General features: G+C 40.9%; 2 protein-coding genes across 2 annotated transcripts; both read right to left on the bottom strand.

Annotated features, from left to right (window-relative positions):
* Positions 1 to 1,344: 1,344 nt before the first annotated feature.
* Positions 1,345 to 16,798, bottom strand: LOC125378194. Its single transcript, XM_048393175.1, has 5 exons — positions 16,669 to 16,798; positions 4,332 to 4,413; positions 2,497 to 2,582; positions 1,858 to 2,132; positions 1,345 to 1,774 (listed from the first exon to the last, which is right to left on the bottom strand). Exons 1-5 carry the CDS (start codon positions 16,796 to 16,798, stop codon positions 1,451 to 1,453), a joined length of 897 nt encoding a protein of 298 aa, XP_048249132.1. The 3' UTR covers positions 1,345 to 1,450.
* Positions 16,799 to 25,340: 8,542 nt separating this feature from the next.
* On the bottom strand, positions 25,341 to 33,333 carry LOC124127184 (tryptophanase-like). The gene is made up of 2 exons (XM_046490633.2): positions 33,193 to 33,333; positions 25,341 to 27,087 (listed from the first exon to the last, which is right to left on the bottom strand). The coding sequence occupies exon 2, from the start codon at positions 27,085 to 27,087 to the stop codon at positions 25,726 to 25,728; it is 1,362 nt and encodes a 453-aa protein (XP_046346589.2). The 5' UTR covers positions 33,193 to 33,333; the 3' UTR covers positions 25,341 to 25,725.
* Between the last annotated feature and the right edge of the window lie 27,615 nt (positions 33,334 to 60,948).

Raw genomic sequence — 60,948 nt, 5'->3', positions numbered from 1 at the left:
TCCCACTAGTAACTATAGACTGTAATACTACAATCAACTCTCTGTATACAGCTGTAGGTATTACCATCCCACTAGTAACTATAGACTGTAATACTACAATCAACTCTCTGTATACAGCTGTAGGTATTACCATCCCACTAGTAACTATAGACTGTAATACTACAATCAACTCTCTGTATACAGCTGTAGGTATTACCATCCCACTAGTAACTATAGACTGTAATACTACAATCAACTCTCTGTATACAGCTGTAGGTATTACCATCCCACTAGTAGCTATAGACTGTAATACTACAATCAACTCTCTGTATACAGCTGTAGGTATTACCATCCCACTAGTAGCTATAGACTGTAATACTACAATCGACTCATGTACACATCTATCATCCAAAGTAACATGCCCATCGTAGTTCCCTTTAGCTGCTTTCAATGCACTGTTCTTGACTATTTCCAAGTGCTTAAAATATAAAGGTGCAAGTTTTACACAATGGGAGCTAGCATTTAGTTGCTAGATAACAGCTGCCAAATCTCTGATTGAGAGAGTTGTGGTCCTTAGTAACTCAGAACAAATGTTTTTGATTTTTTCAATCTTCTCTTGAGTAAGATTAACGGTCATGTTAGAACTGTTAATAACAAAACCTAAGTAAGTAATAGATATGATGGTTGTAAAACAGACTTTTGTGGGTGTATGGTAAACCCCAAGTTGTCTAAAACACTGACAGTCCAGTTCACATTGTCTCTACACATATCTTCCGTTTCCCCTACAAGCAGTGAATCATCTATATATGCAGTGTTTGCGAAACCCTGTTTTCTCAAACAGGAAAAAATTAGTTTCATGATTTTTGTGAATAGTCTAGGGGCAGAGGCTAAACCATTGGGCAAACATTGAACTGATGCAGTTGGTTTTCCCATTAAAATCTTAGATATTTTCTATCTTGGGCAGATATAGACACTGAATAATAGGCATCTTTTAGGTCTACAGATGCAAAATAACAATCTTTTTGGACCAAGTATAGGGCTGATTTGAAAGTGTCCATTTTGAAGTAAGATGAGTCAACCTCATTATTCAAATGTCTGAGATTTAAAATAATTATCAACGAAGTGTCCTTTTTCACCCTGCAGAAAATATTTGAAATATATTCCCCAGGTTCATGGGCACATGTTTCAATAATACCTTTTCCCAACATTTTTCTTAACTCTGTGTCAATTTGAGTACGCTCTGCACTATCAAAAGTTATAGGCGTGGTAACACATTGTTGTATGGGTACGTTTCTGAATTCAATGCTAGCACCCTCAACACAGGACAGTGTCCAGGGGTCAGATGTTATGTTCATCCAATTCTCTAAATGCAAATTAATCTTGCCTGCAGTGAAATTGTCAGGAATGTTGTAAAGTGAACCAGTTTCATAAAGATTCCTCACCTGTTCATGGCTACCGCCATCATTGTTTTTCAGTATTTCCTGTGATGTGGTTTGGGCCCTGATGGGCGTCGCCCTAAAAAAGGCCCCTGGTTTCGGTGATTTCCTGTTCGTCCACGATCTGACACCGACTGAAAACCTTTGTTCTTCACAAAACCACCTTTTCTGAGTCGTTGAGGGTCATAAGGCCTGAACCTGTTTCCTGGGTTTCTATGTCTATATCCAGGTGTGTATGACCCCCTATGCATGGCTGACTTGCCTGGTGTGTGGAGCTTGTTGCTGAGCTCTTTGCACTCTGTTATGTCCTTGATACTTTTGGGGAGGTCATCCCCAAACAGGTAGCTGTCGTTGGGGTATCAGCCGAAAACAGACGCTTGTAAGGTCGCCGAAGATCTGGTTTAAAGTTATCTCTTCTTTTGACATTTAGATCTGTGTCTACTCCAATGAGTTTTCTCAGTGAATTGTTGGTCTTATCTATCATCTTGATTGCATTAACCTGTTGTCTGTTGGCAACAGCAGTCATCAGTTCATCTTTCATCTCAGTGATGGGAACAATAGCTTTAGTTATCATTCCTTGCGTGTGCTGCATCCGAATATCACGTGCTCTGGTCAGGGGTCCGGCCTCATTCCAAATAACTTCATTGACACGTGGTACCAAAAGGTTCCCAACATTCTTAGGTCGCTTGTACTTGTCCAACAGGGATTTTAACTTGACTATGTTAGGAGGTTAAGACAGTCCCTCATTGACAGATCTGGCCAGGTTTCCCGTGATTTCCGGACCGGCAGCGTCCTCCTCGCCAAAATACTCGACCATATCTTTCATGAGACTGTTCAAATCGGTCTCATCATCACCATTATCAACACTGGAATGCTCACTGTCTATACACTGATTTACCAAATTGTCAATCATGTCCTCATCGGATGTTTCACCTTCCTCACCATGGGCGCCTCGTCTTCCTGTGATACGGAAGCAATCGGTTCTTCTCGGCTCTTTCCGTCCTTTTCCCCCCTGCTGCTATATCAGTGAGATTCTCAACAAAATCAAATAGGCCAATAGTCTCTCTTGCCACGCTGTCACCAGCAATGCTACTTGGTCCCTTGACCCCTTCTGGCAGTGGCATTGCCATCTTGGCTGACCACAACCAGTAGCCGTATCGGTCAAAACTTCAAAAGCAGATCTAGAGTTTTTGAAGAGACCCACTAAAGAATTGTTGTTAGCAATCGGGTCCCATCTTGGATGTAGACACACTGAACGTAAAGAATCTTGATGACACGTCCTGGAACCGTAGAAGAAATTGATAAAACTTCTCTCTCCTGATTTACCTCTTGACCGATGAATTAACTCACATGAACTGATGAATCAGCGCATGCGCACATCTCACGTGATTCTGATTGTACGGAATAAAGAGGTGGAATCGGAATTTCTGTTCGGATTTGCAAAGTCAAGATTGGGCAAAGAAGTTTAATTTAAGCTTTAGGAACATCGATGATATTATATCGTTCAATAACAATCAAAAAGCCAATTCCCTTCCACTGGTTTACCCACCTGAACTAGAAATAAAGGAGACCGGTGTGACTGCTGTTTCATATCTAGATCTATGCATAAAGATTCAGAGTGACAAAACACTCTCCACAAGAATGTTTGACAAGAGGGATGACTTCAACTTTCGACTAGTCAACTTTCCATTAGTCAACTTTCCCTTCATGTTGAGCAATATTCCGGCAGCTCCAGTCTTTGGTGTTTACATTTAACAACTTTTGAGATACAATCGAGCATGCTCTTTCTACCAAGATTTCAAAGCACGTCATATGGCTCTTGCTCAGAAGTTGTTTGATCAAGGTTAAAACATTCAAGGCCTTAGTAAAGCTTTCAAAACGTTTTATGGTAGACATGCGGTAGTCATTCCCAAATTTGACGCATCAGTTAGAAAAATGATGTCCGGTGCAATTTCCCTATTTTGATTTGTACTGTATGTTCCCGTGTTTTTTCAGGTGAACAAAAACGTCAACAAAGCGGCCTGAAATGAATGATCAGCTGTTCTCACCTCCTCACTTTGAACGGATATCTAGTGGCAAACTGTACCATATAAGCAGTCGTGGTCATCCCTGATGTATCATTCAATCACGAAACATATATTTCCGGACAAGAGATAGATCATTGTTAAGGCAACAAGAGATAGGTCCTTACTGTTGCCAATTGAGGTGAAGATTTCACTGGTTAACTGTCTGTAGGTTTGATATAACATGTACCGCAAGTGTCGCGCATACCACGTGCGCCGTCAGTTTAAGGAATATTGCTGTGTGCGACGTGAAACAACAAAGTAAGAAGAAGAAATAGCGCCATTATCTTTTCCGAATAATAGCTAATAAAATAAAATCCGACATATGTTGTCAGTTTCAAGCATTCAGGTTGAACGTCTTTCCAGTGACTGAAGGGGCTAGAAAACGGTCCTCACCAAGTTTTACTCATCGAATATCTTCCGTTTAACAGGTTCCAGGATTGCAGTAAAATCAGAAGAAGTTAAATCTATCACACGCATGCCAGAGATAGATTCACGTCTTTCCATGATCCCCTTAAATATGTCCCCAACATGAAGCATGTGGCTGAGAGTGTAGACACGCCTTGTTATCTGGATCCGAAGAATGTGTTGCGGTTTCGGATTCTCTCTCTCATTGCTCCCACAGTCAATATTCGCATTGAAGGAACTTTCTGGACTTCCATTGCATGGAAGATCAACAACCTGTAAACCATTAATATCAGCATTTCCACGTGTTGTGGCGTATAAAGTGTTACTGTAAATGGTCATTCCGGGCTTCGACAGAATGGAAAATAATAGATGTTCTACAGCCCTTCCTTGGTGAGCAGGTAGCATGTATTGAAATCCCCTCAGAGATTTCACGCAATCCTCTAACTTCTTGAAGCTACGTGATGAGAAGTAGCCCTCATCTGCTTGCATCATCGCTGCCCTCTGATGTTGACTCATGGCCCCGGTACCTGAATCAGTTGCAAAATCAAAAGTCACGTGACCACCATCCAGTTTGAATGGATTCGAACCGCTATCTTCCAGTATTTGTATCCATTCTTCCCTTGTCAGGAACGTGAGGGGTTCCACCATCTTAATGCGGAATGGTTCCATGAATGACATCTGTAATTCAGAAACACATTGTTTTATCCGTACAGTGAACACCGTCATATGACGCCTTGAAAACAGATATATAACACATCATGATAAACATTTAAATGTCATGATCACGTGTGTGGGTGAATACTTTTATAACATGAAAAACGTGGAAAATGACACACAATGTGTTGGGCTCTCATTGTTTGTTTGCATTTAAGAACAGTCTTAAGTCTAAGTCTAAATAACAAGCAAAATCCTTCCCTGTATATTTACACTTCAGTAGCCTGTCCCAGTCCCTCTGTCACTTTACGTGACTGCAATAGAAGTCAGATTATCCTTACATCTGACTGCCCCGTGACTCTGTCTGTCACAATATCCCTACATCTGACTGCCCCGAGATTCTGTTAGTCACAATATCCCTACATCTGACTGCCCGACATTCTGTTTGTCACAATATCCCTACATCTGACTGCACCTGATATCAGTCTTCAATAGTTGCTTTTCAATCTAACAATGTGAATTAAGATTTTCACTGTTTACAAACCTCACCTCGTAAAACTGTTATCTAAGTGAGTGAGGTGACGTGGTGGAGGACAGGAAGTTGATTAATCCTATTTCCCTCTTGAAATGAAAGTGATAATATTGGTCACATTACAATGATAGTCACAAGGAGACAAGTACATACCTAGCCTGACATTATGTAAATTCTGTCTTGCGAAATCACGACCTTTAATTACAAATAGTGTGTCGATGACCGCCACAGAATCGTTGAGTTCAAGCTGGTACCCATGCACGCATTGATGGAAGAACTCAAAGTATCACGACCTTTAATTAAAACTATTGTGTTAATGACCGTCAAGTATGGTGTGTAAAACAACGTTTTATGTTGATACACATGCATGTACTGAAGGAAGAACGCAAGGTAAATAACTCCAGCATCAACTAGAGGGACCAGATTGTTGTGAGTGTCCCCACGTAACATTGGGTCTTAGGTGATCGTGTGGTGCCCCGTGTATAACATTGTGTCACAGATGGCTGTGAGTGTCTATGTATAACATTGTGTCACACATGGTTGTAAGTGTCCCCGTGTAACATTGTGTTACAGATGGTTGTGAGTGTCCCAGTGTAACATTGTGTCACAGATGGCTGTGAGTGTCCCCGTGTAACATTGTGTCACAGATGGTTGAAATTGTCCCCGTGTAACATTGTGTCACAGATGTTTGTAAGTGTCCCTGTGTAACATTGTCACACAGATGGTTGTGAGTGTCACCGTGTAAAATTGCATTCAGATGGCTGTGAGTGTCCCCGTGTAATATTGAATTCAGATGGCTGTGAGTGTCCCCGTGTAACATTGCATTCAGATGGCTGTGAGTGTTCCAATGTAATATTATATCACAGATGGTTGATAGCGTCCATGTATAACATTGTATCACAGATGGTTTTGAGGGTCCACGTGAAACATTGTGTCACAGATGGTCATGAGTTTTATCATGTAACATTGTGTAACAGATGGTTATGATTGTCACCGTTAAAATTGTGTAACAGATGGTTATGATTGTCACCATGTAACAATGTGTCACATATGATTGTGAGAGTTTCCGTTTTGAATTGTATTATATACAGTAATAGGTGTCCAAATGCAACATATATTACAGATATTTGTTCTCGCATAACATGTGTTCCAGTTAGTTGAGTGTGTAGCATTATGTTGAAATCACTGATTGTCAACCGGACGGCCACAGCGTTAAGGTGAGATTTCCAAAATTGAAGCGTAAAGGTTCACCCAGTAAATTCGTTCATGCAGAACACAAACTAGTTAGACACCCTCAAGTAATAGACCCACGTGTTAGACACCCACAAGTCGGACACCCATTTCTTGGACACTCATCTGTCTGACACCAATTATTAAGACACCCATCAATCAGACAACCACTAGTTAGACACCCTCTAGTCAGATACCCACTAGTTACACACCCATCAGGTAGACACATACTACTTAGAAACCAACTAGGCGACACCCACTAGATAGACAACCATAAGTCAGACAACCACTAGTTAGACACCCACTATTTAGACACTCATTCGTCAGACACCCAATAGTTAGACACCCATCAGCAAGACACCAACTGGTAAATCACCCGTCAGTCAGACTCCCACTAGTTAGACACTCATTCGTCAGACACCCACTTGTTAGACACAAATAAATCAGACACCAAGTAGTTAGACACCCATCAGTCATACACCCACTTGTTAGACACCCATCAGTGAGACACTTACTAGTTAGACACCCACCAGTTAGACACCCATCAGTCAGACACCCACTAGTTAGACACTCACAAGTCAGACACTCACTAGTTTGACACCCATAAGTCAGACAACCACTTGTTAGACACCCATCACTGAGACACTTACTAGTTAGACACCCACAAGTTAGACACCCGCCAGTCAGACACCCACTATTTAGACACCAATCAGTCTGACATCCACTAGTTAGTCAGCCATCAGTAAGACACCCACATGTTAGACACCCACTAGTTAGTGAACCAACAGTCAGACAGCCACTACTCAGACACCCAGTAGTCAGACAGCCACTTGTTAGACACCCATCAGTCAGACACCCACATGTTAGACACCCATCAGTAAGACACTTACTAGTTAGACACCCGCCAGTCAGACACCCACTAGTTAGACACCCACTACTCAGACACCCAGTAGTCAGACACCCACTAGTTAGACACTCACTAGTCAGACACCCACTACTTAGACATCCATTACTCAGGCACCCACTTCTTAGAAACCCATCAGTGAGACACCCATTACTTAGACCCCCATCAGTCAGACACCCACTAGTTAGAAACCCATCAGTCAGACATCCACTAGTTAGACACTCATCAGTCAGACACCCACTAGTCAGACAGCCACTTGTTAGACACCCATCAGTGAAACACCAACTTGCTGGACACCCATCAGTCAGACACTAAAATGATGGACACACATCAGTCAGACACGCATTAGTTAGACACCCACTCGTTAGACACCCATCAGTCTGACATCCTATAGTTAGTCAGCCATCAGTCAGACACCCACAAGTTAGTCAGCCATCAGTCAGACACACAATGATGATACACCCATCAGTCTGACATCCACTAGTTTGACACCCATCAGTCAGACAATCACTAGTTAGACGACCACTACTTGGACATCCATTACTCAGACAACCACTTCTTAGAAACCCATCAGTGAGACACTCACTAGTTAGACACCCATCAGTCAGACACCCACTAGTTAGAAACCCATCAGTCAGACATCCACTAGTTAGACATCCATCAGTCAGACACCCACTTTTCAGACACCCACTAGTCAGAATGACACCCATCAGTCAGACACTAAAATGATGGACACCCATCAGTTAGACATGCATCAGTTAGACACCCACTCGTTAGTCACCAATCAGTCTGACATCCACTAGTTATTCACCCATCAGTCAGACACCCACAAGTCAGACATCCACTACTTAGACACCAATCAGTGAGACACCCACTAGTTAGCCAACCATCAGTCAGACACCCACTACTCAGACACCCAGTAGTCAGACACACACTAATTAGTCACCCATCAGTCAGACACCTTCAAGTCAGACATCCACTACTCAGACACCCAGTAGTCAGACACCCACTAGTTAGACACTCACCAGTCAGACACCCACTAGTTTGACACCCATCAGTCAGACAATCACTAGTTAGACACCCACTACTTAGACATCCATTACTCAGGCACCCACTTCTTAGAAACCCATCAGTGAGACAATCACTACTTAAACATCCATCAGTTAGACACCCACTACTTAGGCCCCCATCAGTCAGACACCCACTAGTTAGACACCCATCAGTCAGACACCCACTAGTCAGACAGCCACTTGTTGGACACCCATCAGTGAAACACCAACTTGCTGGACACCCATCAGTCAGACACTAAAATGATGGACACACATCAGTCAGACACGCATTAGTTAGACACCCACTCGTTAGACACCCATCAGTCTGACATCCTATAGTTAGTCAGCCATCAGTCAGACACCCACAAGTTAGTCAGCCATCAGTCAGACACACAATAATGAGACACCCATCAGTCTGACATTCACTAGTTTGACACCCATCAGTCAGACAATCGCTAGTTAGACGACCACTACTTGGACATCCATTACTCAGACAACCACTTCTTAGAAACCCATCAGTGAGACATCCACTAGTTAGACACCCATCAGTCAGACACGCACAAGTCAGACATCCACTACTTAGACACCAATCAGTGAGACACCCACTAGTAAGACACCCATCAGTCAGACACTAAAATGATGGACACCCATCAGTTAGACATGCATCAGTTAGACACCCACTCGTTAGACACCCATCAGTCTGACATCCACTAGTTATTCACCCATCAGTCAGACACCCACACGTCAGACATCCACTACTTAGACACCAATCAGTGAGACACCCACTAGTTAGACAACCATCAGTCAGACACCAACTACTCAGACACCCAGTAGTCAGACACACACTAATTAGTCACCCATCAGTCAGACACCTACAAGTCAGACATCCACTACTTAGACACCAATCAGTGAGACACCCACTAGTTAGACAACCATCAGTCAGACACCCACTACTCAGACACCCAGTAGTCAGACAGCCACTTGTTAGACACCAATCAGTCAGACACACACTAGCTAGTCACCCATCAGTCAGACACACACTATTTAGAAACCCATCAGTCAGACACCCATCAGTGAGACACCCACTACTCAGACACCTATCAGTCAGACACACACTAGTTAGACACTTACTAGTCAGACAACCACTGGTTAGACACCCATTAGTGAGACACCAACTACTCAGACAACCACTAGTGAGACACCCATCAGTCAGACACCCACTGGTGAGATTCAATCAGTCAGACAACCACTAGTCAGACACCCGCTAGTCAGACAGCCACTTGTTAGTCACCCATCAGTCAGACACTAAAATGATGGACACCCATCAGTCAGACACGTATGAGTTAGACACCCACTCGTTAGACACCCATCAGTCTGACATCCACTAGGTAGTCAGCCATCTGTCAGACACCCACAAGTTAGACATCCACTAGTCAGACAACCATCAGTCAGACACACAGTCGTTAGACACCCATCAGTCTGACACCCAGTAGTCAGAAAACCACTAGTTAGACCCCCGTCAGTGAGACATCCACTACTCAGACACCAATCAGTCAGACACCAACAAGTTAGTCACCATGAGTCAGACACCGACTAGTCAGACACCAGCTAGTCAGACACACACTAAGTAGACACCCACTAAGTAGACACCAACTAGTCAGACAACAACTCATTAGACACCAATCAGTCTGACACCCACTAGTTAGAGACCCATCAGTCAAACACACACTACTGAGTCACCCATCACTCAGACACGCACTAGTCAGACACGCACTAGTTAGACACCCATCAGTTAGACACCCACTACTCAGACACCCATCAGTGAGACACCCTCAAGTTAGTTCCCATCAGTCAGACACCCACAAGTTAGTCACCATGAGTCAGACACCCACTAGTCAGACAACCACTAGTCAGACACTCACTAGTTAGACATCCACTAGTCAGAGATCCACTAGTCAGACAACCACTGGTCAGACACCCATCTGTCAGACATCCATTTATTAGACACCCACAAGTTAGACACCCACTAGTCAGGTAACCACTAGTCAGACACCCACTAGTCAGACAACTATCAGTCAGACACCCACTAGTTAGTCACCCATCAGTTAGGCAACCACTAGTAACACCTATCAGTCAGACACCCACTAGCTAGACACCCATCAGCCAGACACCCACTAGTTGAACACCCATCAGTCCGTCACCTACTAGTTAGACAGTCACTTATCAGACTGTGAGGTTGGTGCTTTAGAGGACAAGACCCACATCTGTAAGGGAACAGCTTTAGAGCACTCTACCCAGAGAGGTGAATTGCCATCACAGTCTATGTGCATTTGTCATCCAAAGTTTGTCAACACATATAATGTTTATTCACATACTTAACAACCTGTTTCTAACCATCACTTTTGATCTTCTTCAAGTCTGTCTCTGCTTGGATTATCTTCTCACAGTTTACATGTTTAATCTTATTTCAATTTTTTTATAAAAGTGTAAAAATGAAGGTTAGCGTTGTCAGTGTTGCTGGGGCAAGGACAGTATAATACATCACGTCATGAGCTGCTTCTGTCACTCAAACTCAAAATCTTAGACTCTCCGTGCTATTTAAGAAAGATCTACAAGTGAGTCCTACACACATGGGCAGAAGCCATGGACTAGCCACCATATGTCTGCCATCTCGGGAACACCTGGCGACATCACGAAGCCAGACTCCTCTTGTGATTCATGTGCAATGTATATATTTCAACTTATATATTTTGATGTTTTTTTTACAAGATTGTACCATGTTTTCTTATGTATACACAGCAATACATAAATTATATTAATCCATAAATATTTAAACCGATCCTCCTCATCGGGAATAGCCCATTATAACCCTGAGTTAACAGTCGAGTTGCCGTGCACTCAATCATCAATTTGTTTTGTAGAGCTGCAATTAATGGGAGATTACAAACATGTGGCAGCTGCAATAAAAAACAGGTTCTTTAATAAATGTCAATGTACTCACGAATGTCCAGTGTTGAGAGCTGGCTGGTAGTTGGTGCTTTCAGATAGGTATCACGTCCAGACAGGGTAAGTTGATACGATGCAAATCAGGTCGTAGAAGGCCCAGAAGCGCTCTCGTCTCGCTCTGAAATTGATACAGCCAACCTCTCCCTTACTATCAGTGTACGAGCTCAGCCTTTGTTACCGCTCATAGACAGGTTATAAATTGATTCAATGCTGAAGGTCCCCATAGTGACGTCACAACCCCTGTCACAGGAAGTAAAAAATCCTTGGCTCTACACGTACCTCATATAAACCTTGTATTACAAATCCTATATGAACATGTAATGTTTTCATATATTTCCCATTTCCACATTTGTCCATTTACCAAAATAATACCTAAATATAACCCATCCATGGATTGTAGAGGCCGTGCGAACAAGTGACACCACTGGAGATTTGTCAAGAAAGGTATGAACATATTGGAATTCTGGCGCCTCTAAAACTAATGAATTTTTAAGTGGAAAATAAAAAGAGTACATTGTACCAATAAGGCTTGTGTATGCATTAATATTTTATAGAACTTTAAACGCTTGTAGAATGTTGCATCTTGTGAATGTATGTGCATTTATGCCATCCAAAAAGTCAGAAAAAATAGAAACAAAAGAAGAAATAATGGTATTCCTCCTGAGAAAAAATGTAAGATCGTATCATAATGGTAGCCCATGTCGTCCCTGTCAGGTATGCCTACAGTTTGGACAATTTTTAAAAAGATGATCCTCATCATGAAATGAATAAACCTTATTATCTAGGTGAAAAGCATTAATATCCAGTGAATATATTTCGTAACATGGAAAACTAATAAAAGTACAAACAAGTTGTTTCAGTAGAAACCTCTGTTTAAAAACTCCAGTTGACAGAGACTGTAGAGTAAATATGTCATCTGCTAGCAAATTGTCTTTACTCTTTGTAGGTCGCACTTGAGAACGTGGTTTGGTTTTTACTGGAAAAGATATCAATTACAAAATTGAGGCTAAGCTCGCACACTATGCTCCAGACGGGACTGCTGTAACATTTAGATGAGATTGCAGTCCTCGGACCTGGTGGTCCTTCGGGATGCCATGAACTCTACCTACACTACTGCCCACAACGTAATTCACGCGAGGGTTACATATTGCACACGCGTGTGCCATGCATTGTCCCATTGTCGCATTGTCGTCTGCAAAAAGTGTCAAATTTAACCAAAGGGCAACAATGCAGGAATACGACAACGCGACATTTTGCATTTTGCCCATTTGTCGCATCGTCCCGCTTTGAATAATCTCTTATATTTTGTCAAAGCTCGACAATGCGCCGCACGCAGCAATATTACGGCTATATGACGGCGGTCTGTAAGTAATCGAATCTGGACCAGACAATCCAAAGATTGACAACATGAGCATCGATCCACGCAATTGGGATCGATGACATGCATCAACCTAGTCAGCGAGTCTGACCACCCGATCCCGTTAGTCATGGATTGCTGAAGACCTATCCTACCCCGGATCTTCACAGGTCGAAAGGGCTTTTGAAAGAGCTGGTCCAGAAAGGGCTTTATCATAAAGAGTTAATATCGTAACAATGTGTGCTTAACTTTGAAGTCCTCTGGTTTCGCCGAAGAACATTGCAACAATGTTATTTTGTCCGTATTTGCCGGCTCCCGGTCACATACGTTTCCCCACTCATACTCAGTTACGCAAAGAAAAATAGTTCTTTGAATATAAACAACATAATCTAGAAATATATCAATATAATTTCTTTTTCTGAACAAATTTACAAACAATATTTGGGATAAATCAGATCTTAAAAATAGGTTTCAGGAAGGTGAACAAAAATATAAACATATTCGATGCACCGAGGCGAGGTCAACCTTCAAGCGCGGATTTATATATGACGTCACATAAGTTGTTAAAGAGGTGCATTTCGAGTCGAACGGGAGCATGAGGATGAAATTTAAACTGCTGTTGAAAATGACGTTTATGGAGCAGTTTTTGAAAACAGTCCGACGCTTGAACCCTCTCATGGCACTAGCAAATTGGGAATATCACCAATTTATGAATGTGTTGCTTGTGTTTGGATAATCGCAAACCAGTTCTAGACTAGAGATATTTCTAGGATAAAATATGACCAACACAATTTGAAGCAGCAATAACAATTGTATTGTAGAAATTCATCATTCAGAACAGTAAAATGCGAATTTACTAATTCAACAATAAAGTCCTTTCTTGACAGGGGGTCATTCGTCCAGTATTCGATCAACAACATTGGTTACAACTTTAAGGTGACGACGGCCCAGACCGTTCAATACGGGATATGACCTCCATGCGGCGTCGAACTGAGTAGACAAGCGTCCTCACATTGACTACAGGTATCCGATTCCATTCCTCACAGAGGGCAACGATCAGGTAGGATGTTGACGTTTCCGAAGACGACACCCCAGCTGGACCCAGAGATGTTCTATGGGTGACCGATCTGGTGATCGAGCTGGCCACGGCAGGATAGTCACGTTGTTGGCGTTGAGGAAGTCTCTAGTAGTACGGGCTTTATGGGGTGTGGCGTTATCTTGTTGGAACACCGTCCGTTGTTGACGCTGGATGAAAGGAAGAACCACTGGCCGTAAGATATTGTCAATGTAGCGTTGTGCTGTCAGATTGCCTTCGATGAAGACAAGTTCCGTCTTCTCGTTCCCGCTAATGCGGCCCCAGACCATCACACTTCCGCCCTCGTAAGGTTCCACCTCCTGGACACAACAAGGAGCCAGCCGTACGTTCACCACGTCGTCGATAAACTCGCGCCCGCCCATCAGGTATGAAGAATTGGAACCTGCTCTCGTCACTAAACAGAACTCGCCGCCGTTCCCTTTTTGCCATCGCTCAGTTTGCCGGCATCCAGTCAATCTGGCACGTCGATGTTGACGGGTCAAGGTCATGCCCTTGAAAGGGCGATAAGCCCGGAGACCATTATGTCGTAGTAGTCTGGTCACTGTTTGTCTGCTGACCGGATGTCCTAAGCTGTTGGCAGCTGATGACGTCACAGTAAGAAATCTGTTCCTCAGATGAAGTACCCGTAAAAAGCGGTCATCCTGCAGGGTCGTGACTTTTGGTCTGCCATTCCGTGGTCTGTCTGCGGTTCTGCCAGTCTGTCGGAGACGTGCGACCAGTCTGGTGATGGTCATCTTGGAACAGTTCATCTTAATGGCAACCGCTCTCTGTGTCTCTGTGGCTCTCTCCCTCTGGACAGCGGTCAGTCTTGGCCTGTTCGTTGGTGTAAATCATCACCATCTATGAACAGATCCGTGCTTAATTTATACCCGGAAATTGCATGATAATTTTGGGAAAGAATGTTTTAAACAATTGCTGAAAAACACCAATATCTCCCAAAATCCGTAAAGCACGTGCAAAGAACTACAGTGAACACGAAGGCTGTATTCGTGAGATGTGTTCTTTACTGTTTTTGAACAGGTTGGCCTCTTTGTTTCAAAGTGGCAAATTAGTTATTGTTAACGTTCCTTCAGGCCCTCAGTTTATATTGCTGATAAATGCAGGTATTAAAAACAAAATAGAAAAACGAGTTCATCGTTAACACCGATCAAGAATTCGGGGAAACCCCGGAAAGTAGATCCGGCAAAAGTTCACACGATCAATTTCACAAAAAATTGTTCACATCATGTGAACTTTTTTTGTCCGTTCACAGGTGTGTGAACTCAAAATATCAGATCACGTGACTGCCCCTTCAGCCAATCAGCATGAAAGAAACAGTGTAAACTTCAAAGTATGAAATTATTCTCTGGTGTTGTCATTTTTTATTTACATGATCTATGTATGAGATATATACTCTCCAAAACAAGTAGGGGATCTGATGAGCTGCTGAACACACACACACACACACTTATACTCACAAACACACATATTGATCCTATTTAAAAGCAAGTACTAAAGCAATCCGGCACACACACACACACACACACACACACACACACACACACACACACACACACACACACACACACACACACACACACACACACACACACACACACACACACACACACACATGATTATGGTAGGATCAAACAGCAAAATGTTTGACACACCGTGCACCAATTAACACTGAAATAACAAAATAGATTTCAGTGATTTTCATATCTTATATTTTCAAAATTGCATTATGACATCTTGTTGATGACATACTTTGTTTGTGCCTGTTTCTTTTACAATTTCGTGAAAATATTTCTTACTTCTCTCAGTTATATACCTGATAAACACTTACACGTGTTGCTGTCCAAATTCACAACATTTACTGACGAAATTTCCGTTGCATGAGAAGTTTACATTTCGCGTACTGTATCGCCTTACCGCTGTTCTGAATTGTATACCTATGACATAGCCTGATCGGCGGTACTACAACTTACATATGGGTACGTATACTATGAAAATCTACTAAATCTTTAAAAGTGTATTCTTTAAATATCAAGGGCAACACTTTCAGTACCGACTGCAGAACGTCAACAAAGCGACATGGGATGGACGATCAAGCTGATCTCCACGCCTCGCTTCGAACGACAGTCTAGTGGTTAACTATACAATATAAGCAGTCGTGGTCATCCCTGAATCACTGAAGCACGGAACATGTATTTCCAGACATGACAATAGATAGATCATTGTTCAGATGAAAATATGTACTGTCCATACACCAACGTGACCGTTGACGATAGAGGTGAAAGCTAAACTGGTTAACCGTCTAAAGGTTTTATAATAACGTGCACCGCTTGTATCGCGCATACCAGTTAAGGGTTGGACTGTCCTGGTCAGCGCGCGTAGCGGGAGTTCGTAGATCGATGGTCATGATATCATTCACTGGATTGTCTGGTCAAGACTCGTTTATTTACATACCGTCATCATATAGCTGGGATAATGCTGAGTTCGGCGTTAAACAACTAAGAAGAATAGCACCACAATCTTTGTTACCAGTTTCAAGCTATTAAGTTGAGCGTCTTTGCAGTGACTGAAGGCGCTTGAATACAGGTCCAAACAAAGTTTTGCTCATCAAATATCTTCCGTTTAACAGGTTCCAGGATTGCAGTAAAACCGGAAGAAGGTTAAATCTATCACACGCATGCCAGAGACAGATTCACGTCTTTCCATGATCCCCTTAAATATGTCCCCAACATGAAGCATGTGGTTAAGAGTGTAGACACGCCTTGGTATGTTGATCCGAAGAATGTGTTGCGGTTTCGGATTCTCTCTCTCATTGCTCTCATCAAGTTTCAAAATATCATCGATCTGAGCACAACGGATGCCACCTTCAATATACAAAGCGCAATGAAGAGCAAAGGCTGGATACTGGCAAGTGGGAATATGTGGAAGGCATTTTGCTCCATAAATGTATAGTCCACATCCTATGGGGTCGATGACATGAACGTCAGCCTTCTTCAGGATGTCTCCGAACATGTACGTGCTGTCAACTCGATACTGAAGAAACTTGGCATCAATGTTCTCCAATAGGCCAATTGTCATGGCCTCCATATCCCTACCCGTCAGTCCTCCATACGTCTTGAACCCTTCTGTTTAGAACATCCTGACGGATGCTTTGTCGTAAACATCCTGCTGGTTTGTGGCCAGAAACGCCCCTGTGTTACACAGCCCGTCTTTCTTGGCTGAGACATAGACATGGTCGAAGTAGGAGAACATCCTCAGGGCGATATCTTTACAGGACATGAGACTATATTCCTTGTCGCGTGTCTTGATGAAGTAGGCATTCTCTGCGAACCGACATCCGTCCATGATCAAGGGAATATCAAATGTTTGACAGGTCTTGACATTGAGACTGGCTGTCCTGCTTGGCCTGTGCTGGCAACGGCCAACACAACCATTGCACCTTCTGGCCCAATCGTCTCCAGTTCCTCCTTGAGCCTCCCACAGTCAATATTCGCATTGAAGGAACTTTCTGGACTTCCATTGCATGGAAGATCTACAACCTGTAAACCATTAATATCAGCATTTCCACGTGTTGTGGGGAATAAAGTGTTACTGAAAATGGTCATTCCGGGCTTAGACAGAATGGAAAATAATAGATGTTCTACAGCCCTTCCTTGGTGAGCAGGAAGCATGTATTGTAATCCCCTCAGAGATTTCACTCAGTCCTCTAACTTCTTGAAGCTGCGTGATGAGAAGTAGCCCTCATCTGCTTGCATCATCGCTGCCCTCTGATGTTGACTCATGGCCCCGGTACCTGAATCAGTTGCAAAATCAAAAGTCACGTGACCACCATCCAGTTTGAATGGATTCGAACCGCTATCTTCCAGTATTTTTATCCGTTCTTCCCTTGTCAGGAACGTTAGGGGTTCCACCATCTTAATGCGGAATGGTTCCATGTATGACATCTGTATCTCAGAAATACATTGCTTTATCCATACAGTCAATACTGTCATATGTCTCATTGAAAACAAAAATATAACATATCATTATAAACATTTCATGATCATGTGAGTGTATGAATATTTTTATATCATAAAAAACGTGGAAAATGACACACTCTGTGTTAAGCTGTCATTGTTTATTTTCAAAAACGAACAGTTAAAATAACAAGCAAAATCCTTCCCTGTGTGGCAGAGGGTATTTAGTACATATAAGTTAGGTTTTAATTCTATTTTAGCCCTAGTTTTATACTCATTCTATTTCAGATTTCAGATTTGCATTAAGTACATAGTTTATTTACTTTGTCTTACTTTTGCCATATAATTGTATTTTAACTTAAACATTAATACCATATCTTATCTGTTTCATTCAGTCTATTATTTATCCAGCCTTGACTTACCATACCATTGCATGCTTTTCACCCACAGCACTTAGTACCCCACCCTGAGCTTAGACTACTCTATTGTTCTCTGTGGTCACCCCCAGCTGACCACAGGCATACCTTTGTTTTCTAGTGATCTGGGACAGATGCCAGATTACACTTGGCGTATGTACATCATAGTCATTTTGTGTATATTTTGAATGGATCTTGTGTTCAGAATTTTATTCATTGATCCAATGGATGTGTTACTTTCATGGATTTGAAAGTTAGTTGTAGTAAATTTCTTGTGTGATGCTTTATATGTATTTGTGTATTTCTAATTCTTAAAGTTAGCAATAAGTTGTGCTAGGTGTATTGCTAGTCAGGTTCTGTATTGAATTCACAGTTCAGTGTATTCTGGTTATGATTATTTTATATGATAAAGTATTATAAAGCAGTATCTTTAATTGATAAATAGCAAATTGATCCTAGGCTATTATCATCTTAACTTGAACATTAACTAAATAAAAATAAACCCTAAATAAACTGATAGTAATTCTATACCTCATATCACATTAAGGTAATTGTTTTAATTGTGTATAAGTATGTATGCATATGTGTGAAAGTGCATTATTTAAGTAATTTGATAAACCCCTGTTTTTAATACCTATTTTACTGTTGTGTTGTACATAGTTATAGTGTATATAGTATCTGCATTAGTTTATACTTTGTCAATGCAGGTGTTACTGGCACAACCTTAGAAGCCTTGGTGACACGGCACAGGTTTCATCAATCTGGTATGTATTGTTTATATGTTATTCATGAATGTATAACTGTATGTATCTATATATATGCTGACGTCGTATATCTTTGTAATTATCATTACTATTGTTCTTGTCTAATGTTATGAGTGAGTGAGTGAGTATAGTTTTACGCCGCTTTTAGCAATATTCCAGGATATATCACGGGGGGGACACCAGAAAACGGCTTCACACATTGTACCCATGTCGGGAATCGAACCCGGGTCTTCGACGTGACGAGCGAACGCTTCAACCACTAGGCTACCCGACCGCTATGACAGTAGACAGGGTTTATGTTCAGTTTAAATTGATTAAAGGGTCATAAGCATACATATTTCTGTATCGTTGTGCAGGTTACTTACTTCATGAGTAACATAGGTTTCTCGCTATTTCTCGCTATTGTCAGTTCATATAATTGAATGTCCATTAAATTTAAGGCCATTATGTATATTATAACGATGTCAATGTTGTATGTCTTTTGTGCAGTATGTCTTATTATTTATACATTGTTTCAGGCCGGTTTTTTTCGCCTTTCACATTTCTCTTCTTAGAGAATATACAGCCATCAGCTCACACCCTGCAGCCGTTTGTTGTGTTTACCAACCCGACAACTAGGCGCTACTACACCTGTATATTTACCCCTCATAAGCCTTTCACAGTCCCTCCGTCACTTTTCTTGACTTCAATAGAAGTCAGAATATCCCTACATCTGACTGCCCCGATATTCTGTTCGTCATTATATCCAAACATCTGACTGCCCCGACATTCTGTCAGTCACAGTGTCCCTACATCTGACTACCACGACATTCTGTTCGTCACAATATCCAAACATCTGACTGCCCCGACATTAGGTTCGTCACAATATCCAAACATCTGACTGCCCCGACATTCTGTTATTCACAAGATCCCTTCATCTGACTGCCCGACATTCTGTCAGTCACAGTGTCCCTACATCTGACTGCCCCGATATTCTGTCAGTCACAGTACTAGTTTCCCTACATCTGACTGCCACGACATTCTGTCAGTCACAATATCCCCACATCTGACTGCCCCGTCATTCTGTCAGTCACAGTGTCCCTACATCTGACTGCCCCGACATTCTGTCAGTCACAGTGTCCCTACATCTGACTGCCCCGACATTCTGTCAGTCACAGTGTCCCTACATCTGACTGCCCCGACATTCTGTCAGTCATAGTGTTCTTACATCTGACTGCCCCGACATTCTGTCAGTCACAGTGTCCCTACATCTGACTGCCCCGACATTCTGTCAGTCACAGTGTCCCTACATCTGACTACCCCGACATTCGGTCAGTAACAGTGTCCCTACATCTGACTGCCCCGACATTCTGTCAGTCACAGTGTCCCTACATCTGACTGCCCCGATATTCTGTCAGTCACAGTGTCCCTACATCTGACTGCCCCGACATTCTGTCAGTCACAGTGTCCCTACATCTGACTACCCCGACATTCTGTCAGTCACATTATCCCCACATCTGACTGCCCCGACATTCGGTCAGTAACAGTGTCCCTACATCTGACTGCCCCGACATTCTGTTCGTCACAATATCCCCACATCTGACTGCCTCGACATTCGGTCAGTAACAATATCCCTACATCTGACTGCCCCGAGATTCTGTCAGTCACAATATCCTTACATCTGACTGCCCCGACATTCTGTTCGTCACAATATCCCTACATCTGACTACCCCGAGATTCTGTCAGTCACAATATCCTTACATCTGACTGCCCCTATATCATTCTTCAATAGTTTCTTTTCAGTTTAACAATGTGAATTAAGATGTTCACTGTTTACTAACCTCACCTCGTAAAAGTGTCATCTGTGTGAGTGAGGTGACGTGGTGGAGGACAGAAAGTTGATTAATCCTGTTTCCCTCTTGAAAGTGAAATAGTGATAATATTGGTCACATTACAATAATAGTCTGACTTAAAAGGAGACAAGCACATGCCTCGCCTGACAGTAATTATTTCAATGAGTTCTGTCCTGCGAAATCACGACCTTTAATTACAAATAGTGTGTCGATGACCGCCACAGAATGGTTGAGTTCAAGCTGGTACCCATCCATGCACGAATTGATGGAAGAACGCAAAGTATCACGACCTTTAATTAAAACTATTGTGTTAATGACCGTCAAGTATGGTGTGTAAAACAACGTTTTATGTTGATACCCATGCATGCACTGAAGGAAGAACGCAAGGTAAATAACTCCAGCATCAACTAGAGGGACCAGATTGTTGTGAGTGTCCCCACGTAACATTGGGTCTCAGGTGGTTGTGGAGTGCCCTGTGTATAACATTGTGTCACAGATGGTTGTAAGTGTCTATGTATAACATTGTGTTACAGATGGCTGTAAGTGTCCCCGTGTAACATTGTGTCACATATGGATGTGAGTGTCCTATGTAACATTGTGTCACAGATGGTTGTAAGTGTCCCCGTGTAACATTGTGTCACAGATGGTTGTGAGTGTCCCCGTGTAACATTGTGTCACAGATGGTTGTAAGTGTCCCCGTGTAACATTGTGTCACAGATGGTTGTGAGTGTCTATGTATAACATTGTGTTACAGATGGCTGTGAGTTTCTATGTATAACATTGTGTCACATATGTTTTTTAGTGTCCCAGTGTAACATTGTGTTACAGATGGTTGTGAGTGTCCCCGTGTAACATTGTGTCACAGATGGCTGTGAGTGTCTATGTATAACAATGTGTCACACATGGTTGTAAGTGTCCCCGTGTAACATTGTGTCACAGATGGTTGTGAGTGTCCCCGTGTAACATTGTGTCACAGATGGTTGTAAGTGTCTATGTATAACATTGTGTTATAGATGGCTGTGAGTGTCTATGTATAACATTGCGTCACATATGGTTTTTAGTATCCCAATGTAACATTGTGTTACAGATGGCTGTGAGTGTCCCCGTGTAACATTGTGTCACACATGGCTGTGAGTGTCCACGTGTAAGATTGTGTAACAGATGGTTGTGAGCGTCCCCATGTAACATTATGTAACAGATGGTTGTGAATGTTCTCGTGTAACATTGTATCATAGATGGTTGTTAGTGTCCATGAATAACATTGTGTCACAGATGGTTGTGAGTGTCCACCTGTAACATTGATTCATACATGGATTTTCGTGTACATATGTAGCATTGTCTCACACATGGCTGTGTGTGTACACATGTGCGATTGTGTCCTAGTTGGTTGTGAACGTTCTCGTGTATATTTGTTTCACAGATGGTTGTGCGTGTCCCAGTGTAACATTGTGTCACAGATGGTTGTGAGTGTTACCTTGTAACATTGTATCACAGATGGTTGTGAGTGACCCCGTGTAACATTGTCTGATACATGGCTGTGAGTGCACATATGTGCCATTGTGTCCCAGATAGTTGTGAATGTTCCCGTGTAACTTTGTGTGACAGATGGTTGTAAGTGCCCCCGTCCAAGATTGGGTTATAGATAGTTGTAAGTGCCACCGTGCAACATTGTGTCACAGATGGTTTTGAGTGTACATATGTAACATTGTCTCACACATGGTTGTGAGTGTACACATGTGCCATTGTATCACAGATGGTTGTGAGCGTCCCCGTGTAACATTGTGTCACAGATGGTTGTGAATGTTCCCGTGTAACTTTGCGTCACAGATGGTTGTGAGTGTCCATGTATAACATTTTGTCACAGATGGTTGTGAGCGTCCATGTATAACATTGTATCACAGATGGTTGTGAGCGTCCATGTATAACATTGTATCACAGATGGTTGTGAGCGTCCCCGTGTAACATTGTATCACAGATGGTTGTGAATGTTCCCGTGTAACTTTGCGCCACAGATGGTTGTGAGTGTCCATGTATAACATTGTATCACAGATGGTTGTGAGCGTCCATGTAAAACATTGTAGCACAGATGGTTGTGAGCGTAACCCTGTAACATTGTATAACAGATGGTTGTGAGCGTACCCGTGTAACATTGTGTAACAGATGGTTGTGAATGTTCTCGTGTATCATTGTGTCACAGATGGTTATAAGTTTCCATGTATAACATTGTATCACAGATGGTTGTCAGTGTCCCTGTGTAACATTGTGTCAGAAATGGTTGAAAGTGTCCCCCTGTAACATTGTCTCATTAATGGATTTGTGTGTACATATGTAGCATTGTCTCACACATGGCTGTGTGTGTACACATGTGCGATTGTGTCCTAGTTGGTTGTGAACGTTCCCGTGTATATTTGTTTCACAGATGGTTGTGCGTGTCCCAGTGTAACATTGTGTCACAGATGGTTGTGAGTGTTACCTTGTAACATTGTATCACAGATGGTTGTGAGTGACCCTATGTAACATTGTCTCACACATGGTTGTGAGTGTACACATGTGCCATTGTATCACAGATGGTTGTGAGCGTCCCCGTGTAACATTGTGTCACAGATGGTTGTGAATGTTCCCGTGTAACTTTGCGTCACAGATGGTTGTGAGTGTCCATGTATAACATTGTATCACAAATGGTTGTGAGCGTCCATGTATAACATTGTATCACAAATGGTTTTGAGCGTCCCCGTGTAACATTTTGTCAGAGATGGTTGTGAGCGTCCCCGTGTAATATTGTGTCACAGATGGTTGTGAGTGTCCCTGTGGAACTTTGTCTCACAGATGGTTGTTAGTAGGTTTACAAATGTAGGTTTACATTCACAAAAGTTATACCTATCAGTTAGAGATCCATTAGTGAGACACCTACTAGTTAGACACCCATTTGTCAGACACCCACTAGTTAGACATTAATCAGTCAGACACCCACAAGTTAGACACCCATTAGTCAGGCACTCGCTAGTTGGTCACCAACTAGTCAGACACCCATCAGTCACACACCCACTAGTTAGACTCCCATTCGATAGACACCCACTAGTCAGACACCCATCAGTCACACACCCACTAGTTAGACTCCCATTCGTCAAACACCCACTACTTGGAACCCATCAGTCAGACACCCACTAGGTAGTGGCGAGTCTGGCGATGGTGTACTTGAAGCAGCCCTTGATCCTGGCAACGTGCTCCTGCGTCGCTCCCATTTGCAGCATGCCAAATGCTGTTTGGCAAATTTGTTGACAACTGACTATCATTATTTTTTTGGTGTCGTTTCTTTTGCCCTTTAGTTTTCATAGGGTCTTCTGTGGCTGTCAAAGATGTAATTTTCCATTTTTTTAAATTTAAAAAATACCAATATAATAAATATATATATATATATATCTTTTATTTATCATATTGAAATATAATCATGGTAGTATTTGACAACAGACAGCAACCATTCATCCACAACATCTTTTGATACACCGTGCACCAATTAACCCTTAAATAACAAAATAGGTTTCAGTGATTTTCTTTTGTTCTTGACTCTAAAACCTGAAGACATGTCCATTCCACTTTTGTACTGATTTCCAAAGCTCCATACAAATCCGTACAAAGAGAGAGATATTGCTTGGTTCAGTAAATGTACCACCAAATCCCTGTCTCAAAGACTAACCATAATCCTTAATACAATCAAGGAAGGACTTTCTTTATATTCAGATAAAGTATTTGAGACAAATGGTATTAATACCATGTGGATGTTTGACTTTTTGCAATCTCAGAAAAGAACCAAGTTCAATTCTGTAATAACATTTGATTTTTCAATTTTGTACACCACTATGCCACATGACAAACTTAGGAAAAACTTCATTACTTGATCCATTGGGCTTTTGTTATAAAACGTGGTGAACAAAGATACAGTTACGTATCTATATTCAGAGGTTCAGGACAATTTGTGAAAAACGAAAGCAACTGCCATCTGAAATTTACTGAGAAAACAAGATGTGAAATGCTGTACTTCCTCATCGATAACATCTACGTAGAATTTGGGGGTAAGACATTTAGGCATGAAGTAGGCATCCCTATGTGCACCAATTGTGTTCACCTTCTTGCGGATCTATTTCTTTATGCATATGAATCGGAATTTCTGTTCGGATTGGCAAAGTCAAAACAAGGTAATTTGGCCAAGAAGTTTAACTTAAGCTTCAGGAAAATCGATGATCTGATATCATTCAATAACAATCAAATAGCCAACTGGTTTACCCACCTGAACTAGAAATAAAGGAGACCGGTGAGACCGCTCTTTCATATCTAGATCTATGCATAAAGATTCAGAGTGACAAAACGCTCTCCACAAGAATGTATGACAAGAGGGATGACTTCAATTTTCTAATAGTCAACTTTCCAAAAGTCAACTTTCCCTTCATGTCGAGCAATATTCCAGCAGCTCCAGCCTTTGGTGTTTACAATTTCCTTGTTTTGATTTGTACTGTATGTTCCTATATTTTTCAGGTGAACAATTGACTTACCTTTTGCATGTGTTTGTGATGAGTGCCACCGTTGGGGCAGGATACGCTCAACTTTTCGCCAACACCTGGTATCATCACTATTTGATAGTGATTCAGAAACACATGCTTATGATATAGTCGGAATAATACAATCGACTCTGATTTATGCAGAGATTTCTGTTGGATATGGAAAGGGTTCTGTCGCTTTATTTTATTTTGAAAATTGTATTATGATATCTAGTTGATGTCATAATTTGCCAGTGCCTGTTTCTATTACAATTTCATGAAAACATTTGTTACCTCCCTCATGCTCATGATATCAATCACTGGATTGTCTGGTCCAGACTGGATTATTAACAGGCCGCGGTCACATATCTGGAATATTGCTGAGTGCGGCGTTAAACAACAAACTAAGAAGAAGAAATAGCTTCACAATCTGTTTCCGAATAATAGCTTCAAGCATTCAAATTGAATGTCTTCACAGTGACTGAAGGCCCCAGAATACGGTCCAAACCAAGTTTTAATCATCGAATATCTTCCCTTTAACAGGTTCCAGGATTGCAGTATAATCAGCAGAAGTTAAATCTATCACACGCATGCCAGAGATAGATTCACGTCTTTCCATGATCCTCTTAAATATGTCCCCAACATGAAGCATGTGGCTAAGAGTGTAGACACGCCTTGGTATCTGGATCCGAAGAATGTGTTGCGGTTTCGGATTCTCTCTCTCATTGCTCTCATCAAGTTTCAAAATATCATCGATCTGAGCACAACGGATGCCACCTTCAATATACAAAGCACAATGAAGAGCAAAGGCTGGATACTGGCAAGTGGGAATATGTGGAAGACATTTTGCTCCATTAATGTATAGTCCACATCCTATGGGGTCGATGACATGAACGCCAGCCTTCTTCAGGATGTCTCCGAACATGTACGTGCTGTCAACTCGATACTGAAGAAACTTATCATCAATGTTCTCCAACAGGCCAATTGTCATGGCCTCCATATCCCTACCCGTCAGTCCTCCATACGTCTTGAACCCTTCCGTATAGAACATCCTGACGGATGCTTTGTCGTAAACATCCTGCTGGTTTGTGGCCAGAAACGCCCCTGTGTTACACAGCCCGTCTTTCTTGGCTGAGACATAGACATGGTCGAAGTAGGAGAACATCTTCAGGGCAATGTCTTTACAGGACATGAGACTATATTCCTTGTCGCGTGTCTTGATGAAGTAGGCATTCTCTGCGAACCGACATCCATCCATGATCAAGGGAATATCAAAGCTGTGACAAATCTTTGACAGGTCTTGGATATTGGACATTGAGACTGGCTGCCCTGCTTGGCCTGTGCTTGCAGCGACCAACACAACCATTGTACCTTCTGGTCCCATCTTCTCTAGTTCCTCCTTGAGCCTCCCACAGTCAATGTTCGCATTGAAGGAACTTTCTGGACTTCCAACGCATGGAAGATCTACAACCTGTAAACCATTAATATCAGCATTTCCACGTGTTGTGGGGAATAAAGTGTTACTGAAAATGGTCATTCCGGGCTTCGACAGAATGGAAAATAATAGACGTTCTACGGCCCTTCCTTGGTGAGCAGGTAGCATGTATTGAAATCCCGTCAGAGATTTCACGCAATCCTCTAACTTCTTGAAGCTACGTGATGAGAAGTAGCCCTCATCTGCTTGCATCATCGCTGCCCACTGATGTTGACTCATGGCCCCGGTACCTGAATCAGTTGCCAAATCAAAAGTCACGTGACGACCATCCAGTTTGAATGGATTCGAACCGCTGTCTTCCAGTATTTTTATCCGTTCTTCCCTTGTCAGGAATGTGAGGGGTTCCACCATCTTAATGCGGAATGGTTCCATGAATGACATCTGTAATTTAGAAACACATTGCTTTATCCATACAGTGAACACCGTCATATGATGACTTGAAAACAAATATATAACACATCATGATAAACATTTAAATGTCATAATCACGTGTGTGGGTGAATACTTTTATATCATGAAAAACGTGGAAAATGACACACAATGTGTTCGGCTGTCATTGTTTATTTGCATTTAAGAACAGTCTAAAGACTAAGTCTAAATAACAAGCACAATCCTTCCCTGTATATTTACACTTCAGTAGCCTGTCCCAGTCCCTCTGTCACTTTACGGGACTGCAATAGAAGTCAGAACATCCTTACATCTGACTGCCCCGACATTCTGTCAGTAACAGTGTCCCTACATCTGACATTAAGTTGATTAATCCTATTTTCCTCTTGAAATAAAAGTGATAATATTGGTCACATTACAATAATAGTCTGACTCAAAAGGAGACAAGCACATACCTAGCCTGACATTATGTAAGTTCTGTCTTACGAAATCACGACCTTTAATTACAAATAGTGTGTCGATGACCGCCACAGAATGGTTGAGTTGAAGCTGGTACCCATGCATTCATTGATGGAAGAACACAAAGTATCACGACCTTTAATTAAAACTATTGTGTTAATGACCGTCAAATATGGTTTGTAAAACAACGTTTTATGTTGATACCCATGCATGCACTGAAGGAAGAACGCAAGGTAAATAACTCAAACATCAGAGAGACCAGATTGTTGTGAGAGTCCCAACGTAACATTGGGTCTCAGGTGGTTGTGGAGTGCCCCGTGAATAACATTGTGTCACAGATGGTTGTAAGTGTCCCCGTGTAACATTGTTTCACAGATGGTTGTGAGTGTCCCGGTGTAACATTGTGTCACAGATGGTTGAAAGTGTCCCAGAACATTGTGTCACAGATGGTTGTAAGTGTCCCCGTGTAACATTGTGTCACACATGGTTGTAAGTGTCCCCGTGTAACATTGTGTCACAGATGGCTGTGAGTGTCTATGTATAACATTGTGTCACAGATGGTTGTGAGTGTCCCCGTGTAACATTGTGTCACAGATGGCTGTGAGTGTCTATGTATAACATTGTGTCACAGATGGCTGTGAGTGTCCCCGTGTAACATTGTGTCACAGATGGCTGTGAGTGTCCCCGTGTAACATTGTATCACAGATGGTTGTGAGTGTCCCCTTGTTACATTATGTCACAGATGGCTGTGAGTGTCCCCGTGTAACATTGTGTCACACATGGTTGTAAGTGTCCCCGTGTAACATTGTGTCACAGACGGCTGTGAGTGTCTATGTATAACATTGTGTCACAGATGGTTGTGAGTGTCCCCGTGTAACATTGTGTCACAGATGGTTGTGAGTGTCCCAGTGTAACATTGTGTCACAGATGGCTCTGAGTGTCCCCGTATAACATTGTGTCACAGATGTTTGTAAGTGTCCCCTTTTAACATTGTCACTCACATGGTTGTGAGTGTCCCCGTGTAACATTGCATTCAGATGGCTGTGAGTGTCCCCGTGTAACATTGCATTCAGATGACTGTGAGTGTCCCCGTGTAACATTGCATTGAGATGGCTGTGAGTGTCTCCGTGTGACATTGCATTCAGATGGCTGTGAGTGTTCCAATGTAACATTATATCACTGATGGTTGATAGCGTCCATGTATAACATTGTATCACAGATGGTTTTGAGGGTCCACGTGAAACATTGTGTCACAGATGGTCATGAGTTCCTTCATGTAACATTGTGTAACAGATGGTTATTATTGTCACCGTTAAGATTGTGTAACAGATGGTTATGATTGTCACCATGTAACAATGTGTGACATATGATTGTGAGAGTTTCCGTTTTGAATTGTATTATATACAGTAATAGGTGTTCATATGCAACATATATTACAGATATTTGTTCTCGCATAACATGTGTTCCAGATAGTTGAGTGTGTAGCAGTATGTTGAAATCACTGATTGTCAACCGGACGGCCACAGCGTTAAGGTGAGATTTCCAAAATTGAAACGTGAAGGTTCACCCAGTAAATTCCCACTGGTAAGACACCCGCTAGTAAGACACCCACTAGTAAGACACCCATCATTGAGACACCCACTACTCAGACACCCATCAGTAAGACACCAACTGGTCAATCACCCATCAGTCAGACATCCACTACTCAACCACACATAAGCAAGACACCAACTGGTAAATCACCCATCAGTCAGACACCCACTAATTAGACACTAATTCGTCAGACACCCACTCGTTAGACACAAATAAATCAGACACCTAATAGTTAGACACCCATCAGTCAGACACCCACTTGTTAGACACCCATCAGTCAGACATCCACTAGTTAGACACCCATCAGTTAGACAACCACTAGTTAGACGTCCACTAGTTAGACACTCACTAGTCAGACAACCACTTCTTAGAAACCAATCACTGAGACACTCACTAGTTTGACACCCATCAGTTAGACACCCATTACTAAAACACCCATCAGTCAGACACCAACTAGTTAGAAACCAATCAGTCAGACATCCACTAGTTAGACACCCATCAGTCAGACACCCACTACTCAGACACCCACTAGTCAGACATCTACTAGTTAGACACCCATTAGTCAGACACCCACTTCTCAGACACCCACTAGTCAGACAGCCACTTGCTAGACACCCATCAGTGAAACACCAACTTGCTGAACACCCATCAGTCAGACACTAAAATGATGGACACCCATCAGTCAGACACCCATAGTTAGACACCCACTACTTAAGCATTCGTCATTCAGACACCCACTAGTTAGTCACCCATCAGTCTGACATCCACAAGTAAGTCAGCCATCAGTCAGACACCCACAGTCAGACATCCACTACTTAGACACCCATCAGTGAGACATCCACTAGTTAGACAACCATCAGTCAGACACCCACTACTCAGACACCTAGTAGTCAGACAGCCACATGTTAGACAGCAATCAGTCAGACACACACTAGCTAGTCACCCATCAGTCAGACACACACTATTTAGAAACCCATCTGTGAGACACCCATCAGTCAGACACCTACTAGTCAGACAACCACTAGTAAGACAGCCACTTGTTAGACACCCATCAGTAAGACACTAAAATGATGGACACCCATCAGTCAGACACGCATTAGTTAGACACACACTACTTAAACATCCGCCATTCAGACACCCACTAGTTAGTCACCAACTCGTGAGACACCCATCAGTCAGACACCAACTAGTTAGTCACCCATCAGTCAGACACCTACAAGTTAGACATCCATCAGTCAGACACCCACTTGTTAGACACCCATCAGTCAGACATCCACTAGTTAGACACCCATCAGTTAGACAACCACTCGTTAGACACCCACTAGTTAGACACTCACTAGTCAGACAACCACCTCTTAGAAACCCATCACTGAGACACTCACTAGTTTGACACCCATCAGTTACACACCCATTACTAAAACACCCATCAGTCAGACACCAACTAGTTAGAAACCAATCAGTCAGACATCCACTAGTTAGACACCCATCAGTCAGACACCCACTACTCAGACACCCACTAGTCAGACATCTACTAGTTAGACACCCATTAGTCAGACACCCACTTCTCAGACACCCACTAGTCAGACAGCAACTTGCTAGACACCCATCAGTGAAACACCAACTTGCTGAACACCCATCAGTCAGACACTAAAATGATGGTCACCCATCAGTCAGACACCCATAGTAAGACACCCACTACTTAAGCATTCGTCATTCAGACACCCACTAGTTAGTCACCCATCAGTCTGACATCCACAAGTAAGTCAGCCATCAGTCAGACACCCACAGTCAGACATCCACTACTTAGACACCCATCAGTCAGACACCCACTACTCAGACACCTAGTAGTCAGACAGCCACTTGTTAGACAGCAATCAGTCAGACACACACTAGCTAGTCACCGATCAGTCAGACACACACTATTTAGAAACCCATCTGTGAGACACCCATCAGTCAGACACCTACTAGTCAGACAACCACTAGTAAGACAGCCACTTGTTAGACACCCATCAGTAAGACACTAAAATGATGGACACCCATCAGTCAGACACGCATTAGTTAGACACACACTACTTAAACATCCGCCATTCAGACACCCACTAGTTAGTCACCAACTCGTGAGACACCCATCAGTCAGACACCAACTAGTTAGTCACCCATCAGTCAGACACCTACAACTTAGACATGCACTAGTCAGACAACCACCAGTCAGACACACACTCGTTAGACACCCATCAGTCTGACACCGAGTAGTCAGAAAACCACTAGTTAGACACCCGTCAGTGAGACACTCACTACTCAGACACCAATCAGTCAGGCACAAACAAGTAAGTCACCATGTGTCAGACACCCACTAGTCAGACACCAGCTAGTCAGACACACACTAAGTAGACACCCACTAAGTAGACACCCACTAGTCAGACAACAACTCGTTAGACATCCATTACTCAGACATCCACTTCTTAGAAACCCATCAGTGAGACACTCACTAGTCAGACAACCCATCAGTCAGACACCCACTACTCAGACACCCATCAGTGAGACACCCTCAAGTTAGTCCCCATCAGTCAGACACCCACAAGTTAGTCACAATAAGTCAGACACCCACTAATCAGACAAACACTAGTCAGACACACACTAGTTAGACATCCACTAGTCAGACAACCACTGGTCAGACACCCATGAGTCAGACATCCACTTGTTAGACACCCATCTGTCAGACATCCATATATTAGACACCCACAAGTTAGACACGCATCAGTCGGACACCCACTAGTTAGTCATCCATCAGTTAGACAGCCACAAGTTAGTCACTCACAAGTCAAACACCCACTAGTTAGACACCAATCAGTCAGACACCCACTAGTTAGAGACCCATCAGTCAAACACCCTCAAGTTGGACATCCACTTGTTGGTCACCAATCAGTCAGACATCCACGAGTTAGAGACCCACCAGTCAGACACACACTAGTTAGTCACCCATCAGTGAGACACCCACAAGTAAGACACCCACTAGTCAGATAACCTCTAGTTAGACACCCATCAGTGAGACACCCACTACTCAGACACCCATAAGTCAGACACTCACAAGTTAGTCACCATGAGGCAGAGACCCACTAGTCAGGTAACCACTAGTCAGACAACCATCAGTCAGACACCCATTAGTTAGTCACCCATCAGTCAGACACCCACTAGCTAGACACCCATCAGCCAGATACCCACTAGTTGAACACCCATCAGTCCGTCACCTACTAGTTAGACAGTCACTTATCAGACTGTGAGGTTGGTGCTTTAGAGGACAAGGCCCACATCTGTAAGGGAACAGCTTTAGAGCGCTCTACTCAGAGAGGTGAAATGCCATCACAGTCTATGTGCATTTGTCATCCAAAGTTTGTCAACACATAAAATGTTTATTCACATACTTAAGAACCTGTTTCTAACCATCACTTTGATCTTCTTAAAGTCTGTCTCTGCTTGGATTATCTTCTCACAGTTTACATGTTTAATCTTATTTCATTTTTTTTATAAATGTGTAAAAATGAAGGTAAGCGTTGTCAGTATTGCTGGGGCAAGGACATTATAATACATCAGGTCAAGAGCTGCTTCTGTCACTCAAACTCAAAATCTTGGACTCTCCGTGCAATTTAAGGAGGATCTATAAGTGAGTCCTACACACATAGGCAGAAGCCATGGACTAGCCACCATATTTCTGCCATCTCGGGAACACCTGGCGACATCACGAAGCCAGACTCCTCTTGTGCTTCATGTGCAATGTATGTATTTCAACTTATATATTTTGATTTTTTTTTACAAGATTGTACCATGTTTTCTTATGTATACACAGCAATACATAAATTGTATTAATCCATAAATATTTAACCCGATCTTCCTCATCGGGAATAGCCCATTATAACCCTGAGTTAACAGTCGAGTTGCCGTGCACTCAATCATAAATTTGTTTTGTAGAGCTGTCTATTAATGGGAAATTACAAACATGTGGCAGCTGCAATAAAAAACAGGTTCTTTAATAAATGTCAGTGTACTCACGAATGTCCAGTGTTGAGAGCTTGCTGGTAGTTGGTGCTTTCAGATAGGTATCACGTCAAGACAGATCAAGTTGATACGATGCAAGTCAGGTCGTAGAAGGCCTAGAAGCGCTCTCGTCTCGCTCTGAAATTGATACAGCCAACCTCTCCCTCACTATCAGTGTGCGAGCTCAGCCTTTGTTACCGCTTATAGACAGGTTATAAATAGATTCAATGCTAAAGGTCCCCATAGTGACGTCACAACCCCTGTCACAGGAAGTAAAAAATCCTTGGCTCTACACCTACCTCATATAAACCTTTTATTACAAATCCTATATGAACATGTAATGTTTTCATATATTTCCCATTTCCACATATGTCTATTTATCAAAATAATACCTAAATAACCCATCCATGGATTGTAGAGGCCGTGAGAACATGTTTATTGAAGTCAGGTGACCTCAAAATATTCTCTCACAGGGTAGAAGTCATTCACAAAAATATGTTACTTTAGGGCAGCTTCACACTGTTTGTTAAAATTTGTGTTGACTGATATGTCATTGATGGTCTAATTTGTATGTCAGGGGTCTAAACTGATTGTTTACAGGTTTTGGTGTTTGACATTTGGTTCTTTCTGTCTTAGACTGTCTGGACATAGTTTGTCAGTGTTATCACACTGAACAGACATTTGCGCTTAAATAAATCAGAACTTAAATCTCAAATATGTATTGGGTTTTTAGTTTTAATTAGGTAAAGTAACCCTTCACAGCACCGGAAGTAGTTAAGATTTTAGTCACGTGCCCTCTATCAGTAAAATGATTGGCTCAAACCTATCGTCTGCTGTAGCAGTATACTACTGTAACTGTTGCGGTGGACGATTACTTTTGGATTATGCCTTGGCTATTGCATTTTTATGCTCAGTCATGGCTAAATCATGTGTTTCATTTGTTATTTTCTTGGAACTCACTTGGAATGCCTTTTACTAACTATTTATCTTGATGCAACTTCCAAGTAACAACATTTGAGATTTGTCAAGAAAGGTATGAACATATTGGACTTCTGGCGCCTCTTAAACTAATGAATTTTTCAGTGGAAAATAATAAGAGTACATTTGTACCAATAAGGCTTGTGTATGCATTAATATTTTATAGAACTTTAAACGCTTGTAGAATGTTGCATCTTGTGAACGTATGTGCATTTATGCCATCCTAAAAGTCAGAAAAAATAGAAACAAAAGAAGAAATAATGGTATTCCTCCTGAGAAAAAATGTAAGATCGTATCATAATGTTGCCCATGTCGTCCCTGTCAGGTATGCATACAGTTGGGACAATTTTTAAAAAGGCGATCCTCATCATGAAATGAATAAACCTTATTATCTAGGTGAAAAGCATTAATATCCAGAGAATATATTTCGTAACATGGAAAACTAATAAAAGTACAAAAAAGTTGTTTCAGTAGAAACCTCTGTTTAAAAACTCCAGTTGACAGAGTCTATAGAGTGAATATGTCATCTGCTAGCAAATTGTCTTTACTGTTTGTAGGAGGCTTTTTTTACGGGAAAAGATATCAATTACAAAATTGAGGCTAAGCTCGCACACTGTATGCTCAAGACGGGACTGCTGTAACATTTAGATTAGATTGCAGTCCTCGGACCTGGTAGTCCTTTGGGATGCCATGAACTCTACCTACACTACAGTAACTGCCTAGAACGTAATTCACGCGTGGGTCACATATTGCACACGCTCGTGCCATGCATTGTCGCATTGTCGCATTGTCGCCCTTTGAAAACCAAGCAAAAAGTGTCAATATTAACCAAAGCACGATAATGCAAGAATACGACAATGCGACATTTTGCCCATTTGTCGCATCGTCGCCCTTTGAATAATCTCTTATATGTTATCAAAGCGCGACAATGCGCCGCACTCAGCAATATTACAGCTATATGACGTCTGTAAGTAATTGAGTCTGGACCAGACAATCCAGAGATTGACAACATGAGCATCGATCCACGCAATTGGGATCGATGACATGCATCAACCTAGTCAGCGAGTCTGACCACCTGATCCCGTTAGTTATGGATTGCTGAAGACCTATTCTACACCGGATCTTCACGGGCCGAAAGGGCTTTTGAAAGAGATGGTCCAGAAAGGGCTTTATCATAAAGGGTTAATATCGTAAAAATGTGTGCTTAAATTTGAAGTCCTCTGGTTTTGCCGAAGAACATTGCAACAATGTTATATTGTCGGTATTTGCCGGCTCTCGGTCACATACGTTTCCCCACTCATACTCAGTTACGCAAAGAAAAATAGTTCTTTGAATATAAACAACATAATCTAGAAATATATCAATATAATTTCTTTCTCTGAACAAATTTACAAACAATATTTGGGATAAATCAGATCTTAAAAATAGGTTTCGGGAAAATATAAACATGACCTTGATGCACCGAGGCGATGTCAACCTTCAAGCGCGGTTTTTGAAAACACCCCAACGCTTGAACCCTCTCATAGCACTAGCAAATTGGGAATATCACCGATTTATGAATGTGTTGCTTGTGTTTGGATAATCGCAAACCAGTTCTAGACTAGAGATATTTCTAGGATAAAATATGACCAACACAATTTGAAGGAACAGTAACAATTGTATTATAGAAAATCATCATTCAGAACAGTAAAATGAGAATTTACTAATTCAACACAGAGTCCTTGACCTCAAACAGGGACATTTCTTGACAGGGGGTCATTCGTCCAGTATTCGATCAACAACATTGGTTACAACTTTAAGGTGACGACGGCCCAGACCGTTCAATACGGGATACGACCTCCATGAGCGGCAATCCATCTTCGAATGCGGCGTCGAACTGAGTAGACAAGCGTCCTCACATCGACTACAGGTATCCGATTCCAGTCCTCACGGAAGGCAACGATCAACGCTTGTCTCGTGAAGGGAGGATGTTGACGTTTCCGAAGACGACGCCCCAGCTGGTCCAAGAGATGTTCTATGGGTGACCGATCTGGTGATCGAGCTGGCCACGGCAAAACAGTCACGTTGTTGGCGTTGAGGAAGTCTCTAGTAATACGGGCTTTATGGGGTGTGGCGTTAACTTGTTGGAACACCGTCGATTGTTGACGCTGGATGGAAGGAAGAACCACTGGCTGTAAGATATTGTCAATGTAGCGTTGTGCTGTCTGATTGCCTTCGATGATGACAAGTTCCTTCTTCTCGTCCCCGCAAATGCCGCCCGAGACCATCACACTTCCGCCCCCGTAAGGTTCCACCTCCTGGACACAACAAGAAGCCGTACGTTCACCACGTCGTCGATAAACCCGCCCATCAGGTTTGAAGAATTCGAACCTGCTCTTGTCACTAAACAGAACTCGCCGCCATTCCCTTTGTTGCCATCGCTGAGTTTGCCTGCACCACGTCAATCTGGCACGTCGATGTTGACGGGTCGAAGTCATTCCCTTGAAAGGGCGATAAGCCCGGGGACCATAATGTCGTAGTCGTCTGGTCACTGTTTGTCTGCTGACTGGATGTCCTAAACTGTTGGCAGCTGATGACGTCACAGTAAGAAATCTGTTCCTCAGATGAAGTACCCGTAAAAAACGGTCATCCTGCGGGGTCGTGACCTTTGGTCTGCCACTCCGTGGTCTGTCTGCGGTTCTGCCAGTCTGTCGGAGACGTGCGACCAGTCTGGTGATGGTCATCTTGGAGCAGTTCATGTTAATGGCAACCGCTCTCTGTGTCTCTCTCCCTCTGGACAGCGGTCAGTCCTGGCATGTTCGTTAGTGTAAAACATCGCAACCAATGATAGGAAACAGATCCGTGCGTAATTTATACCCGGAAATTGCACGATAATTTTGGGAAAGAATGTTTTAAAAAAATTCTGAAAAACACCAATATCTCCCAAAATCCGCAAAGCAAGTGATGTATTCGTGAAATGTGTTCTTTACTGTTTCAAAGTGGCAAATCAGTTAATGTTGGTAACGTTTCTTTTGGCCCTCAGTTTATATTGCTGATAAATGCAGGTATTAAAAAGAAAATAGAAAAACGAGTTGATCTTAAACACCGATCAAGAATTTGGGGAAACCCCGGAAAGTAGTTCCTGCAAAAGTTCACACGATCAATTTCACAAAAAAATTGTTCACATCATGTGAACTTATTTTGTCTATTCACAGGTGTGTGAACTCAAAATATCAGATCACGTGACTACCCCTTCAGCCAATCAGCATGAAAGAAACAGTGTAAACTTCAAAGTATAAAATTATTCTCTGTTGTTGTCACTTTTTTTTTACATGATCTATGTATAAGCTATACACGCTCCAAAACAAGTATGGGATCATGAAATATGAATGGTATGATCGGTCGTTAGAAAAAAAGATGAGCTGCTGAACACACACACACACACTTACACTAACAAACACACATATTGATCCTATTTAAAGGCAAGTACTAAAGCGATCCGGCACACACACACACACACACATGCGCACACACACACACACACACACACACATTAGGCATATTCAAAAGCAAGTATTAAAACACTTATATATCAAAAATATTATTCATAGGATAAAGAGCCAGTTCACATTCAGCCAATCAAATTAAATCATACATTCGATACAAAAGTATACAAACGAAAACTATCATTTTCTATTTTTTAAAATGAAAACATCAATATCATATTTATATCTTGTATTTATCATAATGAAATATAATCATGGTAGGATCAAACAGCAAAATGTTTTGACACACCGTGCACCAATTAACACTGAAATAACAAAATAGATTTCAGTGATTTTCATATCTTATATTTTCAAAAGTGCATTATAACATCTTGTTGATGACATAATTTGTTTGTGCCTGTTTCTTTTACAATTTCATGAAAATATTTCTTACTTCTCTCAGTTATATACCTGATAAACACTTACACGTGTTGCTGTCCAAATTCACAACATTTACTGACGAAATTTCCGTTGCATCAGACGTTTACATTTCGCGTACTGTATCGCCTTACCGCTGTTTTGAAATGCGTGCCTATGACATAGCCTGATCGGCGGTACTACAACTTAGATATGGGTACGTATACTATGAAAATCACCTTAATCTTTAAAAGTGTATTCTTCAGATATCAAGGTCAACACTTTCAGTACCGATTGCAAAACGTCAACAAAGCGACATGGGATGAACGATCAAGCTGATCTCCATGAACCACTTCGAACGACAATCTAGTGGTTAACTATACAATATAAGCAGTCGTGGTCATCCCTGAATGACTGAAGCACGGAACATGTATTTCCAGACATGACAATAGATAGATCATTGTTCTGGTGAAAATATGTACTGTCCATACACCAACGTGACCATTGCCGATAGAGGTGAAAGCTAAACTGGTTAACCGTCTATAGATTTGATAGTAACGTGCACCGCTTGTATCGCGCATACCAGTTTAGGGTTGGACCGTCCTGGTCAGCACGCGTAGCGGGATTTCGTAGATCGATGGTCATGATATCATTCACTGGATTGTCTGGTCAAGACTCGATTATTTACATACTGTCATCATATAGCTGGGGTATTGCTAGTGTGCCGTTAAACAACTAAGAAGAATAGCACCACAATCTTTTTTTCTGAATAATAGCTAATAAGAAAACATGCGAGGTGTGTTACCAGTTCCAAGCATTTAAGTTGAGCGTCTTCGCAATGACTGAAGGCGCTAGAATACAGGTCCAAACAAAGCTTTACTCATCAAATATCTTCCCTTTAACAGGTTCCAGGATTGCAGTATAATGAGCCGAAGTTAAATCTATCACACGCATGCCAGAGATAGATTCACGTCTTTCCATGATCCTCTTAAATATGTCCCCAACATGAAGCATGTGGCTAAGAGTGTAGACACGCCTTGGTATCTGGATTTTCTCTCTCATTGCTTTCAAAATATCATCGAACTGAGTACAAGGGATGCCACCTTCAATATACAAAGCGCAATGAAGAGCAAAGGCTGGATACTGGCAAGTGGGAATATGTGTGTGGCAGGCTCATTTATGTACATACTTTTAATTAAGATTTATTAGTAAGTAGTAAGGTTATATGGCCTTGTTACCATTTTAACTAATTAGTTTGTTACGATATTATCATTATAAGAATATATTATTAGTTATAATATTAGTTATGTTTTATACCTTAGTATTTTATACCTTAAACATTCATTCCATAGCTCTGTAACATTAAGTAAGCTTACCCTCAGTCTAACTTCCACTAATTGTCACACTGCATGCTTTTGACTTACAGCACTCTTTGCCCCAGCGCGCCCCGGCCCAGTCTATTGTCTTGTTGATAGGCCAAGCTGGCCATAGCTACAGCAATGTTTATTGTTGAATTTTAAAAGATCAGTTGCTATTTGTCACCTCAAGGAAAGACTCTGCGAGATTTATTGCTGCTTTCATTTCTATGTGAGGATTTGGATTTGTAGAAGGATTTATTCATATTTAAGGTTAGTTGGTTATTTATTTTATGATGTTGTATATATGGATGTTTTCTAATTATTGTGATTAGAAATAATATATATTGTAGAATGCATTCTTTATTTGATTTATTAGAAACATAATGCATCTTGTATATATTTATAGTGCTTGATGAACTTACAGTTCAGTGAGTAATTATTATCTGTATAAAACAGTATTAAACACAAAACCTAAATATATATATAAACTAAGTAATATAAACCCCTCTGGACAGTAATGGAAAGTAAATGTATGTCTGTATGCTTGATTTATGTTGGTAAGTGCGAGTGTATGAGTGTTGTATGTCTGAAATGAGTGGCTGTTGTACTATATATTTTTATACACTATTTTACCATAGGATATCACTTGTATATAGTATTCTGCATTTGTATTTCTTTATTATGCAGATTTCTCAGTAGCAACATTCACCGTTCGATCACTGTCACGGTATTACCAGTTCAGGTATCACCTATCTGGTATGTAATGTTCGTTATCACTCTGTATCATATTAATATATTTTGTATCTGTGTATTGATGTATTGTACGGATACGTCTGATGTATTGTGTAATGTAAAGTAAGTGCTATTCATTTTAATGGAAGTGATATATATATATATATATATATATATATATATATATATATATATATATATTAGAAATTTAAAGAGTAACTACATGTATAACGGATTGTATATATTTATTCTATGTTATATTTGCTTATGTTGTACTTTTATTGTTTCAGACTGAAATTAAGTGCGTACATTCGCACCTTTATACAATAAACGTCATCAGCCTCACCCCCCACAGCTGTTTGTGATTATTTGGCCAGTAGGACACCTACTCCACTATCGGCCAACACAAGCACGGTTACATTGGAGCCCCCAGTGAGGATCAAGATAGACGTTGCTACCACCACCAAGTGCCATTTCGTGGACACCCAGGATCACTCCCCGGATTGTGCCAACCTTTGATGTGCCTGTGCGTTAGTAGATTTGTGTGACTTTTGATTATTGACTATGATATGTGACTATTGCTGTTTATACAGCTGATTACTTATACTGTGTACAGACTCTATGAAGATTGTGCTGCAGCCTCACGTGACATATGAAATCAACAACTGTGTTTTCATCCCCTCCACATCTGTGATGTTACTCTGATTTCTTGTATCTACTGCTTGTGTGCTGTCTAATAAATTTAACATGTAAACTTTAGTTTCAATAGGAGCGCTCCGACTAAGTACTTTCTTAGTTAGTTACTTAGTTAGTTAGTTAGTTACTTAGTTAGTTAGTTAGTTACTTAGTTAGTTAGTTAGTTAGTTACTTAGTTACTTAGTTAGTTACTTAGTTAGTTCCCATATTTATTATCAGACTTAATCTCTTTGTGTTCTTCTTAGTGTCGTTATATAAGTGAAATAATCTTGAACGCGACGCTGTACCCTATCACACCTGAATTCTTATTTTATTTAGATTTAGTATTAGTTATTTCATATTTCTCGCATCAATTACAATAACAGCCAGTATCTGTCTGTGTGTATGAATGAATGATGTGCTAAGGCAACCTATAAGTAGTTTGTAAAACTAAACTATTTAACTACCTAAACTACCTATCTAAACTTTTTCATAACTAAATAAACTGTTAGGTATGTTGTGTTAGATTACGTGTGATTTATTTGTTTTAGTCCTGGTGCTTGCTGATAACAGGGTAATGTATGTTATAGTTCTGTAAATATTTGATATTGTAGGTTCTGTGTTCAGTGTTGTTTCTTTCTCTTAGGTTGTTGGTGCAATTGTCTTATGTTGTAGGGTAAGTTCATTGATCCTGTTAGCCCCATAACCGCCTCCAATTGCGCGCGTCTGCTTACGATTTGCACTGCCCCCATTTGCACGAATAATATTTGTTACTAATCATTAGTTGCATCTTAGCATTATTCCTAAGGTTTATTTAGCATTATTTTAGTGTTATTCCTTATCTAAGCGTTAGTCAGCTCAGGTAAATTTGTGTTTACTGTAAATAAGTACTGTAAAGGGTACATATTTTGCCGGTAAGCCACAAGGTATCCTGTTTGGTAAGTTGCTAACCTATTCCATAGCCTATTTTATTCATGGTTATCCATCATCTTCCACCGTAGCTTTAGTGTACACATGAATGTGTGCATTATACTTCTCTTGGGCTTGATACATCCAGTTCGTATATCATTTGTATACTGTATAGTATACTAATCAACAGTATAGTCTCATTTATTAAGCCTCTCACACTACACTTCTCCATGTGAGAATTATTTTCCCTTGTTTTTTTTTTAACAAGGAACGATTTTGTCTTTGGCGCTTCAATTCCACATTACCCCGGTGTATTCACTGGTAGCAATTATCTATTTACTCGGAAATTCTGCTTCTCATACTTCAGTATGGCAACACAAAATATGTCACCGGAGGAGATGGATCAGTTGGTTTCTTCTTTGAATAAGTTAGGTTTACAACCTAAAGCTGAAACACCTGAAGATTTACTGCAATGGATCACCGAGGTAGGTAGGCATAATCAAGAACAGGAGGAACCAACAGCAGCTGCTACTATCCCTTCTCTACCCACTACCGTCACCTTAGCTAAGAGTCCACAGCTACCATACTTCTCAGGTGACAGGAAGGGAGATGCCAACTTTGATCAGTGGATGCACGAGTACACATGTATGTGTTCCCACTATTCCACGGACATTGTCCTGGAAGCAGTCAGGCGCTCACTTCGCGGCAAGGCGGCCAGAGTTGCTATGCACGCGGACCAGAATGCCCCACTGGATGCCCTCATCAACAAGCTGGATAGTGTATTTGGCAATATACACACAGAGCACAACATCATGGCGCAGTTCTACACGGCCAAGCAAGGGGACAATGAGACTGTAGCTGAATGGTCCTGCCGTCTGGAGGATATTCTCAGCCAAGGAGTTATCCTTGGAAAGGTTCAACCTAGCGACACTGAACAGATTCTTCGAGATACCTTGTGGACTGGCCTCCGTGCCGATTTGAAGGATCTAACTAGCCATAAAGCAGACCAGGATGAGCCGTATGAGAACTTCCTCAGGTACCTCCGCCAAGTTGAAGATGACCTGCTGCAGAGGAAATCAATCAAGAAGACTTGCAACATCAACAAGACTACTGTTACCCCAGACAACTCAGAACTCAAGGAGATCAAAGGCCTTTTGAAATCTATGTCTACAGAGATAGCGACCCTCAAGGCACAAGTAGGTAGGACTGACAGGCCAGGATGCACCCCAAATCAGGAACTACCATCTTTAGATCAAGGTCAAGGTCACCGTCAACAATGGCAGATGCCCCCTAGGCAATGGACACAGCCTCCAAGGACAAGAGGACGTCAACCCTTCGGACGGCACCCGACTGGCCGTGGGACACCAACCTGGTTCCAAGGACCACAGACCTTTGAAGACATCCCAAGATGTTACAGATGTGGGCAGCCTGGACATATTCAGAGGGGATGCAGAGCAATCATAGACGGAGACCCTTTAAACTACCACAGGCCTATGGGAAGGGGCGGACCATGGGCCTAAGAAGCGTCAACAACCAGCAGATAACAGCCGATTTAGTGGGAGACCCAACAGAGAGTAATATTACCATCAATGGAGTCAAGTGTAAGGCGTTACTGGACACAGGAGCAACCATTTCATCTATATCAGAGACATTCTACAGGCAGAACTTCCCTGGTGTTCCACTTGAACCCTTGAAGCACATGCTACATGTAGAATGCGCCGATGGAGAACTCCTGCAGTACAGCGGACTAATTGTTGTAGACTTGGAGGGGACCGGAAGCGCATCGACTAAGATACACTCTATGCTGCTTGTCGTGCCAGATAGTGCTTACAACAAGAAAATACCAGTCACTCTAGGAACCAACATTCTCTCAATTTACCTGACTCAGTGCAAGGACCAGTATGGACCAAGGTTTCTACAGCAAGCCGACCTGCACACACCTTGGTACCTAGCTTTTCGCAGCATTTTGATAAAGGAGAGAGAACTTGCAAAGAACAATTACTCAGTTGGCAAAGTAAGAAGTGCTGAACAAGACCGCAAGATTATCCCAGCTAACAGTGAAACCCACATCGCCGGTTATGTTGACAGACCCCTACCCTATAAGCCAACTCATGCCACTGTCCAGCCAACCCAAGGATCATATATTCCTAACGACCTTGACATTGTACCAACCTTAGTCTCTTATGATGGAAGTGGACAGAAGATACTGGTTGATGTCCGCGTCTCCAATCTTACAACCCGCTCAGTATCTATTCCAAGCCGTGCTCTTCTTTGTGAGTTGCAAGTTGTGAAGTTGGAAGGTATACCACAGACCTCTTCATCATCAAATACATCTAAAGATGCCACTGTCTTAGACCTCATGGACTTCAACGAATCAGCCGTGTCAGAAGAAGAACTTGCACAGGGAAAACAAGTCATCAAAGATTACTTGGATGTATTTTCCACTGGAGACACTGACTTGGGACACACGGACAGGGTACGTCATCGGATTGAACTTACAGATGATATGCCATTCAAACAGCGTTACAGAAGAGTACCACCAGCCATGTACGAGGAAGTCAAGGAACATCTGACCCAACTTCTACTTTGTGGAGTCATCAGACGCTCTCATTCTCCATGGTCTTCAAATGTCGTACTAGTCCGTAAGAAGTCAGGAAAACTTAGACTTTGCGTGGATTTTCGCCAGCTGAACCAACAGACCATTAAGGACAGCTATGCAATTCCCAGAATTGAAGAAATGTTTGAAGCCCTCGCAGGATCTAAGTTCTATAGCACCCTGGACATGAAGAGTGGCTACCACCAAGTAGAAATAGAGGAGACACACAAGGAACGAACTGCCTTCACCGTCGGACCCATGGGATTTTATGAATATAATCGTATGCCCTTCGGATTGTGCAACAGTCCAGCGACCTACCAAAGACTCATGAACGAGTGTTTTGACGGCTTGCATCTAAAGATATGTCTAATATACTTGGATGATATAATTATCTTCTCATCAACAATCGAAGAACATCTTGATCGATTGAGACAAGTTCTACAGCGCATCCGAGAGACAGGATTGAAGCTTTCACCAGAGAAATGCTCTTTCTTCAAGAAGAAAATCAAGTTTCTAGGCCATGTTGTTTCTGGAGAAGGCATATCAGCTGATCCTGAAAAGGTGGAAAAGATTCTGAATTGGCCGAGACCTACCAATGGTTCAGAAGTTAGACAATTCCTTGGATTCGCAGGATACTATCGGAAATTCGTGAAGGATTTTGCCAAGATTGCCAAGCCATTATCCTCACTGATGCCACATGGGAAATCCAAGAAGTCCAAGAATTCACTTGATCAACCATGGCAATGGAAAGAAGAACAAGAACAAGCCTTCGAACAACTCAAGACATTACTGGCTTCACCACCTATCCTTGCATACCCGGATTACAGCCAGCCATTCGAGTTGCATACAGATGCTAGTGGACGAGGACTAGGCGCAGTGTTGTATCAAGAACAAGATGGAGCAAAGCGGGTTATCAGCTATGCAAGCAGAGGACTTACCAAGTCAGAAACCAACTACTCAGCCCATCGACTGGAGTTCCTCGCGCTGAAGTGGGCGGTCAGCGAGAAGTTCCACGACTATCTCTTTGGAGCAAGGTTTACAGTGCTGACTGATAACAACCCCCTTACCTACGTCCTCACCAGTGCCAAGTTGGATGCCACAGGTCACCGATGGTTAGCAACTCTCTCTGCTTATGACTTTGACATCCACTACCGACCTGGAATGAAGAACACTGATGCAGATACATTATCTCGACTGCCAGACTTAGAACACAAAGAAGACATCTCTATGGATTCTGTAAAGGCCATCTGTGGTGTTGTTCACGCCCAACCGTTTGTAGAATCTCTATGTCTCTCCGCAAGTTCAGTGGATAAGGATCTTCACACGACAGCACATGACCTACGTTGAATGACTGACAGGGATTGGCGTATGGCACAAGCTACAGATACAACTTTACCTTCTTGGATACAGGCAGTACGTAACCAGAAGAAGCCAAGGAGACAAGACTTTCCTCATACCCTAGCCAATACCTCCTTGTATCGGAGCTTCCATTCTCTTGTACTTCAACGTGGGATATTGTATCGCCAGATCAAGGTGGACGGAATTACAAAAGATCAACTTGTGTTACCATCTAACTTCATCAATGATGTGTTACAAGGCCTCCACAATGATATTGGACCCCCTGGACGTGATCGAACCCTTTCATTAGTTCGTGACAGATTTTACTGGCCAGGCATGCAAGCTGATACAATGGACTGGATTAAGAACTGCGACAGATGTCTCAGGAGGAAAACGCCGACTAATATCCGGGCACCTCTAGTTTCCATCACCACATCACAGCCATTGGAGTTAGTCTGCATGGATTTTCTCACCCTAGAAACTTCAAAGGGAGGATATCAACATGTGCTCGTGATCACAGATCATTTCACGAGGTATGCATTAGCAGTGCCAACCAAGAATACTACAGCCAGGACCACTGCAGAAGCATTCTACAAGAACTTTGTTCTCCACTATGGAATGCCCATGCGAATTCACAGCGACCAAGGAGCCAACTTTATGAGTCGAATGATTAAGGAACTGTGCAGCATCTTGGGCATATCCCAGTCAAGAACTACACCATACCATCCAATGTGTAATGGGATGACAGAACGCTTCAACAGGACTCTGCTCAACATGCTTGGAACACTAAAGCCGGACCAGAAGTACGACTGGAAAGGATTCGTCGGTCCACTTGTTCATGCATACAATGCAACAAGACACGAATCAACGGGCTACTCCCCATTTTACCTGATGTTTGGTAGAGAAGCACGACTACCCATCGACCTTGCCTTTGGTATTGAGATTAACAAGGACAAGCAGACACTGACGTCCTATGTCAAAGCCCTGAAGACAAGGTTGGAACAGAGCTACAAGATCGCCACATCTGCATCAAGGGAAGCCCAGAAGAAACAGAAGACAGGGTATGATGTCAAAGCCAGAGGTGCAACAGTCCAGTCTGGAGATCGCGTCCTGGTGAAGATTCTAGCCTTTGAGGGAAAGCACAAGCTCTCTGACAAGTGGGAAGAGGATCCGTACGTAGTTCTTTCTCAGCCAAACCTGGGCATACCAGTGTTTGTTGTGAAGAAAGAAAACGGAGAAGGAAGGAACAGAACTTTACATCGTAACCTCCTCTTACCCATAGGATCTTTACCAGTTGAGAGAATTGAAGAAGTGCCAACAGCTCCGACTCCAGGACCAGAGAACCCTAAAGAACCAGAAACAGAGACAGAAACATCAGTGTCGGATCAAGATGAGCGTGGGTCCATCTCAAGCCTGCTTGTTGAACTTCCAACGGAGCCTGATGATACCACTGTCATCAACGCAGAATCCTTGGAACGAGATTCTACCTCACAGTTGGAGGGTGACGATCTGACAACTGGAGAGGTAGGCAGCCATTCTTCTGGTGGCGACGGCCACATGCCACGGGAGTCAGAGAACCCTGGTACAGGAGAAACGGATGCAAGAGAAGAAGAAGCAGCAGATGCTAATGTCAGTGAAGAACAGGACACAGACCCAGTGGTAGGAGCCACTGCTCCTGTCCCATCAGATGACCGACCAAGGCCAAGACCCAAGCCACCACCAAGGAAATCACTCCGGCAGAGACGGCCACCGGAGTGGCAGCGCTCAGGAGATTATGTGATGAGTCAGACAACATCAGAGGACAGGGATGATCGAACTCAACTAATCGAACAGCTTGCGGCTGCTGGCATCTTTGAGCGAATTGGTGGTGCGATGTCACAGCTCATTGTCACCTTACTTAATAACACCAGCAAATGACGAGGACGTCATTTGGGTGCAGGGAGAAGTATGTGGCAGGCTCATTTATGTACATACTTTTAATTAAGATTTATTAGTAAGTAGTAAGGTTATATGGCCTTGTTACCATTTTAACTAATTAGTTTGTTACGATATTATCATTATAAGAATATATTATTAGTTATAATATTAGTTATGTTTTATACCTTAGTATTTTATACCTTAAACATTCATTCCATAGCTCTGTAACATTAAGTAAGCTTACCCTCAGTCTAACTTCCACTAATTGTCACACTGCATGCTTTTGACTTACAGCACTCTTTGCCCCAGCGCGCCCCGGCCCAGTCTATTGTCTTGTTGATAGGCCAAGCTGGCCATAGCTACAGCAATGTTTATTGTTGAATTTTAAAAGATCAGTTGCTATTTGTCACCTCAAGGAAAGACTCTGCGAGATTTATTGCTGCTTTCATTTCTATGTGAGGATTTGGATTTGTAGAAGGATTTATTCATATTTAAGGTTAGTTGGTTATTTATTTTATGATGTTGTATATATGGATGTTTTCTAATTATTGTGATTAGAAATAATATATATTGTAGAATGCATTCTTTATTTGATTTATTAGAAACATAATGCATCTTGTATATATTTATAGTGCTTGATGAACTTACAGTTCAGTGAGTAATTATTATCTGTATAAAACAGTATTAAACACAAAACCTAAATATATATATAAACTAAGTAATATAAACCCCTCTGGACAGTAATGGAAAGTAAATGTATGTCTGTATGCTTGATTTATGTTGGTAAGTGCGAGTGTATGAGTGTTGTATGTCTGAAATGAGTGGCTGTTGTACTATATATTTTTATACACTATTTTACCATAGGATATCACTTGTATATAGTATTCTGCATTTGTATTTCTTTATTATGCAGATTTCTCAGTAGCAACATTCACCGTTCGATCACTGTCACGGTATTACCAGTTCAGGTATCACCTATCTGGTATGTAATGTTCGTTATCACTCTGTATCATATTAATATATTTTGTATCTGTGTATTGATGTATTGTACGGATACGTCTGATGTATTGTGTAATGTAAAGTAAGTGCTATTCATTTTAATGGAAGTGATATATATATATATATATATATATATATATATATATATATATATATATATATATATTAGAAATTTAAAGAGTAACTACATGTATAACGGATTGTATATATTTATTCTATGTTATATTTGCTTATGTTGTACTTTTATTGTTTCAGACTGAAATTAAGTGCGTACATTCGCACCTTTATACAATAAACGTCATCAGCCTCACCCCCCACAGCTGTTTGTGATTATTTGGCCAGTAGGACACCTACTCCACTATCGGCCAACACAAGCACGGTTACATGTGGAAGGCATTTTGCTCCATTAATGTATAGTCCACATCCTATGACATGAACGCCAGCCTTCTTCAGGATGTCTCCGAACATGTACGTGCTGTCAACTCGATACTGAAGAAACTTATCATCAATGTTCTCCAACAGGCCAATTGTCATGGCCTCCATATCCCTACCCGTTAGGCCTCCATACGTCTTGAACCCTTCTGTATAGAACATCCTGACGGATGCTTTGTCGTAAACACCCTGCTGGTTTGTGGCCAGAAACGCCCCTGTGTTACACAACCCGTCTTTCTTGGCTGAGACATAGACATGGTCGAAGTAGGGACATCGTCAGGGCAATGTATTTACAGGACATGAGGCTATATTGTGTGTCTTGATGAAGTAGGCATTCTCTGCGAACCGACATCCGTCCATGATGAAGGGGATACCAAAGCTATGACAAATGTTTGACAGGTCTTGGATATTGGACATTGAGACTGGCTGTCCTGCTTGGCTTGTGCTTGCAACGACGAACACAACGATTGCACCTTCTGGACAGTGTACTTGCACTGGTGTAATACAGCTACATCCCAAAACAATTAAATTATTTCTGCTTCTTTTCGCTGACGATATATATAGTTATGTTCTCGAGCAACATATCTGGCTTGCAAAAGCAAATACATGTATTAGAGAGTAGTTGTGACGGGTCAGAACTTACTGTAAATATGGATAAAAACCAAAGTTGTAGTTTTTAAAAATGGTGGTATCATATTCAGATAAGAAGAATGGCTTTACAGAGGTAAGCCTGTAGAAGTTGTTCCATTTTATAAATACTTAGACATGTTTTTTACAAGTAGTTTAAGTTGGTCAAGGAATGCATATAACATGTCATTGCAAGCCAAGAAATATTTTGTAGGCATTTTAAAAAGTCCTGGACAATATTACATATGATGTTTACTTAAAAAATATTTGATACAAAGATAAGGCCGATTCTATTGTATGGATAAAAAAATTGGGGCCTAGAACATTTGGATGTTGTTTAAAAAATACATTTAAATGCATGTAAATAGTTCTTGGGTGTTAAATCTAGCACAGAATATGCAAGGATATATTGTGAATGCGGAAGGTTTCCCATGTATATCTATAGTAATTTTAAAGGTTATTTAATACTGGGTCAAGTTATGAAATATGCCATCTTCAAGACACCCTAGAAAATGTTATAATCTGATGCTTCTCTCCGACAGCCATGAGAAACAAAATTAGGCATCAAAAGTTAAAAACATATGGAATGTGGATATGGTTATATTTGGTTTCATCAACTTTTTGCCACAGCATTTCTTCTCCCGTTTGACTCAGACCTTAAAAGATATGTACATCCAAAAATGGCATGGTTTCTACTCCAGTTCTAGAAAAGCAAATAACTACACTGTATTTCAGACAACTATTATACTAGAACCTTATCTATTAAGTGTAAGTTTCCATAAGTTTAGAACAACTCTTTCTCGATTTCGTTGTGGCTCTCATGATCTATTTATTGAGACAGGCAGATATGAAGGTATTGCATGGGGCATAGTCTTTGTAGGATTTGTAAAACTGATTGTATTGAAAATGAATATCACTTTTTATGTGTATGTCCAGTGTATAATGATTTATGAGCAAAACATCTAAATAACAACTTCTTCCACAACCGAAACGAATTTGGTAAATGATTGATTGTACAGAAACTTTGAGAAATTTATCAATGTTCATTCATGCTATGAAACTAAGAATGTGATTGAACTTGTAAGACGCCCTAGACAGTGTACTATAGGATTTTGACCTCATTCGTACCATGAATAAAGACTGATTGAGATTGCAGAATATAAGACAATTCTGATAACCGTTATCCCAGTAGTTTCTCAAGATTCGGGATGGTTAATGCTGACTCGATCGCCGAAAAGACAAGGGCGACGTCATTATTGTTTGTAAACGCTGTAATAAGTCCCTTCTTGACCGTTGTTATTTGTATCTCTATCCGTTTATGCTAATTATTCACCAATGTATGTAGGTATTGTTGAAGTTGACATGTAATATGCCGTAATAATACTTCAGTCAAAATAAGACTGTAAAGATAATTGGATGGACAATTCAATAGGCCCATTTTGCATTTACTGTTTCGCCCAGTAACTGCCTTGGGAAATGCAACATCGCAGCACAAAGTTATGGGAAACGCATTGTTTGTATCGTTTGTATTACAGTACTCTCAATCCAAAGTAGACTACGTTTATGCGCCGGGACTATACATGTCTCCGAGTAATATGGAACTTAAGATCGGTCAAGTGATAGGTTATAATAATAAAATTGTTATTGCTACCGATCAACAAAAAACAGGTATAAATTCAGATATTAACACCGAATTAATAACGCAAACAAACACAGGCGAAACGGGAATAGTCAAGCCACAAATATCTACTGACACTCCTACTAACGCACAACCACAAGTGCCACTGCATATTGTAGCTAAAAATCAACAACATATCGATGAAAAAACAGCGCTTATAGCAGGTGGAGTCGCGGCTGGATTACTCATGATTTGGTTCAATAATTCTTAGCGGATACGTACAACAGCCCTGCAATTGCTACGATCAGTGCCCACAAGTTTTGACTAAGCCCAGTGGTGGTCTTAGCTAATAAATTCAAGAGCCAGGAAACAATACTCCCTATTATACCGGGAAGTGCAGACGTGGCTTTCCCAGCAAGCTTTCCCAGTGCTGAACCTAATGTTTTTAAATGCTTTTTTATCCCCTCTTTTATACTGTACCGCCAGTTAACACGAAAGTCAAAGTCGATATAATAAATCCCAATGCGGTCAAAATACTGGCAATGGTTATACCCTGTTCTCTGAACAATGTTTTAATTTTATCTGCCAGTGTAGTGTCATCGTTGAGGACTTGATCGATAGTTTCTCGAATTCGACTGATTTGTGAATGAAGAGCCTTTCTATTACTGGAAGCCGCTTCGAGGCAGGCCGATCTTTCGTCTTCCAAGTTACACAATCTTTTTGCAACACGACATTACTGAACTCATCACCCGCCTGTTCAAGTTTTGTTTTCTCATAAGCTATATGCTTGTCGAGTTCGGATAGCTTGGTTACATTATTGATTAGTTCTCCCCGCATTGTTTGCATTGCCTTGTTAAGACCTTGTAATTCCCTAATACTGAACTCCGAGAATGGTACACTGACCGTGGAATTATCGTAGTAGGTATCCAAGATTTCTCCTAGCCCGTCTGAGGCCACCTTCAAGCTTTCTTCCAAATTATCTATGTTACCGAGTTCATCACCCACAGTCCGAAGAACCTTAGTAGTCTTCGGGGAAAGTTTTTCTTGTCGTGAATAGTCTACAAAACCTAATTCATTACGAATAATGTTGATGCCGTGTTTAGCGGCTATCGTAGACAAAACTAGGGGCTTACGAGTATGAGAATTCATAAGATCAATATCTGGAGCGCCACTCAGTTGCAATATTCCTTTACTATCTATCGTAAACTTTGAATAGTCACGACTAATTGGGCTTTCTTTTAAGGCATCATAATAATCATTAACGGTTGATTGTAAAAGTTCATCGTTAAGATTCGTAAAGCTGGTTTCATCAGTACCCTCTTCGATTGTACTAGGGTTATCAAAGTCATCTAGATTAAAATCATCCATTTTTATATTAAACATAAGGTTACATAATTTCAATATAACAATGTCTTCACAATGGGGGTGCAAGTTAAACCCACAACTAGACTTTGAGATCCATTAGGGGTCAAAGCAATTTGTCAGTCTGTAACTATAACTAATAACCCGAGTACCATTGATCAGAATCAAACGCTTCTCGGTACACACGATGTGTTAGTTCCGGGAACTGTCTGACTAGCATTTACGATTAGTTTGACTTCTGCTGACGTTAACAGGGAGCCCGTTCAGAACATAGGTCGTCCTATCGTTCAGAAAATCGCGATTAAAATTAGCAGTAATGAGGTTTTGAGTATCGACGATAGCGATGTATACTATTATTTCATGGATCTCTGGAGAATGGATAAAGAGCGGGAAAACTTACAGTACCAAGGTATTTGTAATCGGAACACATTGAGACTGCGTGTGGTAGCTGATAATGGTGATAATACCGTCGTAAAAGATCTCGCTGTTGCCAGCGCATTAGGTAACCCATTCTATAATCCACTAGACTTTGAATTACTAGATTCCCACATGCCCTTTTATCAAGCATCCCTAGGCGATGGGTTAGAATACGAACTCACTTTTAATGACTATGGTAGAGTAATCAGAGCTGCTGAAGATGCTAGCTATTCCATTGACAATATCACGCTGGAGTATGATATGATAACAGATCCTGAATTAGCCAGACAAATTCGTAACCAGTATACAGGAAGTTTAGCTATTTTGTACGATCGCGTGCTTCGACATCGAAAGATCACAAGGAGCAAAAACGATACGACGTGGAATATCAATCTAAACGTCCCCACGAGATTGTTGAAGGGTATTTTAATGTTGTTCGAGGACCCCTCTGATGCATTTAAAAGAAATACCGAGAAGTTCTACAATCCCAAGATTACAAAAGTAGAATTGACTATCGAGGGTGTTCCTTATCAACTTTATAGTCAAGGAATGCTAGCGTATCAACAGTGGGATGAGATTAAAAAACTTCCTTCTATAAAACGAAGCCCAGAAGTTAACGCGGTCGTGAAAGATCTGTCTCTCGGGGGTGTATCGATGGATGAATACCTCACCACGAAGTACGCGCTATGATTACACATGCGAACAACGGACGATGACCAACTACACGGCAGTGGGAGGAGAATAGAAAATGCTAGCGAGGGTGTCACTATACAGATAACGAAGCTCCAGGAATCAGCTATCTATTAATAATCTTTTACCTAAAGAACCACACTGCGCTATCATATGCGGGCAAACTGGTTGTGGAAAAACAGCTTTTATTCTAGATATTTTAGAAAGTCATTATTGGGACGATTTCGATCATATTATTATTCTGTGGCCGACTATAACCGTTAATAAAACATACCTATCGAGAGATTGGGTAATGAATGACGATGTGGTACACAGAGTTGATCCAGGCAATCGTTTACAAGACTGTTTACGAGTATGTCACGAAAAATACAAAGGAGAATCAACCCTTTTCATAATAGACGACTGCAGTGCGAGTAAAGAACTCACCAAAAAGAAAGATATGCTTTCATATTTAGCATTCTCCGGACGGCATACTCAGCATAGCGTTTGGGTACTCACTAAAAAATACAACTCTGTCCTGAAAGATCTCAGAGAGCAGACCAAATGGGTAGCCCTGTTTCATTGCAAAGACTGAGATTCATTCGAGCAATGTCTACGCGAAAATCATGTTATTTATACCATGGACACTTAATACGATATTTAGGGTCCATGTTTATACAAAGTCTGAACGAGATAAAGTCAGAAAACTGTTAGCTTCAATGAAGCACCGTAAACTCGTATTAAAAACCGATCAACCAGCTGCTTATGCAATTATGGCAAAATTATAGCAAATATGGCAAAATTATAGCAAAAATATGGCAAAAATATAGCAAATATAGCACCCACAAATACGATAAATTGAACATTAGTGGTTATTATGTTATAATGTGGCTTGAAATCCTTATTCTTTCGCAACAGTTTATTATTACGGGCTGTATGGGATATGTCATATTATATTATGTTAGACTTAAATATCTCCTTAGGTATTACATTATGGAATGCGAGGAACTCATTGAACAAATGCTCAAAGAACCTACAGATCAAGATGTAGATAAATCTTTAGATAAACATAAAGAAAGACTCGTGGCTTTTGTAGCCGGTGGCAAATGTTCCCAATATTTTGGGGAAAATTATACCATCAAAAAAATTGATGACATGACCGATGAAGAAATTTAAAAACTGTAGCTAGTACGTTTCTTCCTATCCCGGCAGAACGTTGCATGTACTTATGCAAATCTCTCGAGAAAGACCCATTCATCGAAAATGCTATAAGCTCAGTGAGCTGTGAGTTTTATCATAGATACGGAATGTTCTTAGCTCCGGTGACCACCGCTTTAATAGAGAGAGAGAGTTTATTGCAGTAAAGGGGCCACAGGCCCATTATACAATACATATTTCATTGATTTTTTCAATTCAATTGAGCGCCATACAATATTATACATTGGTCAATCAAAGTGACAATTAATTAATATTGAGTTGTTTACATCTTTTTTTCATTGACAGGAAAATATATTTCGCTAAGACATTTACAGTGTAGGCATTTTGTGATGACAGTAGTTGTTGGAATTTAAACAGAGTTGGGTTTTGTACATAGTATTTCGGTAATAGACTTCTTATATCATTATAGAATGGGCATATCATACAAAAATGGTATTCAGTTTCGACACAAGGTACGATACACAATGGACAGAATCTTTCATTCGCACTTATACCAAGTGTACGTGCGTATTCAATCATAAGTTTATGGTTTGAACATCTAAATTTCTATAAGGATGTACAATGACAAGTGATAGGTATTCTTCAAATTTAAAGACAGTCTTAACAGACTGGTACATGTTCAATTTAGAATATTTTGACAAACCCTCAAACCACATTTGGTAATCAATCTCTTTACAATGCTCTTCAAACTCTGAAAAAAAGGAAGTGATACAATTAACATTTTGGTTTTTCCAAACAAATCCAAAACCGTACTTAAATAAAAGCATTTTAACATTATATGCCCAACAACTCTTGTCTAATTCAGCTAACCTATATTGAAAAGAATAAGCCTGCTGTAGAATCACATTATCTTGTTGATAAATTAATCTCAGCCAATACTTAATTATTTTGATGTACATCTTAGCTTTTAATGAACAATATCCAACTTCACCTCTAGCAACAACATTTGGTGTGTTTCTACCAAGACAGAGTAATTGCTTAAAGTAAGTATCGTAAACACGGGTTGCATCTGGCGATGGATGAAAACCCCAAATTTCAGATCCATAAGTCAACACTGGAAACAATTTAACATAAAAAATATACAGCAATACTGGCAATGATAAATTTCTAAAATTATTACATTGGGAGCGCATTGTATTCAAAACCTTTGACATTTGAAAAGACAGAGTTTTCTGTGTTTTATACCAGGAACCACTGCTAGAGAACTGAACACCTAAATATTTATAGGAAGGAACTATTTCTAATGGTCTATTGTCAAGATAAAACTTTTCATAGTTCCTAAGTCTACCACCTTTTCTAAAAACAACTACTTTTGTTTTCTCAACATTAACACAGAGGCTCCATTTTTTACAATAAACAGATAATTTGTCAAGTCTTTTTTGTGGACCCTTTACTGTACTATCGAAGAGTGCCATGTCATCTGCAAACAGTAACATAAAAATATACCCAGTTCTATACATCTATCCTCATCTACATTAAAAAAATCTATAATATCATTTATACACAATGAAAAAAGTAGTGGAGACAGTTGAAAAAATCAGTAAAACCATCCTGCAGTGAAATACATGACTGAACATTGGAATACATATTTCTAATCAGGCGAAAAACACTTCCTTTTATGTTGTACAACCAAATCTTATAAAACATACTTTTTCTATTAATTGAATCAAATGCAGCTTTAAGGTCAATAAAACAACAATATAATCGATCTTTATACAAAGCAAAGTATTTAGCGATCAATGTATCAAAAACAAAGATGTTGTCCAGTGTTTGGAATCCATGTCTAAAACCAGCTAGTTCAGGGATAAGAATATCATTAGTTTCAACAAATTGGGTCAGTCTTTCACATATAATTTTAGCAAATATTTTACCAGAAACTTCCAATAAAGTTATGGGGCGATCATTTTTTGGATTGTTAACATTACCTTTTTTATGAATTGGAAGTATTGCACCAAGTGACCACTGTTTTGGATAGATACCAGTTCTCAATACTGCATTGTATAAAGTCAGTTATAGGTTAACGCAAGCAAATGGAGCATTTTTGAAAAAGTCAATTGGTATACCACTATATCCTGGAGCTTTGCCCTTTTTCATACCTGAAATAGCAGCAGTAATTTCATCATAACTAATATCTCTATCTAAATCATTCGTATTTACAGTTGTATCTATCAAATCATCGGTGATTGAGTCAATAAAGTCCATTATGCTTTCAATAAAGGATTCTCATCGGGTGAAGTGCTTATACTATTAAAGTGGCTTTCAAAATGTCTTATCCACTCAGCAGGTGTAATAACTGGGTAAGTGAATTGTCGTTTTCCCTTTAGAATTGACCAGAATAGTTTGTTGTCCCTATTGAGAAGGCTCTCCTGAAGTTTTTCCTTTTTCAAATTGAGAGCACGTGTACATTTCAGGTGACATAGATGTTTGTATGATTTCCATGCCTCGATGTAGGTGAGGCGGTCGCGTGTACAGTTAGTTGCATGAAATGCACGAAGTTTACGGCGTGCGTCACACCTGGCTTGGTAGCATTCCGCATCCCACCAGTTATGTCCCTTATTGACTGTGGATACTGACGATTTCTTGAAGTCCTTTGAACATGACAGTAGCAAATCGTGGAATGTTTCAGCCAGTTCCTCGACACGCCCACATGCTGCTATTGTTGTTATTTCTTGGATAGAATGTTCCGATATTAAATTCCAATTTTCAGTGTATTTTACCATTTTGTTCTCGTTCCAGACATATCTTGACTTTTTAGATAATGTATCGTTGGTCAGCTTAGGTGATCTATATCCCTTGAACAAGACAGAGTATGTGATAGGAAAGTGTGTGGATTCAACTTCGTTACAGATATCGAAACTGGTAAACTGGTGAAATATGTTATTTGAGCACAAAACATAATCTACAACGCTTTGGCCCTCATTCACAACACAAGTTATTTTCCCAATGTCTTTATCTTGAAACAAACGACCATTGCATATACGGAGTTCATTTTTCTTGCCAAAGTCTAACAATGACTTTCCCCTTTTGTTTACATTTTTGTCTTGAGATATTCTTGGGGCGGGTTCATCCATTATATAGTATATATTTTCGTCAATTGGCAAATAGGTGGTAACATCATTTTCTAAATAGTCTGCTAAATTCCCAGTTCTGGCGTTAAAGTCACCATGTAGAATGAATTCACAATTAGGAAAAGAACTTCGAAACGTATCAATATCCTCTTCTAGAATATCAAACAATTGTTCCTTTGAGTGTGAGCTGGTTGACCCTTCTGGAGAGTAATACACAGTGCCTATCACCACAGTAATGTTTAACTGAAGTTTTATCCACTGGACATTATCTGTTTTCGTACAGCCATGTAATTCACAGACGTTAGATGAAATGTCTTGATTCACGAATGTGAGTATCCCGCCTGAGTTTCTGATAGCACCACTTGCTTTAGTTCTGGTTTTGCTGTATGTATTATATCCATTAATGTCTACTTTATCTTCTTTATTCAACCAGGATTCCACGAAACATGCTATATGATGTTTATTGATAAAATCTAAAGAAAGACTCTTGTGTAGTAATCTCTTGAAACCTTCGCAGTTCCACACTGACAGTTTTAGTCTGATATCTGTGCATAATGGACGTTGGCCACACCCCTAATAATCATCATTCGTATCTGTTGCTTCCGCTGATTCCGTCACTGCTGCTGCGTTGTTTATACCACTCCTAGTGACTGGTGAGAATGTCTTTATGTGTATTAGATTTTCATTTATGTGATCAAATCTGTACAGTTTGTTATCAATTTGAATCTTATCATATCTCAGTACTGCATACTTCATTTCATCTCTTGCCTTATCTAGAAACGTTTTCAACTTACGTCGGGTTTGTCGTACTTTTTCTGGAAAATCCTGAGAGACACCAAACTTCGATCCTTTCAGTTTACTTGATCCTTTCAATATCGATTTTCTGTCAAGTGAATTTCTAATAGTCACGAGTACAGGTCTGGGTCCCAGTGATTTGGTAGGAAGTCGTCTGATGTCATCATATACAAAGTCTGTGGGTCTCAGTTCCATTTTGGTGATAACTTCTTTAAGTTTATTTTCGATTTCGCTTGTGGTTTCGCCAGTAGATTCTTCAATATTATAGAATATCAGATTATCTCTCTTGCTAAGTCCCTCCAGATATTCCACTTTATTTGATAGATTATTCACAGTGTCTTTCAGTTCTTTGTTTTCCTCCATCACCAATTGCATATCCCTTTCAACAGATTCAATTTTTCGATTAAGTTTATCAAAGTTCCCATTTATTTCCTGGCGCATTTCTTTCAGTTCTTTTAGGACTTCAGAAGCAGAAAACTCTCCCTCAATCGTCAGTTGGCGGGTTTTTGGCAGGCCTGGGTTGGACTCAACATCGTTGCTAAGTGTCAACGTCAACACAGACACAAACAAACAGAGACGCAGAAGTAGCCTGGTGTTCTTCGGCACGCGCAGCACGTGCGGCCTCATGGCTGCTCGTCTAGCTCTTTTGAACATGAAGTTAATAAAGATTGAGTGAAAACAGCCGATTCTGGCTGTATAATCTGCATTTTCACAGCTCATCTTCTAGACGTTGATATGAGGAACTTCTCAAAATGTTACCTTGGTAGATTGGTTTTGGCGTTATTTCATTTTTTTCTCAGAGCGACATTTCTCTGCTGCTGCACTACACACCGCTAGGTGGCACTCCAATACCGGCTAGGTATTGTCAATTTAAACAAACATCCCCACTTAATAAATATGGAGACTCAAGTGACACCACCACAGATTGTGGAGACGCAACAACGAGTGAACGAGGAAATAACTCCTATTGCACAATCACAAAAGATTGTGGATGAGGAAATACCACAAGCCAGAGAGACGAGGAATAACCCCCCAAAAATCGCAGCTGGTAGAAAGGGCGGGCTGGCGAGGAAAGCAAAAATAATGCATAATTCAAATACTGAACATAGTCGTCCGATTAAAACTTGGGCTCCCTATGCAGTAGGAGTTGTTGCTATAGCAGCTGTATGGTTGTTTTATAAGGCCGGAGAAGAGAAAATGTCACCCCGACTTACACAACAAGTTCAATTAGAGGTTAGCCCCCATATAATGCTATATGAAGCATGACTACTCCAGTTACAGACGGTAAAATGTTGGTAAACGCAACGTATCATTCAGCGGTGGTCAACGGCTTGGCCATTGGCTATGCCCGTATAGCTAAAATGATTACTAAAGCCACACCACCCAAGCTAGATTTTAATGGTTATTATAATCGGTATGATGATTCTTGATATTGGATTAGCAATGACAACAAAAGATATGCTCATCAAACAAGGGCTTATCCCAGAAGACATAATGAAGTAATTAAACATTTGAATATTTTATATTCATATAAACATGGCATCAATTGCAATGATGGTTGGTGGGACTATTGTTAATGCTCTAGCTTTTTCGGGGAGTAATTTTTTATTTTCTAGTATGAGAGGTTCGGAGCAGAAAAGACATAATAAAGCATTAGAACAACTCGAAGCAGCCCAGTCACAATGGACCAGGCGCAGAATGGAGAGATTAGATTTTATTCATGATGAACTGCGTAAGCAGGGACATTCAATTCAAACATTTAAGGATGTTGAATCTGCCATGCACGAATACTTCCTCGTTTATGGAAAGAAACTTTATCCAATACAGAAACCAACAATGAATCAGTTTTATACAGCATCAGAGGAACAAAAACCCCGCGAGATAGCATTCAAAATGTTTGGGTTGACTGGTGTGGCTATTTTTGGTTACACAATAACTACGAATAAACCATGACCTAGTTAGGGCGAGTCTTATCAGTCACTATAACCTGTAAACACACTATGTCACCCTGACTGCTAATCTATAAATAGCGCTGACAGCTATGACTCACCAGTGGAGATGTTAGGCTGAGCATAAATTTAGACAAATGATACTAGAAATGTATATTTATCACAATGGAGAGAGGCACATCAAGATGTAAATTCATACGCTTGGGCCGATCACAAATTTGTGGAAAGAGCTG

The sequence above is a fragment of the Haliotis rufescens genome, unplaced genomic scaffold (assembly GCF_023055435.1).
Source record: "Haliotis rufescens isolate VD_foot unplaced genomic scaffold, xgHalRufe1.0.p SCAF_116, whole genome shotgun sequence".
Classification (NCBI taxonomy): domain Eukaryota; kingdom Metazoa; phylum Mollusca; class Gastropoda; order Lepetellida; family Haliotidae; genus Haliotis; species Haliotis rufescens.
Note: the sequence above shows the minus strand (reverse complement) of the source record. Positions and strands in the feature narration are given on the sequence as shown.

Excerpts from the sequence above, each read along its gene's own strand:
- LOC125378194 (XM_048393175.1), bottom strand. The coding sequence starts at position 16,798 with ATGGAGGCCATGACAATTGGCCTATTGGAGAACATTGATGCCAAGTTT. Across the intron at positions 2,583-4,331 it reads TCATCACGTAGCTTCAAGAA|TTTTGACCGATACGGCTACT; the intron begins GTTAGAGGATTG and ends CTGCTTTTGAAG. Across the intron at positions 2,133-2,496 it reads GGGACCAAGTAGCATTGCTG|TCAAGTTAAAATCCCTGTTG; the intron begins GTGACAGCGTGG and ends CTCCTAACATAG.
- LOC124127184 (XM_046490633.2), bottom strand. The coding sequence starts at position 27,087 with ATGTCATTCATGGAACCATTCCGCATTAAGATGGTGGAACCCCTCACA.